Source organism: Xenopus laevis, chromosome 1S (genome assembly GCF_017654675.1).
Source record: "Xenopus laevis strain J_2021 chromosome 1S, Xenopus_laevis_v10.1, whole genome shotgun sequence".
Lineage (NCBI taxonomy): Eukaryota > Metazoa > Chordata > Amphibia > Anura > Pipidae > Xenopus > Xenopus laevis.
In genome coordinates, this window is record NC_054372.1 from 22,177,117 (window position 1) to 22,249,205 (window position 72,089).

Sequence of the window (72,089 nt, forward strand, 5' to 3'; positions counted from 1 at the left end):
TCTCAAAAGAGCAAACAGGTTTTTTTATATTCAATTTTGAAATCTGACATGGGGCTAGACATATTGTCAATTTCCCAGCTGCCCCAAGTCATGTGGCTTGTGCTCTGATAAACTTCAATCACTCTTTACTGCTGTACTGCAAGTTGGAGTGATATCACCCCCCCTCCCTCCCCCCCAGCAGCCAAACAAAAGAACAATGGGAAGGTAACCAGATAGCAGCTCCCTAACACAAGATAACAGCTGCCTGGTAGATCTAAGAACAACACTCAATAGTAAAAACCCATGTCCCACTGAGACACATTCAGTTACATTGAGAAGGAAAAACAGCAGCCTGCCATAAAGCATTTCTCTCCTAAAGTGCATGCACAAGTCACATAACCAGGGGCAGCTGGGAAATTGACAAAACGTCTAGCCCCATGTCAGATTTCAAAATTGAATATAAAAAAATCTGTTTGCTCTTTTGAGAAATGGATTTCAGTGCAGAATTCTGCTGGAGTAGCACTATTAACTGATTCACTTTGAAAATTTTTTTTTTCCCATGACAGTATCCCTTTAAAGGAGAAGGAATGCTACCAAAGCAGTTTATTGTCAATAGATTAGCCACAATAGTGCAAGCCATAACAATTTATTTATTCTGCAGAATGCTTTACCATACCCGAGTAAACAGCTCTAGCTCTCTCTGTTTGTTTAGGATAGCAGCTGCCATATTAGCTTGGTGTGACATCACTTCCTTCCTTAATCTCTCCCTGCTCACTCATAGCTCTGAGCTCAGATTACGGCAGGGAGGAGGAAAAGGGTGGGGGAGAGAGGAACAAACTGAGCATGCTCAAGCCCTTGCCCTGAAGGTTTAAGATGAAAGAAGGAAGTCTGATACAGAAGCCCATGTGTACACAATAGAAGGTGTTTCTTTTAACAGAGGACTCAGAGCAGCATTACTTTGAGTGTTTGTTGGTGTATTCATATAGACCTTTCTGATAAAGCTTACTTAATTTTAGCCTTTCCTTCTCATTCAAGTGCTGGTCTAAAATTTGTCTTAGAGCTAATACATCAGCCACTAATTCATGTTCACAGCCACTTGGCACCGCCAATTTTTTAGCCACTTGCCAGAGCCGTGCAACAGGCTAGTGAAGCACAGAAATACCCCGAAGACTGTCCCATAACAGGACTAACGCGGGTCAATTAATTAATAAACCAAGTTATTTTAATTTTCAGGCAATGCCACTTAGCACGGCAAACAACCCATTGTGCATATATATTGTATCTTGCTTTTACTCTCAGTATCATGTTGGGGCTGATGCAGTGGTACAAAGACTGATATTGGTGTAAGTATATCGGGACAGAGAAGTTCCAGTGGTCCTCCCCTCTTCATCTGCTACTCCTGGGACCATTCTCCTGCCCTGTACACCTCTATTGGTGCAGCAAGTGAATGTTGCCAGGAAGCCCAGGCGGAAGCGCTTGTTCATGAAGCAGTAGATGATGGGATTGACGCAGGCTGAGGTGTAGGAGAGCAAATGAATAAAGGAAATTGGCACACCCGATAGACTGATATCTGCTGAATCGGTGTCAAAGGCTCTCCAGGCATTGGCGCTGAAGACAGGGGTCCAACAGATGAAGAACAGGATGACAATGATGATCAGCATGCGGATGACTCTCTTCTTGGCCATGAGATTGGCGGCTGAGCTGTTGCTCCTCACTCTTTCAATCTTGGTATTGTGGGGGGTGGAGAACTGCTGCATTTCAAGCTTCTTCCTTTTCTTGGTCCTTTGAAGGTAGCACCCATCTCCATTTTCATACTGACTGCTGCTTATGCTGCTTGATCGCTCTGTATAGTAATAGACATGAAATAAAATTTAACAGAAGGTACTGACATGCCCCAACATTGACTCAACCCAAAGGTAAAGGGCTTAAAGCAACATTGTGCATGTGGGATCAAATCACTTTATATTTGTCCAGCTGGCTAGCTACATATCCACGTGGTTGCTCTCCAAGCCATACCCATCAGAAGTCATGTTGCTCTGATTGGATGAACATTAAGATCTCCACCAAAATCTCCAACTCTTGGACAGTCTACAAGAGCTGGCTCCCAATGGCTACTTTAGGATTTTGCATAGGCATTCCTGATGCATGTAGATGGATACAGGGCCTGGTGGTGATTGGAGGTATCAAGGGGAGCCAGACAAAATGTCATGCTGGGGCCTGTGGGACTCTAGTTATGCCACTGATGCTTCCTCTGTTCAAATAAACAACATGTACTGAATGCAGAAGCTTCCCATGTTGAAAAAATTAACATAATTAGCAAATGAGCTATGTTATTAAAGGGGTTGTTCACCTTCCAGTCACTTTTTCAATGTCAGTTGTATACTTTTTTCAATTGCTTTCCAACTTTTATTTTTTACTGGTTTTCCCAAAAGTTTAAAGGGATCCTGTCATCAGAAACATGTTTTTTTCAAAACACATCAGTTAATAGTGCTACTCCAGCAGAATTCTGCACTGAAATCCATTTCTCAAAAGAGCAAACTGATTTTTTTATATTCAATTTTGAAATCTGACATGGGGCTAGACATTTTGTCAATTTCCCAGCTGCCCCTGGTCATGTGACTTGTGCCTGCACTTTAGGAGAGAAATGCTTTCTGGCAGGCTGCTGTTTTTCCTTCTCAATGTAATTGAATGTGTCTCAGTGGGACATGGGATTTTACTATTGAGTGTTGTTCTTAGATCTACCAGGCAGCTGTTATCGTGTGTTAGGGAGCTGTTATCTGGTTACCTTCCCATTGTTCTTTTGTTTGGCTGCTGGTGGGGGAAAAGGGAGGGGGTGATATCACTCTAACTTGCAGTACAGCAGTAAAGAGTGATTGAAGTTTATCAGAGCACAAGTCACATGACTTGGGGCAGCTAGGAAATTGACAATATGTCTAGCCCCATGTCAAATTTCAAAATTGAATATAAAAAACATTTTGCTCTTTTGAGAAATGGATTTCAGTGCAGAATTCTGTTGGAGCAGCACTATTAACTGATTCATTTTAAAAAAAAAATATTTTCCCATGACAGTATCCCTTTAACGTACTTTTCTCTAATGTCTCAGTCTGGCAGCTCAGTGATCCAGGAGCAGATTCTGAACTGTTACAATTTGCTCCATTTAGTTGATACATTTCTCAGCAGTTTCTGTTGAATATTAGCAACTATTGTATCAATTCTAACAGCTGCCTCTAATTAAACTCATGGATTCTGCTCAGCAGGGACAAACATAACAAATGTATCAACTAAATGTATCAATTTAGAAAAGTCAGCGACCCCCTCCCTCCTGGAGCTGCTTTGGAAGGTGAAAAAATTAAACTTGACGCTTCAATATTATAAAAACTGCCACAAATTGAAAAAAGAAAGTCATTGGAAAATGTTGTTATTTCTGATGAATAATCAGAAACCAACTGAACTGAAAAAAAAAGTGTTTGAATGTGAACAAACCCTTTAAGTATGTTCAAGGAAGTACACCCGTGCTGTATATACGTTTATAGTATAGATGGGTCAGGATACAGAAATGCGTATCTCCATGATTTCATTCAGCCCTTGCAACATCTAGTTATGTTTGCTTTTCAATATTTCATGTTTATATACAGTAGTTTCATTACTTATTACATATTTCTGAATCCATATTTTCCATGTAAATCAAGCACCGTCTCCAAAGTGTCCAAGAAGCTCAGAAAGGACATCCAGCAATAAAGCTTTGCTAAGTGGGAAAACAGACAAATCTGGTTGTCCATCCTTAATCTGATGTGTTCCTCAATCAGAAGAGATGCATATTGCACAGTGAATGATAACTGGCTTATTGTATGGGGCTGTGCCTTCCTTTATTACATATGAGGGTGCAACAGCTTTTTTCGTTCCTGTGTGGACCTTCAGAAAAAGGAGAACTAGATTTCTTTTGGTATTTTTTCACATTTCACTTTAACTTTAAACAATTTAGAGTTAGTATGATTCAGTTATAGGATTCGTTGATATCCAGAGAGCTCTGAATTGTAGGCCATCTCCTACAGACTACATTTTAAGCAAATAATTATTTTTATTCTTGATATTTCTTTTTCTCTGCAAAAAAGCCTATTGGGTTTATTAAGGGGATTAGTTATTAAAGTTCGAATGCAAAAAAAAACGTGAAAAATGTACTATAAAATCACACTTTTCGTGCATCAGATGTGAAAAATTCAAATTTTTCTCGCGATAATCCAAAAAAGTTTCGGTTTTCATGCAACAATCTGAAAAGTTGCGGTTTTTGGCAATCTCAATTTTACGTGTTTTTTTATTGATAAATAAGGTTAAATCGTGGATTCTAGTTTGGGCAGACTTTTTCTATTTAAAAAATCTGAAAAATTCGGATTTTGATAAATAACCCCCTCACTGTTGCAAATGTTATGTTACAGCAGAGTTATTAATATCCAAATTACAGAAAGACCGCAGGACTCAAACATTCCAGATAATAGATCAAATGCTTGTATTCATGAAATGGAGCAGCAACACAATATATAACACAATATATATATATTTAGATGTCAGATCAACATACTCAGGTCAGGGAAATTTTACAATATCACATTAGTGGACAGTTATTAAAACGGGATGTTAAACTTTAGAAAGAAAGAGGGTGCAGAGGAAAAGAGAGCAAGAGAGGTGGACAAATTGAGCAGCAACACAGTATATATATATTTGTATGTCAAACCACATCTGATGGGTCTGCATAGGCCCCATTAACATTCAATGAGGTCACACTTAAAGAGCATGTAAAGGCAACAAAATAAACATTTTTTACTTTCTTTAATGAAAAAGAAACCTATCTCCCATATACTTTTATTAAAAAATGTGTACCGTTTTTATAAGAAACCTGACTGTATGCAGTGAAATTCTCCCTTCATTTACTGCTGTGGATAGGAATTGTCAGATGGTCCCTAACTGCTGAGCAGGGAAACAATCATACTTATGAACAGCAGGGGGAGCCCCCGCCTTACTTACCAGCCATGCAGAACTCAAGCAGCTTTGTTTATGATGATCCCTAAGCAGCCCAGACCACACTGAGCATGTGCACTGTCTTAGTCTTGTAAAGATGTTTAACAAAGTTACAAGATGGTGACCCCCTGTAGCCAACTTTGAAAGCTTAAATCATTTGTTTGATTAGGCTTGTGGTGCAGTAAGTTCATGTTTATATTTAGTATACAAAATACAGCATTTCTAGCCTTATTCTATTTTAGACTTTACATGCCCTTTAAAGGGACATCACAGAAGTGTTACTGCATCACTTTAGTTTCATGAGAGATCACAATGGGATTCACGCCAGGGAAACAAAGCATTCAGGATTTTTGGGTGCAGCCAATAAACAACTGTAGTGATGCAGGGGGTATAAAACACAGACATAATCAACTGTACAGCAGCAGCACATCTTCAGAAACACTTCATTTTACCTTTTCTTTGACTGACTTCAAACTTGATCCCCTTGTAAAGCTCCATAGAGATGAAGCCATATGCTATTGTCATTATAATCCCTGGAACCAGGAACAGGATTAGCAGCAAGAAAACATACCTAAAACACACAGACATAGCAACACGATTATTGTACAGATGCATTCCTTGGAAAGGAATATATAATATATAATATATTTATAAAATATATTTTATATTTATAAATAAACACATACATGAATGGACCTTTACTAAACAACAATAATCAGTGTACAGTTGTATTCAGCTCTAGCTGTGCTGCGACCAAAAATGATGTGCAAAGCTGGACACACACACAGCTGAACTCTATCTGTCTCTCTGATATTTTCCTGCAAGCGTTACCTGAACATTTGGGGGTGCAGACTTCTGCTACTGTTTAAATATTCTTGGAAATAGCAGAAACAACAATCTCGCATATTTCCAGCCTTGTGGGAGTTAGGAGGGTGCTAAGCAAATATTGGAGCACAAATATGGCGGCTTGAAAGCAAAATGTCTGAAACTCACTTTGAGGAGTTTATTTACTATACTTCCGGTTGGGCTTTTTGGGGCAAAACTCAAATTTTTTGAGTTTTTTCTTTCAAAAAGGCAGAATCCGAAAACCAGCCATCTCAGACCTGCCGAGGTTGTGTATAAGTCAATGGCAGAGGTCCCTATCCTATTTTGAAAAAAATCTAATATTTTTTGCTCAATTTTATCGAGTTTTAACCTGAATCGATTAAAGTGAGCTTTATTAATAATAAATAAGGTCAAATCGTAGATTCTAGTTTGGTCTGACTTTTTTTATCTAAATTATTTGATAAATACTGAGTGTTAGGTACAAAAATGGAGACTGGGTAATTCTCATGGGAAGGGATTGCTTCATATTTATACAAGGAAATCATCTCATCCCCATGATTACTACAGAACCTAGGGGCAAATTTACTTATTGTCGAATATCGAGGGTTAATTGCAGTTGCTGGTAAAATAGACAATAAAGTGATGAATGAAAACCATCAGCAGAATTGTCACATGATTCACACTTAAAAGCAAGGGATGTTCTTCTAATAAAAATCACTCAAATTATTGCCAAGTAACAAAATTCTTCAAACAAAAATATCCTTAGTAATGGGGAACGTTTATGGCCAGTTAAAAGTCAAAGAAAAACAGGATAAAGTCCTCATAACCAAGGGGCAAAACCAGAACTCAAACCATCAAAAATATCCTGTCACTGAAAACGTTTGTATAAAAATAGAATTTATTTTTAATTCGAGGTTTCATCTGAAAATACACAGGTACAGACCCCAATGCATTTTATACCTACCGGTATTTATTCATAGGCCAATAAATAAGTACCAGGAGGTATGAAACACATAGGGGCATATTTACTAGTGAATTCAAGTTGTCGAATTCAAAAACTTCGAATTTCGAAGTAATTTTTGGGTACTTCAACCATCGAATAGGCCAAATTCGACTTTGATTCAAATTGAAAATACTTTGAATATTCGACCATTTGAAAATCGAAGTACTCAGCTATCCACGTGCAACTGTCAGCAATCATCTGACACTTTGCAATCTATATCAGTGGTAGATCCTTCCTTGAAGGTCATTATTGGCATTTTTTTCAATATTTTAATTAGTATTTTATTAAAACTATGCATTATAATTATGTCTGCACTACACAATGGCTTGCATATCAGAAATGAGTGGAAAAATGTAATTACAGAAGAGGAAGATATGTGTTTTTTATGTACATGAAAACATTAATAAAACATATATGATATTTAAAGGGGTTGTTCGACTTCCAAACACTTTTTTCAGTTGTTGTTTTCAGATTATTCACGCAATTATTCAATTGCGTCCCATGTTTTATTTTTTACTGTTTTCCCAAAATTGAAGTTTAAAATTTAATGTTCGTGTCTCTAATGTCTCAGTCTGGCAGCTCAGCGATCCAGGAGCATCTGAACTGTTACAATTTGCTCCATTTAGATACAATGAGTTGATACAATTAGTTGATACATTTCTCCGCAGTATCTGTGGAATATTAGCAACTATTGTATCAATTCTAACAGCTGCCTGTAACGGAAAAAAAATTCGGACGATATCATGAAAAATTCATGAAATTCGAACATTTTCACGCAAAATTGAGCAATTCTAACCTTTTCACGAAAAAATTGTGAAAATCGGAAATTGCCACAGGCGAATTTTCACCGGCAAATTTTTGCGAGAGATTCGCAAATTTATTTTTCGTGAAAACGGAAAGTTCACGGAAAATTCGTGAAATTCGCTCGTTTTCATGAAAAATTTGTGAAATTCGGACGTTTTCATGAAAAATTTGTGAGATCCGAACGTTTTCACGCAAAATCGAGCAATTCGAACCTTTTCATGAAAAAATCGAGCATTTCGAAAGTTTTCACGAAAAAATTATGAAAACCGAAAATTGCCACAGGCGAATTTTCACCGGCGAATTTTTGCGAGAGATCCGCAAATTTATTCGTGGGATTCGCCGCAAATTCGTGTCTAGTGAATTTATTCGCCCATCACTATCAGCAATCCCCCCTCCTAGAGCTGCTTTAGAAGGTGTAAAACAAAACTTTACAGTTTAAAACATTGACAAATAATAAATAGAAAGTAATTGGAAAAATTCTTTATTTCCGGTGAACAATCTGAAACCAACTGAAGTGAAAAAAGTGTTTGAAGGTGAACAACCCCCAAAAGCAAGATTCATATTTCTAGGGTCGGCAGCAATAAAAAAGACCAATTTAAATGCCAGGCTGGAATGAGGCAGAATGGATTGACCCATTACAAATTTTACCATTGTCTCCAAAAAATGTGATTCAGCTGAACTTTGATAAAGAGTTAACATATTGCGTTGGCTAAATGAGAGAGTCAGTTATATAATATATTCTGGTTTGGATGGAATTAATTAAGGGGCCACTCAGGGCCATAATAGGTTTGTAGACTCACAAAGTGTTTGGCTGCTGTGTCTGGAATGAGAAAACATGTATGAAACAAATGGCCTGCGTCTCTCCTGCAGCGGGACAGAGAGAGAACTTGAAGAATCACATTAACAACTATTTAAACTAACTGGAGGGGAGAAGTGAAACGATCAGGAAAAGGCATCAGTCCGAAGCATCGGCAATTTAAATGAGGCAAAACAAATGCAGCGTAACCAGAACCAGCCCAAATGGGAGAGGAGACTGTAGACATTTCTAAACTGTAATTAATCACAATAAGAAAGTTGCACAACTATATATATATTTGGCCTATTTAGAAAAACAGGTATAGGATCAGTTATCCGGAAACCCATTATCCTGAATGCTCCGAATTACGGGAAGGTTGTCTCCCATAGACTCCATTTCAATCAGATAATTTATTTTTTAAAAACACTTTCTTTCTAGTAACAAAGTAATGTCAAAATAAGGATTCATTAGACCTTAGCTGGGAACTAGTATAACAAAAAATACTCGATCCAAACTAAGATATAATCCTTATTGGTGGGGAAACAATCCTATTGGGTTTATGTAACGTTTAAATGACTACGGGATGATCCAAAATATAATAAATATTTCACATCAAATGAGGTCTGCAGCCAAGGACTTTACATAGACTGTGCCCTGTGATCTGATTTGTGGTCCTGTTGTCGCCACCCAAGTGCAAATGGTCAGAAGGGTGTAGTCTTGTCTATGTTCAGCTTTGGGTGATGTGTATTGTTCTATAGAGAGTTAGTTTTGGGAGAGGAGTATAGTGCTATAGACAGTTAGCTATAAACAAATGCTTAGGAGACACTTACCCATCTCCCATAAGTCAGAATCATTGATTACAGAAGGTTTTTTTTTTATTTTTACCAAGGAACAAGAAATTGTACTGAAGGTCCAGGAGGTAAATGAATGTGATACCGCACATACCTTCCATTATCTCAATCACCTGACAACATAATGGATCATGTTTATTGCTTTTTATAAAATGCTGTTGAAACAAATAAATATCCCCTACTCTGACACATACAGACACATAAATAGAAACGGAATGGCTTGGAGAAGGTACAGCTGTATATTGATCGATTGTCGTGGTCGAGTAATTTGCAGAAAAGATCGCACCAAGCAATGAATGTGACACAGGTTTTCACAATATTCTGTAATAGCTGAACAAAGAGAAGAATAAATGCTGCTGCAGTTTTACTTTGACTTCTTGTAGGACATAATATAAACCTGCTACATTGGCAGTAGTGTAAAACTAAAGTCCCCGTTCTCTTCCTTTACAGGCCCTGACCTTGTAATAGCCAACAAATAATGATTTTATTTGGAGATTATGTTGCTGTCCAATTTTTCTAAGTAAGGTATGGAGGTGGAGGAACGCTTAAGGATCATGCAGCTCTCTCTCCCTTGAAGGATGCTGGGAGTAGCTGAAAGTAAGAATATCTACTGTATATATATATATATATATATATATATATATATATATATATAATATATATATATATATATATATATATATATATATATCCCATCTGCTTCTGGCTTTGTGTACTAGCACTGTGTTTGGTCTTAAGTTACCCTTTGCAGCCAATTAAACCATCTTTAATGTCCACAGTCAAATTGTGATCCTTTTGGCAGCAAATATTGGATCTTTTAAAATTTATCCTAACTCTAAACACCCCAAAAGATTACGGCTTATACCCCAGGCAAACCCAAAACTGTAGAAGGTCTAACTAAGGTAAGAGTGACAGTTAATTAAGGATGCACCAAATCCAGGCCCTGGTGCAGCACCCTAAACCCTCAGCAAATGGGAGATATCAGTCCTTCAAACCAACGAATCGCACACCCAGCAGAACTCCAGGCAGCGGTAAAATTTCAGATAGCTTTTATTACACCAACATATTCAGTCCTAACGCGTTTCGTGTGTTCTCACACGTAATCATAGGCATCCTATGAGTGGAGTCGTGTTGAGTGTGTGCCATTCGTTGGTTTGAGGGATAGTGATAAACTTAAAAAAAATCACAAGTAAACTGAAATACACATGCTGCATACCAAATCTGCATGGGTTTTTTTGGGCTTATTTATTAATACACTTTCCCAAAAACTTTGTTTGTGTGAAAAAATCGCGAAAAATCAGATTTTCATGATTTTTTCCGGATTTTTCACCCGAAAACTCTGAAGGTCTAACTAACGTAAGAGTGACAGTTAATTAAGGATGCACCAAATCCAGGATCCAGTGTGGGGTTCAGCCAAATACCAGCACTTTTTGAGGAATCCTCAAGGGTTTAACCCTTCTGAATTTTTTAAAAAAACAATTCTTCAAGATTTATTAAACCCAGAGGATGGAAAAAGTCTGAATCTGAAAATCCGGCATCTCAGACCTACTGAGGCCCCTATACTATTTGGAAGTTTCTGCTTTGGAATTAGCCCAAAAATCCGACCATTTCTGACTTTCCGGGCAAAAATCCAAAAAATCTGGCCTTTCCGTGTTTGTCCCTGATCCGATTAAATCGTGATTTCTTAATAATAAATAATCCAATCGTGGATTCTAGTTTGGTCGGACTTTTTTGATTAAAATAATCAGATAAAATCGGACTTTGATAAATAAGGCCCCCCCAAAGTCATGTGACCTTATAGCTCTTGACACCTGAACATGACAATTGTATGTGTGATGGTGAGGCAAGTTTTGGGTTTTAAAAAATTTGGGTTTTTAGGTTTAGTTTAGTAGTCATCCTAATCTCTTGGGGAGGATGCATCATACCCAAAAACTATGAATTTGTTGCCTACATATGCTCTTCATTTCTTGTCCTAGACAAAATACACACATTTCTTTCCAATTGAAGATTGCAGGGATAGTGATAAATAAAAAATGAAATGGAGCGTCCCAACCTCCCTGCCAATTGATTAGATAGAAATTTCAGTAGAAAAATGTAATCAATTAAACAAACTTTCACAGCGAAAAAGTTGTAATTTCTACAAGCTCACCAAGTAGGTGACTTGGTTCGGGTGCTCATGCCCTGAACCCTCCGCTTTACACTATTTCTCCAAATAATAAGAATGTGGGTCACTCACCGCTCCTGTTTGGTGGCCCTGGTGCAGCGCCCTAAACCCTCAGCAAAGGGGAGATATCAGTCCTTCAAACCAATGAATGGCACACACTCAACAGGACTCCAGGCAGCAGTAAAATTTCAGATAGCTTTTATTACACCAACATATTCAGTCCTAACGCATTTCGTGTGTTCTCAGCTTTTATTACACAAACATATTCGGTCCTAATGCGTTTCGTGTACATTTGAGAACATATGTTTCGTGTGTTCTCACACATAATCATAGGCATCCTATGATTACATTTGAGAACACACGAAACGCATTAGGACTGAATATGTTTGTGTAATAAAAGCTTTTCCATCCTTGGGATTTAATAATTTCCAAAAAATGTGTGATTTTTTAAAAGTCTGATTTGATATAAAAAAAATCATGAATCATTCGTGATTTTTGCATTCAGAGTTTAGTAAATAACCCCCCAGTATTAAATTCATATCGATACAATAAGACGCTGATCTTACCACGACTGCTGAGTGAGGTCACTGGGCCACAGAAGACGACACATGTTTGTCGTCTTATTCTGAATCTTGTTCAAAGGAACCAACGTGCTGTAAATTGGGTACGGAGACATGATGGCAAACGAAATACACCAAGTGGCAGCAATCACCTTCAGCGCGTGGGATTTAGTCTGCCAGACTCGTGACTGCAGGGGCTTACATATAGCGCTGTATCTTTCCAGAGATATGGCAACCAGGTTAAATGTTGACACACTCACGGAGATGCCTGTGCAGGGACACAAAGAAAAATAAATGTTTCCGTTATGAGTACTGGAAGGCTATGAAGTCACAAATGACACTATTAAATCCCATTGTGTGTCTCTCTTTCTCTCTCTATATTTATATATAAATAGGAAATAATGTAGGAAATAAGGGTATATGAAGTCACATAGAGTTTCATGACTTTTATAAAGGTCACACAACTCCAAAATGACTAATAGCTTTACAATTCACAATATTATTTCTTATATACAGTATACTGTATATATTTATTGCTTAAAAAGTAGAAACACGAGCTAATAACGTTATAGTATATTCAGGGCACCCAATGTCTGTGTATATCAATGCATGTGATGTCAATGTAATGTTCAAATCCCACCGCAAAATCAATGTAAAGAAAAACGAATGATCATATAATACAAAGGTGTGCCTATAGCTGAGTCTGAGTACTAGACAGCTCAGACAAACACAAGTAGTTATATAGTGAATAAAGTTGTAAAATATGAGGATATTATAAGTAGGGATGCACCGAATCCAAGATTCGGTTCAGGATTTGGCAAGGATTCGGCCTTTTTCAGCAGGATTCTGATTCGCCCAAACCGAATCCGTAAAAAATGTTTTCCCCTTCCTACCCCTTCATATTCGGATTCGGTATTTTGCCAAATCTTTCACAAAGGATTCTGGGGTTTGGCCGAATCCAAAATGGTGGGTTTGGTGCATCCCTAATTATAAGTCACCGAGTTGACCATATAAAAGCACGAGGCCGGGTGCTTTAATTAAGGTCATGGAACTATGAGGTTACGTCCCCATATTTTACAACAAGGGGTACTTTACTTATTATAATACACAAGTTTTAGTGAGTCATGTGACAAAAATGACATCACTACTCACCGTTTATAACTGATGACATCACTAGTCACCGTTTATAAGGATATAATTGCCAAGATATTCATGGCTTTTGTGTATTATACTGAAATATTCAAAGGGAGATCTCCAATATTATGATATGTGTCAACAATGAAAAATATATCAGTCATAGGAAAGGTGGAAGCCCACCATGAAGTGTAAGCCCTCTAGGTGTGAGGGTGGAGCATAGACCCTTAAAAGAACTGAGGCTGAAGGAGTCCAGACAACTGTGTGGCACTGGGACCTCAATGTCCTTGTAGTGGTGGACCCTGCGCACGGGATGAATATTCCAGAAATGGATTAATGTCAGAAATTCAAAATCTGACCTGCCAAGTCTTCTAGTTTCTCTTCAGCCAATGATTAGCTTTCTGACATGGATGTTACCCGTGAATAGTGAGAACACAATGTATTGGGCTAAAAGAAGACAAGTAATTCCCATGTCTAATTATTATGAGTATTGACTAGAGGAGAACAAAAAATATCAGGCCTACTAAGCCTCAACCAGACATGTTACTTGATCAACATACACCTCAAGGTTTAAATTAACAGCAGTGACCCTAAATATCTGTCCGCTTTATCTATAGGAATGTCTCAGTCCTTTTATTGGCATTTAATGAAGTACACAGCCGTCCATGGTAGAGAAGTCTATAATGGAATAACCCTTGTTAAGCTGGCCATAGATCTAAAGATCTTTAAAAGATCCGATCGTCTTCGTGAGACCACGATTATCTCAAAACGATCGTACGAACTGTCCATCAACTAAAAATTCAGGTGCAGGTAGCTGCCTGCTTGGCCCTGCAGACATAGATAGATTGCACTGGGACCCATAAAGATTGATTAACCTGGGCGATCAATTTTCTGACAGATGCCGGCCGAAAAATCGTAAGATGTACGATCGTTCGAACCCAACTAACCGCAAGATCATTTCGAAGGATTGGTCGGACTTCGCTAAAATCGGTCGTTCAGCAAGAGAAATCTTTGCGTCTATGGGGACCTTTGGATGGAAAAAACAATCTTTTGTATGACGAGTAGCCATTTATACAAGTACAATGAGCCCTGAGCAATTGTTTGTATTGACAGGTAACATTTTGTTGATCTAATTATATGACAACTTTCCACAAACACTCAAAGACAAATGAAATGACTAACATTTTAATTTGCTTCATCTTGTTGCTCATCTTCGTGCTATTTTACAGATCAATATTATAATTCTGATAAACTGCTGCCCCAAAATGTTTTCTTCCCTCAAGGTCTTACTACAGATTGATAAAGAGTCGATATAGTTCATTTCTTTCTTGAGTTTACGCCTCCTGTTGTGGTTGATAAAGTATTTTCTGGTTTTGAAGACGTTGGCTGAAACCACCAACTCTTCTTCTAGTCTCTTGTCTACAACATTGTTCATCTGATCCTTGCTCTTGCATTAATGGTTATGCCAGTGTTCTGATGAATATGCTGCCAGTTACTTGCACCCCAAATATATTCCTCAACACTGTTCTAAGTGTCCTCCTCCCAGCATACACTGCTTTGTGCCCTCTGTGGTGTGAGGCAATTTTGTCCATTGTTTCTCTATTAACAATATCAGCTGTGTGGTTTGGAGAACCTAAGGGCAGAGACACACGGTCAGATTCAGGGAGATTAGTCACCTGGCGACAAATCTCCTCTTCTTTGGGGTGACTAATCTCCCCGAACTGCCTTCCTCTGCCTTCCCGCTGGTTGGATGGAACTCGGAGCACTTTGTTTTCCGAAGTTGCAGAAGTTTCCTCGTGAGGCAACTTCGGGCGGCTTCTGAAAACAAAACGCTCCGAGTGCCACCCCGCCGGCGATTTACATTGTAGCCAGCGGGTAGGCAGGGGTGGCAGTTCTGGGAGATTAGTCACTCCGAAAAAGAGGCGACTAATCTCCCCGAATCTGACTGTGTGTCTCTGCCCTAAAGCCAATTTCTCCTGGCTAACTCTCCTGGATAAAACTGTGAGTATGCCCAGGTATTAACATTGGCTGAGGAACACTAGAAGCAATTTTCAAAGGCAATGTCAAGTCTGTTAATGAATAAATGAAAAGAAGAAACCCAAAGAAAGAAGCCTCCTACATTCCTGGTGCACAAGAAATATCCCATTGATCGCCTATCCCTCTCTCTGCCATTTAGGCATTTTTCTATGATGGTTTGACCCAGACCAAGGGGCAGATTCACTAACCGGTGAAAAGTTGCCAGCGACCGCTTCGTACCCATCTCCACACTTCGCCAGGTGAAAATTAGTTCAGACAACGGTAATTCACTAAAATGCTGAGTTTTGCTGGGGGCGAAGATGCGATAGCGTTCATTTCTGCCTAGTGCAAATTGTCTTGCGCTCAGGTTAATTTGCATACGGTGGGAAATTTAAAGTTGAATGGACATCTTTATGTTATATGTTGCAGCAAATACATTACATTACACATGTCCAGGGAACCTTAAAGGAATACTGTCATGGGAAAAAAAAATTTTTTCAAAATGAATCAGTTAATAGTGCTGCTCCAGCAGAATTCTGCACTGAAATCCCTTTCTCAAAAGAGCAAACAGATTTTTTTATATTCAATTTTGAAATCTGACATGGGGCTAGACATTTTGCCAATTTCCCAGCTGCCCCTGGTCATGTGACTTGTGCCTGCACTTTAGTAGAGAAATGCTTTCTGGCAGGCTGCTGTTTTTCCTTCTCAATGTAACTGAATGTGTCTCAGTGGGACCTGGGTTTTTACTATTGAGTGTTGTTCTTAGATCTACCAGGCAGCTGTTATCTTGTGTTAGGGAGCTGCTATCTGGTTACCTTCCCATTGTTCTAATGTTTGGCTGCTGGGGGGGAAAAGGGAGGGGGTGATATCACTCCAACTTGCAGTACAGCAGTAAAGAGTGATTGAAGTTTATCAGAGCACAAGTCACATGACTTGGGGCAGCTGGGAAATTGACAAAATGTCTAGCCCCATGTCAGATTTCAAAATTGAATATAAAAAATCTGTTTGCTTTTTTGAGAAATGGATTTCAGTGCAGAATTCTGCTGGAGCAGCACTATTAACTGATTCATTTTGGGAAAAAAAAAATTTCCCATGACAGTATCCCTTTAATAAAGAAAATAGAATTGTTATAATGCCCTACACATGAGCCCACTGTATAGTTTTTGTGCCATATGTTAGAAAATGTATGGGGGAACCCGGTTACCCAAAAGCATTTTTTAAGGACTTTTGCAGCCTATCACTCTGAAAAAAGGAAAAGAAGATGCCAGCGTTTTTTGAACTTTGATACGAATGAGCGCAAGCACCTATCTCATTTGCCACTTTGCCCTTTAGTAAATCTGCCCCTTGTTCTTCTAAGCTTACAATCTCTTCTCTACAATTCAAAATATTTTTGGACAGCTTTGGGGACATTTCAGCAAACTACAAAGCAATAAGTGATATCCTGACCGTTTTCAAAGATTGTTCTTGTTTAGGTCAGTGGGAGGATCTCCCTAGTGCACACTTGTGAGCCTGCTAAATTTGTCTTGCTATTTGTTTAGGCGTTCTGAAAGTACTGCAGAATAACAGATGTTTCTCCATGCAACAGGGTGGCAGAAATATACATCTAGGGGGAAAACCCGACATTTTTGTTCTTCTTTTTGTTATAGAAGCAAGTAAGTCAATATCTAAAATTCATTACGGTATGTTTATCCTGTAAACCCCTTTACGCTAAAGCAAAATCTCATTATTCATTCAATCCGAGACCTTGATCAGTTTTGTTTGCATAAACTGAATTTGAGCATCTTGGAGGGCCCAGCTCTTTTAAGTTCCGGGCCCATCAGCTGCCGATGGCTTTGCTTCCTCCATTGTTACTCTTGGCTAGTTCCTGACATTGAACGGCTTTCCTTACATTTGGGAAAACCCATTTATGTGTTGACTGGTACTAGGGATATATTTGTAGGGGTTTACAATCAGCTGCAGAAGCTAAACACACAATGAGACCACTGTGGACAACAGTAGTTATTATTTCTGCCAATTCATAACACATTGACATCTATCTGCAGCTACCAACGAAGTCAACAAAAGGCATTTGGTGCAAATTGCATCTAATTGATTAGTCCACAGTCTTCACTCTAAATAGCTCCCAAACAAATTCCATCTTTTATCAGCACTTCTGTGCTTCATTTAAAACCAGGTCTATAGCACTTAGAAGGGCAGCTCACATACCCGGAACCCTGTTCCCAATCTAACTTGGAGAAGACGTTATCCAATGACAAGTGTAGGATGAAAAACCTACAGAAACACCAATCGATAACACCCTCGGGAAGGTGCAATAATAAGTAATTAAGGACATGGAAAGCATCTTAATATTTTGATTACATTAATGCAAATGAGGGTATTGCAGCCCTTTATAGGAGAAGTAAACCCTATAAATGAATATGGCTAAAAATGGCATATTTTATACAATGAACTTATTGCACGAGGCTAAAGTTTCAGCTTGTCAATAACCGCAATGATCCAGGACTTCAAACTTGTCACAGGGGGTCACCATCTTGGAAAGTGTCTGTGACACTCACATGCTCAGTGGGCTCTGAGCAGCTGTTGAGAAGCTAAGCTTAGGGCTCGTCACTAATTATCCAGCAGAAAATGAGGTTGGTCTGTAATATAAGCTGATGCTACAGGGCTGATTATTAAATTCTGATGCTAATTGGACTGGTTTATGTGCTGCCATGTAGTAATTATTTGTATTAATTACTAATCAGCCTTATATTGTGACATTTCTATTCTATGTGTACTGTATATTGTGAGTGGGTCCCTAAGCTCAGTAAGTGACAGCAGCACAGAGCATGTGCAGTGAATCAGCAGAAAAGAAGATGTGGAGCTACTGGGGCATCTTTGGAGACACAGATCTTTACTGCTAAAGGGCTGTGGTTGCCTTGGGCTGTTACAGAAGCACAAAACATAATGTACAACATTTCTAGCCTATTTCTTAACTTAAGCTTTAGTTCTCCTTTAAAGAGAAGAACTGGAGGATTAGAAAGACAATCACAGTAAGAATGATAGAGAAAAAGTAAAAAAAGGATTGAAATGCCACTTCGTGTGTCACAAGGTCAGAGAATAAATAATAGTTAATAAAATGCAAAGATCTACTTTGATGTCAATGCCATGGAAAGAAATGTGAAGTGGGGATTAGTCACAAATAAAGGGTTTGGTTTTTTGCAGCCATGGAAACATAGAATCGAACACCTTATTAAGTGTTAATTAAAATGAATGGAGGCCAGACTGAGTCTGTTTGCAGTAAATATACATGGCAAATACAGCACGGCTTTAAGTAAACATGGCTACTGATCTATACTGCAGGGCCAAACCAAAGCATTTCATAAAGGTTAATGCTAAACATGAAGGCTGTATAATATGCAAATCTGTCAATAATTCTGTTCTTTGGTTTCAAGTAGGATATATATTAGTGCAGCTCCCCTTCTGCTTGGGGACATCAGTAGTGGGACCCCTCCATGACGTTGCCAGTGGATTAGGGATAAAATGCTGGGGTGGTTCCTGAGGGTCAGGACATTTAAAAACAGGTTAGAGATTGTTTCAGGTTGTGTTTTTTCGATCCTGTGTTGTGTATCACTAATAGGCACTGAGGCAAGAGGCAGTTGAAAGCCAGTAATGGGACAGGCAGTGATGTGAGGATAGTAGCGATTCCATTTAGTCAGTTTACATATAGGTGAGATAGGTTCAGCCAAAAAATGGCCATGAGTTTTGTTTTATTTTTATTTTGAATATATTTTATTTGATTTTACATAAACAAGAAAAATTAATATGACAGCATAAATTAGCAGATTTAGAGAATGTGCTGCAAAAAGAAAGTACAGTGGCATAACATTTTTAAAGATTAATAACAATAATAGTAAAATATAGAAAAAGAAAAATATTTAACTAAACCAGTAGATGTAAAGACAAATGAAAAGAAAAGAAAGAAAGAAAAATCCCATTGTTTCAGGAGAATAAAATTATACAGTTACCTAATTAGATTTGGAGAAACCTTAAAACTTGGTCTTTGGTATTAGAAGTACACGTCTCAAAATAAGGAGACCATATATGTTTAAAGGATTCTTTAGAGCTTTTACCATTTGATTTTGCTTTTAAAGCTTCTTGCCAGCTAAGTTGGTTCACGTAAGAGATGGCATCTGAAAAAGAGGGGCACTCTTTATGTAACCAGAAATTTAATAAAGCTTTTTTGGCAGAAGCCAAAAATAAACTTGTCAGAGTCTTTTTTTCATGGGATATAAATTTTGGTTTGGAAGATAAGGAAAGACCATCACTCTCCAAATTTAATAGAGCAAAACACGGAGATAGTTGTAGCTTTATTTTCAATCTATTGTTCATAAAATGAGTGATCTCCCTCCAGAATAATCTAACTTTAGGGAAGGACCACAAATTGTGGAAAAGAGAAACATTAGTCTCATTAAATTTTGGACAAACCGGCACAGGTTTGGAAAAAGTATCTTTAGAAAAAATGTTCCCGTAACCTAAGTGTACTAGTTTGAAGTGTTGTAACCTCCAATGTTCTGCTAAAATTAATTTATTATAATTACTGAGAGACTTCACCAAATCAGATGGGGATACTCGGCATTGTAAATACTCAGACCATTTTAAAGAAACTTCTAGTAATGAATGTGGGCCTGACCCATAGTTATTCCAAAATTTTTGAGATATAGAATCGATTGAGATCAATGAACGAAGTTCAATAAATTCAGACAAATCCTCAGCAAGTTTGTGATCCAACAATACTAGATTATTCTTATTCTGTATCAAAGAGAGGCCACGTTGACAGGCACGATAATAATATCTGTCAGATTCAAGGAGACTATATTTTTCTTTGAGATCTGACCACAATAGTGGTGATCCTTTAAGTGGGTTGAATAAATCTTTTATTAAGACTAGTTGTTTTTCCTTCATGGAAAATAAAAAGGTATCCTGTTTAAGAAAATCCGAAGGTTTAAGCAAGAGCTTAGCCGGCATAAAAGGAGTTTGGGTATAGCTGTAGCAATGACGAGAAAATAAACGTTTCCACTCAAAAATAGAGTCTCGAAATAGAGGATTCTTTTTAAAATCACAGGGGACATTACACCATTTGCTATGTAGTACAGATAAAATGTCTGAACGGGATTCTTGAAAAATTTCAATATCAGAATTAGTAAATTTATTACCCTGGGAGATCCATTCAATAAGATATCTGGTGAGGTGAAGTTTTAGACCACCAAATTTAACTGGAGCTCTCCGCTTATCAAGGGCAATATTTGCTTTTTTACCATTCCATACAAAATTAATTAAAGCAGAATCGAGCTTTTTAATATCAGAATGTTTAATAAGCAAAGGAAAGTTAATTAATGGATATACCAGCTTAGGGAATATCAAAGACTTAAAGAAAAGCACTCGTCCCTTAAGATTAAGAGGAGAATTAGCCCATTTTGTACACATGGAAAAAACTTTCTGACATGCTGGAGTAATATTCAGTGCATATAAATTATTAAGATCCAAAGGAATTATTAAACCTAAATACTTTATCTGAGTTTTTGGGGATTTAAGATGAAATTTCTTAAGTATTGAGTTTGAAAGAGAGGCCATGAGTTTTGGGTCCAGGTCAGATGAAAGTGTGAGCATTGCCCACTGCAGTTCACAGAACCTGTAATCAGGGCTCCCCATCCCGTACCTCAATTGTTGGTGGAATTGTGTTCCCCAGAGCCCGTCCCCTGATATCTTCTAGAATGATGGGCTCCGGTCTACAAGTTCACTCTCAACCTTGGGATGGGTTTGGAATTCAGTAAGATACAGAGCCACATTCTTTTACAATGACACTATCAAAAAAAAATATTCTCCCACTTTAAAGGGGGAGTTCACCCTTAATATGTTATAGAATGCTTAATTCTAAGTAACTTTTCAATTGGCCTTCATTTTTATTTTATAATTATTGAATTATTTCTAGGATTCGGTTCGGGATTCGGCCTTTTTCAGCAGGATTTGGATTCGGCCGAATCCTTCTGTCCGGCTGAACCGAATTTGCATATGCAAATTAGGGGCAGGAAATCTTGTGATTTTTGTCATAAAACAAGGAAGTAAAACATGTTTTCTCCTTCTCACCCCTAATTTGCATACACAAATTAGGATTTGGATTCGGTTCGGTATTCGGCCGAATCTTCCGAGAAGGATTCAGGGGTTTGGCCGAATCCAAAATATTGGATTCGGTGCATCCCTCATTATTTCCCTTCTTCTTCTGACTCTTCCCAGCTTTCAAATGGGGGTCACTAAAAACCAAATGCTCTGTAAGGCTACACATTTCTTTTTATTGCTGCTGTTTATTACTCATCTATATATTCAGGCCTCTCCTATTCATATTCCAGTCTCATTCATATCAATGCATGGTTGCTGGGGTAATTGCGACCCTAGCAACCAGGTTGCTGAAGTTGCAAAGCCGAGAGCTGCTAAATAAATCAAAAACCTTAAAGGTGAACAACCCCTTTAAGAGCATTAATAATAAACAGAGCATGTGACAAAAGAATAATTAGAAATAAATCATATAAGAAAACATTTTAAAGGAAACTTGTCACAGGGGGTCAATATCTTGGAAAGTGTCTGTGACACTCACATGCTCAGTGGGCTCTGAGCAGCTGTTGAGAAGCTAAGCTTAGGGGTCGTCACTAATTATCCAGCAGAAAATGAGGTTTCCCTGTAATATAAGCTGATGCTACAGGGCTGATTATTAAATTCTGATGCTAATTGCACTGGTTTATGTAGTAATTATCTGTATTAGTTACTAATCAGCCTTATATTGGTACATTTCTATTCTATGTGTACTGTATATTGTGAGTGGGTCCCTAAGCTCAGTAAGTGACAGCAGCACAGAGCATGTGCAGTGAATCAGCAGAAAAGAAGATGGGGAGCTACTGGGGCATCTTTGGAGGCACAGATCTTTACTGCTAAAGGACTGTGGTTGCCTTGGGCTGGTACAGAAGCCGAAAGCATAATGTACAACATTTCTACCTACTTCTTTAGTTAAACTTTAGTTCTCCTTTAAAGGAGAAATTTTCCTCTACTTCTAATTCTACTCAAACAAGCACACAGAATAAAATATTACTTGACACATTTCTGATTCAGAAACTTGTATTGCGAGTTTACCAGTAAAAAGGCTTTACATAAAGCTTCGTACAAAGTACGACTTTTTCATGGAACAAGTAAATCTTGTGAGTAACATAAATGAAGCACAAGAACATTTAATTTCCTCACCTAAAACTGCACTGCGTGTACCACAGTAAAGAGGCACGATTTCCCCTCAATAGAATTATGAGATGAATAAGTTAAATCATTTCAGCCTCCTCATCAGTAATGTCACGACCCTCTCAGAGTTAATGGATATGTTCTGTACACTTCCCCAGCTCTCCAGTTAGTGCAGGTCAGACTCAGAGCATTTGCACTGAAAGCGACGGCTGGAACAAATACGTTTTTTATTTCTACTGAAACAGATCGGTGTCATTCATGGGACCTGTCATGGTCACTCGTAGCTTTCATTGTTTGGTTACACAGGTAATGTGATTGGATAACTAAGGAAAGGGCTTAGACCAATAGGATTCCCAAGGCCTCCAATCATTCTGAAGCTGTTAGGTCTGATTGTTGGGCTGTGGATGGGGGCCATCAAACTAAAGGAATATTGGGTAAATTTTATTGGCATTTCTAAATCCTAAGGTAAGGTCAGTGTTGGACTGGCCCACTGTGATACCAGGAAAACTCCCGGTGGGCCCAGGTATCAGTGGGCCTCTTGCTTCTAAACATTTGGCCTATTTCATGGTCATTCCCTATTTCTTTATGGAAAAAATGTGTAATAATGGAAGAATATAGTAAGCAGATGTACAGTAAAAGATTAGGAGAATAAAGAGGTTAAGTGAGGAGAGAATGAATAATAGTGGGAATAGAAAGTGGGCCCATGGTCTAAGGTTTTCTGGTGGCCCCTGACATCCCAGTCTGACACTGAGTAAGGTGATAGCAATGCTCTCATATATCTGTACCTTATTAAAGGGATACTGTCATGGGGAAAAATGTTTTTTTTTAAAACGCACCGGTTACGATTGCTGCTTCAGCAGAATGCTCCACTGAAATCTGTTTCTCAAAAGAGCAAACCGTTTTTTTCATATTTAATTTTGAAATCTGTCCTGGGGCTTGATATATTGTCAGTTTCCCAGCTGCCCCCAATCATGTGACTTGTGCTCTGATAAACTTCAATCACTCTTTACTGCTGTACTGCAAGTTGGAGTCATATCTCCCCCTCCCTTTCCCCTCAGCAGCCCAACAACAGAACAATGGGAAGATAACCAGATAACAGCTCCCTGACACAAGATAACAGCTGCCTACTAAGAACAGCACTTAATAGCAAAATCCAGGTCCCACTGCGACACATTCAGTTACATTGAGTAGGAGAAACAACAGTCTGCCAGAAAGCAGTTCTATCCTAAAGTGTTCGCTCTTTCTGAAATCACATGACCAGGCAAAATTATCTGAGATGCACCTACACACCTAAATTACTTCAATATATTAATATATTAATAATATTACTACAATATTAATATAACTACAAAAAAAATACACTTGCTGGTTCAGGAATTAAATTTTATATTGTAGAGTGAACTATTTGCAGTGTAAACAGTGTCATTTGGAAATTAAAAATACATCATAAAAATTATGACAGAATCCCTTTAAGGGACCCCAGGCCCTGAGCAAATATAGTGAGAGTCTCGGGTGCACAACCTTTGCTCTAGGAAGAACTGATCTGAATGGGGGCAGCCTGGGCCAAAATACCCAGTCCAATGTACAACTGAAGAGTTGTGATTCATTGACAGATAGAAGATGTATATTAGACAATCCTGATGTAATGCCAGGGGCTGATCATTTATTCTTTATGAGACAGGTTAAAATAAAACACCAGTCAGGAAAATGTTAATAACTGTGAAAAAAATTCTACTACTATTGGGAATCCTTTAAGAGTTTAGGTAAATCTACTTTGTATATAATGCACAACCTACTTGTACAAACTATATGCCAATCATAGAGATGGAGGGGCGCCAATGTTTTCCATTCCCTTCTAAGTTGTAATAGACTTTGTATTTGAATGTGTTTAGTAGAGTAAATCTAGAGCCACTGGACTTGCTGAGTAATCATTGAAGACATTTTACTACTCGAGCAGTTTCTTCAGTTGAATCATGACCTGGATGAATGAAAACCTTAGTGGTGATTAGTTGGCATGGGCAGAGCTGGTGCAGTTTAGCAAGCTCATTAATGAGGACCAAGGATGTTCTATTTTGGAATAATCCAATATAATAACTCCCAGACACCTACAGGTATAGGGGCAGATATACTAAAGGGCAACGATTCGCCAGCGTTACCACTTTCAGGCCAATTTACTAACGGGTGCAGGTGTAACTACACTGACGAAAGAGACAGACGCTAGTGGTCATTCGCACAGTATTGCCAGGCGAATTGTTGCTCTGGCGAATGGATGTTACTCCGCAAATTCACTAAGATGCAGATTTTACTGAACGTTACCTCTTTTGCCAGACTTGCCTTCCCCACCTCAGACCAGGTGAAGTGCACTGGAGTGTATAGATCTTCCTCAATCTTCTGTTACTTACATCATATTTTTAGTGAAAAAAGTTTCTAAGTCCCAAAAAACTGTGGCGTCTTTTCCTTTTTTCAGAGTGATAGCCTGCAAAAAAATTTTTTGGGTAACCTGGTTCCCCCATAAATTTTCTAACATATGGAACATAAACTATACAGTGGGCTCATGTGTAGGGCATTATAACAACTCTATTTTCTTTATTAAGGTTCCCTGGACTTGTGTAATATAATGTATTTGCTGCAACATATTTTCACTGCTTAGTAAATTAACCCTATAGTGTTGGCTGACCGGGGTGCAGAGTTCAGTACTTACCCATGAAGTAGGTGGCTGCCTTGCAGATGGCGCTGCCGAAGATAAAGTCTCGCAGCAGGTTGGGAATAAGAGTGAAGGGCATGCAGAAGAGGCACAGCATGAGGTCACTTCCAGCCAGAGACAGTAGGAAAATGTTAGTAACTGTTCTCATCCGCTTGTTCCTTATGAGCACGGCAATGACCAGGCTGTTCCCCAGGACACTGAGAAGGAAGATCAGGGAGTAGAGCAGAATCCTCACAGTCTGGTGCATATCTACAGGGAGCAGAATAACTAATATCACATGGGCAGCAACTTGGGGACTTTCTTCCCTCCCCCAAGACCCCCTTGTTAAAACGAGACCACTACTTGACTCTCATTCCCACACTATACCTGTTTGTACCTGTATCAATGTGCTCACAAGCTGAATAATGACAAAAATATATTGATATACTTCTATAGGTGGGTTTTATAGTCTCCCAATACATCTCTCTCATCTGTTGTCAGTGTGAGAGCTCTGAGCTGTACATTCCTGGCACAATCCACAATTCAGTCTGATTTAGATTCAGAGCAATTGTTCTATAACTATAATTCAGGTCAGAGGGGGGTCTCTGTTCCCAGAGTATATTATAGTTAAATGGCCTAAAATCAACAGACGCTTGTGAATGATACATATTTCATGTACAAGATGAGCGGCGAGAGTATTTGCAATGTATAGAGTTTCATCTTCATTATCGAGCCTGGGATACAGTGGCACCAGCTATTTATTTATCATCCCAGTGATGAAAAGACTCTTGTAGTTCTATTTTCTTTAGAGACCCACAGGGAGTCCCTTTAAAGTGCAGATAAATTGATTTAAGCTACACATGGGCTGTGTCAAAATAGATATCAGTAAATTTAATCCTTATAAAGGTAGAGAATAGCACCCCAAGTCTACACAACAGGGACTAGTATCTGTGCTTTAGAGATATGATTCTATCATGTCTGGGGTAAAGGCAATGTTCTAAATACATTTTCTACACTCACCTTCCATCAATGCAATGCTCATTAACCCTTTCCTTCAGTGATGTTACTGGCATGTCTGGGGTTAATGCAATCCTCAATATGAATTCATTCAGTAACCTTACTGACATGTCTGGGATTAATACAATCCTCGTTATTAGTTTTCTTCAGTAATCTTATCGGCATGTCTGGGGTTAATGTAAACATCATTAACTATATCCTACAGTGAAAATGCCAGCATGTCTGGGGTTAATGCAATCCCATTATTCATTTTCTTTCGTGAATTTTCCCGGCACGTTTGGGGTTATTGAAATGCTTATTATCCATATACTGCAGTGATCTAACTGGCGTGTTTGGGGTTAATGCAATGTTCTGAATACATTTTGTATATTGACCTTACTGGCATGGCTAACATCAATTCAATGTTCACTATTTATTTCCTTACTGGCATATCTGGGGTTAATGCAATTCTCATTATTAATTTTTCTTCCAGGAATTTACTAGCATATTATTATTTGCTACAGTGATCTTATTGGCATGTCTGGGGTTAATGCAATGCTCATTATCGATTTTCTATGGAGATATTACTGGCATGTTTGGAGTTAATGAAATGCTGTTATCCATATATTACAGTGATCTTATTGGCATGTCTGGGGTAAATACAATGTACTCAATACATTTCATATATTGCCTTTACTGGCTTGTCTATTCACTGCTCACTATTCATTTCCTACTGTGATATTACTGGTATATCTGGGGTTAATGCAGTTCTCATTATCTATATCCTACAATGATTGTACCAGCATGTCTTTGTTTAATAAATGCCTCATTCTTAATTTTGTTCAGTGATTTTACTGGCATGTCTGGGGTTAATGCAATGCTCAATACCGATTTTCTATGGAGATATTACTGGCATGTTTGGAGTTAATGAAATGCCGTTATCCATATATTACAGTGATCTTATTGGCATATCTTGGATTAATATATGTTAACACATCTTATGTAAAATACTACTTAACAATATACATATATATATATATAGTAATCAATACTTAAAGGGGTCGTTCACCTGCAAAACACTTTTTTTTCAATTGTAGTTCAGTTGTTTTCAGATTGTTCCCCAGAAATAATGAAGTTTTTCAATTACTTTACATGATTTATTTTTTTACTGTTTTTCCAAAATCTAAGTTTAAAGTTGAAGGTTCCTGTCTCTGGTGATTGAATCTGGCAGCTCAGTAATTCAGGTGCAGATTCTGAACAATTTTACAACATTTAGTTGATACATTTCTCAGCAGCATCTCTGGAATATTAGCAACTATTGTATCAAGTCTAACAGCTGCCTGTAATGAAACCCAGAGATTCTGCTCAGCAGGGACAAATATAAGAAATGAATCAACTAAATGTATCAATTTAGAACAGTTTACAGGGTCGGCGACCCCCCCAGCTGCTTCAGAAGGTGAAAAATGACACTACACTTCAATATTACAAAAAAAGTGACACATAGAAAATAGAAAGTAATTGAAAAAAGTCATTATTTCTGGTGTTCTATCTGAAAACAACTAGTTGTTTGAAGGTGAACAACCCCTTTAAAAATATATCTTTTAAAGGGCATGTAAAGGCAAAAAATAAAATCCCATTTTTACTTTCTTTAATGAAAAAGAAACCTCCAGTATACTTTAATTAAAAAATGTGTACTGTTTTTATAAGAAACCTGACTGTATGAAGTGAAATTCTCCCTTCATTTACTGCTGTGGATAGGAATTGTCAGATGGTCCCTAACTGCTGAGCAGGGAAACAATCATACTTATGAACAGCAGGGGGAGCCCCCGCCTTACTTCCCAGCCATGCAGAACTCAAGCAGCTTTGTTTATGATGTTCCCTAAGCAGCCCAGACCACACTGAGCATGTGCACAGTCTTAGTCTTGCAAAGATGTATAACAAAGTTACAAGATGGTGACCCCCTGTAGCCAACTTTGAAAGCATAAATTATTTGTTTGATTAGGCTTGTGGTGCAGTAAGTTCATGTTTATATTTAGTATACAAAATACAGCATTTCTAGCCTTATTCTATTTTACACTTTACATGCCCTTTAAGGCTTATCCAATGTATACACAAATAGGAATATCACCCTGCAGCTGTACTGCAACTCACAACATCCCATTGACAGCTGAAGGTTGTTAGGGGCTCCTGAGAATTGTAATTTAACAACAGCCCGTGGACATCCCTTAATTATGTCAATTTGATTACATTTCCCAATCAGGGGACTTAGCCTTCCTAGAATATCTGGGGCTCCAGGCCTGATAACTCCCAGTCAGGTGATGCTGGGAGTTGTAGTTGAATAGAATCTGCCTGGTATGTCAGTATATGGTATGTAATGTATGTAGGCACCTTAAAATAACAGGTATAGGATCTATTATCTGTAATGCTCTGGACCTGGGCTTTTCTGGATAGGGAGTCTTTCCATAGCTTGGATCTCATAGGTTAAGTCTCCTACAAAACATTTAAACAATAAATAAACCAAATACTATTGTGTTGCCGCCAATATGGATCCATGCAGCCCAGTTACCATGCAGTACAAGTAGAAGGTCCTGTTTTATTATTACAGAAAAAAAAGGAAATAAAAAAAAGTATATTATTTGCTTAAAATGGACTTTATGGGAGATGGCCTCCCTGTCATTCGGACAAGAGATCCCATACCTTTATATTAGCAATGAGTCAGGACAACTTTATCCCATGTATCTGCTGAAAGAATAAATAATCCATAGATGACATCCCGGCTAGTTGCCGAAATTCAGGACCACCCCCCCAATCATAACTCTCATCATTTAGCTTTGGGATTAGTGGATGCTGAGAGTTGTAGTTGTCAGCAGATACACACAATATATAGAGACAAATGAATACCTTTTGCAGGAAGGGTCATATTGGAGAAATATCCATTGACACAGGTGATGCTCCCGTTGTCTGCAATGTGACACAGCCAATAATCCGAGTCGTTTTCAAACTGATAATCATACACAATATCCATTTTCCGAAGCACACGTGTATATTTTCTCTTCAGTCTTCTAGCTCCCCGGTCTTGTCCCAGTAGGAATCCTTCTAGAAGTCAGTGAGCCTGTTATTCCAGGAGACACTCATACACCAATTGGAACCCACTCTCCAAATCTAGAGAGCAGAGCAGTCTCTTGGCTGTATGTGCAACATGCAAAACCATATTATCTTCTCCTGAGTCATATCCCACCCTCCCCTGCTATTGGGTCAGACTGATAACCCTTAACCTGCCATGTGTTACTTATATTCCCCAGCAGCACAAACTCTAGAGCAAGGAGCTAGCGATGTGTGTGTGTCTCTCTCCAGCTGTTACTGCACAATGACAGTCACAGGTTGTCGCTGGGTGGGCACATCGTTTGTTACTAATGAACGTGTCAACCGTTGTGAAATCAGCCAGTGGTTTTCTAATGAACACACTCAAGGATTACATTATGAATGCTGCATAAAGTGCTGATTGTGTGTGATTTCAACACAAGCCTGGATCTATACATCACCACATTACACATGAATACTGACAGGTACTAGAGGTAAAGAGGGACCTGCCCTTTATATCTTACAATCTAAGCAGCAATTATTGATTGATTACATGTGTGTGTATCTATCTATCTCTCTATCTATCTCTCTATCTATCTATCTATCTATCTATCTATCTATCTATCTATCATCTATCTATCTATCTATCTATCTATCTACAGTATCTATCTATATATATATATACCTGAACGAGCAGGAACGCACGACCATAAATGCTGCAAGGGCCGGGTGCCAGTCTGTAAACACATACAAAATCCCTCCAATGACGGCACTCCAGAATCAGTCACGCTTGAGTCAGTAGATATTTAAATTGGGAGTCTGTGTTTGGCACTCTCACCCTGACGAAGATACCTGTGTGGTATCGAAACGTTGGTCCACCTTAATAAACCTGTATGATCGATATCTACTGACTCAAGCGTGACTGATTCTGGAGTGCCGTCATTGGAGGGATTTTGTATGTATATATATATATATATATATATATATATATATATATATATATATATATATATATATATATATATATATATATATATATATATATATATATATATATATATATGTATGTAGAAAAATAAACCGCACCAACAGGACTTAGTACAAAATAAAAAAGGATTTTATTCTTCGAAGAATAAAATACTTTTTTATTCATTTATTTATTTTTTATTTTGTACTAAGTCCTGTTGGTGCGGTTTATTTTTCTACTTATACTCATTGTTAGTTTTTACCAGCACACAGGCATTGGAGTTTGTTTGACCGTGTGCACCGTCTCTAATTTGCATTTCTATATATATATATATATATATATAAGAAAACCTTGTGTTTTCCGCACTCCACTGTGTTAGACAAACAATCCAGGTGCTACTCAATTAGGCGTAATTGATATTTATCCATAGGAAATGAGTGCACACTCATTACACTACACTCACTACACAGTGTGTAGTTGTATTTGACATTAAATGTTTTAACTCCCATACATGCCAGTGGAAAAGCTGTAACAAATCATACATGAGCAGTGCATTAGCCCCAGACATGCCAGTAAGATCGCTGTGAAAACAGATTAAGAGCATTGCATTTACCCCTGACATGACACCAGTAAGATAACTTTAGGAAATTGAATTAGAGCATTGTATTTACTCCTGACATGCCAGTTAGATCACTGTTGCGAAATGATTTAGAGCATTGCATTTACCCCTGACATGCCACCAGTAAGATAACTTTAGGAAATGGAATTAGAGCATTGCATTTACCACTCACATGTCAGTTACATCACTGTAGGAAAATGATTTAGAGCATTACATTTACCTTTGACATGCCTGTAAGTTCACTGTAGAAAAAAAGATTTAGAGCATTGCATTTACACTTGACAAGCCAGAAAAATCACTGTAGGAAATGAAATTAGAGCTTTGCATTTTACTCCAGTACAATCACTGCAGAAAAAGGATTTAGAGCATTGAGTTTACTTCAGACATGCCAGACATGCCAGTAACATCACTGTAGGAAACAGATTTAAAGCATTGAATTCATTCACACTGGTAAATTGTGGGCACACCTGCTATAGGAAATACATTAAGCGGCAGATTTATCAAGGGTAGAAGTGAATTCGAGGGAATTTTCGAAGTAAAAAAATTAGAAATTCAAAGTAATTTTTTGGATACTTCGACCATCGAATAGGATACTACGACTTCAAATTTACTTTGAATTAGATTCGAAGTAAAATAGTTCAAATATTCGATGATCTAAAGTACTGTTTCTTTAAAAAAAACTTCGACTTCAATAGTTCGCAAACCTGCCAAAGTGCTACGTTAGCCTATGGGGACCTTCTAATGCATTTTTTAAAGTCTTTGAAAGTCAAAGTAAAATCCTTCGATCGATCGCTAAAATCGATATTCAAAGTCGAAGTATTTTAATTCGATGGTCGAATTTCGAAGTATTTTTAACTTTGAAATTCAACCCTTGATAAATCTGCTCCTTACAGCATTGCATCAACCTCTTGCATGCCGGTAAAATATCTGTAGTAAATGAATAATGTGCTTTGCATTAACCCCTGTCATGTCGGTAAGATCATTGTAGGACATTGATGTAGAACATTGCATTAATTCCTGAAGTTCCAGTTAGATGACTCAAGGAAATGTATTCTGAACTTTGCAATCACCCCTTAAATGCCAGTACGATCTCTGCGGGAAATGTATTTAGAGCATTGCATTAAATCTACACATGCCGTTATGATAATTATAGAAATTAAATTATAAGCTCTGTATAACCCCACTACCTAATATCTGGAGGGGGGCTACTTACTCTTTCCCAGATGATTTAACCTACCTATTTTTCCACAAACTACATGGAGATTTACATTTGGGGAGCTCCTTAAAGGAGAAGGAAAGTCTAAAATAGAATAAGGCTAGAAATGCTGTATTTTGTATACTAAATATAAACATGAACTTACTGCATCACAAGCCTAATCAAACAAATCATTTATGCTTTCAAAGTTGGCTACAGGGAGGGGGCTGTCATCTTGTAACTTTGTTAAACATCTTTGCAAGACTAAGACTGTGCACATGCTCAGTGTAGTCTGGGCTGCTTAGGGATCATCATAAACAAAGCTGCTTGAGTTCTGCATGGCTGGGAAGTAAGGCGGGGGCTCCCCCTGCTGTTCATAAGTATGATTGTTTCCCTGCTCAGCAGTTAGGGACCGTCTGACAATTCCTATCCACAGCAGTAAATGAAGGGAGAATTTCACTGCATACAGTCAGGTTTCTTATAAAAACGGTACACATTTTTTAATTAAAGTATATTGGAGATATGTTTCTTTTTCATTAAAGAAAGTAAAAATTACATTTTATTTTTTTGCCTTTCCTTGTCCTTTAAGGCTCTCTAAATAACTATATAACACTGATACGGCAAACCCTTCTTTAACAAACTGGCGATTCCCATTTCCCACTATGAGGCTAAATTGCCTCCAGTTTTGCTGATGATGATAAAGGAATATATCTCTACATCATGATGTATCCGAAGCTGTACTCAGTCTCCTTTATGATGAAATATGTATAACTCACATGATTTTAGGTCAATTAGCCATGATTTGCCAAGGTAATCCAAAGCAATAGAGACCCTCTATCAGCTAAATTATGGCCGGAATGGACAAGCATGAGAATTGGTGATGTACAACCAGGATAAACACATGAATTACATCAGCACAAATACAGGTAGGGAGAATAAATGAACCCAACACACAAAAATGTCAGTCCAAGGGGAAATATATCAGAGGTCACAGAAAGCGAATTCCGCCAATTCTCACCTTAGTCTCAAAACTGATGCCGTACGGGTGAAGTCTCAAAAGGATCAACAAAACTAATAAAGAATGAAATTAAAACAACTGAACAACAACCACGTAAAAATCCTCCTTTATTAGTTGCTATAGTTCCTTATGATGACTTCTTAATCAGCTCCAGGCATCCTGCTTCCCCTTAATGGACAAATGCCGTATCCTATTAAGTCTGAAATTTCCAAACATCCTTAGCAATAATACAAATATATAAATTAATACGAAAGCAGCAGGATTTTGTCAGCTACTGATGACATGAATCAGAAAGACACAAAACTGGATTTGTCAATGCTTTTCTCAAAGGTGTACAGTTTAGAAGGTTTTTTGGGTGAACGTTATTATAGTACAGGTATGGGACCTGTAATCCAGAATGCTTAGGACCTGGGGTTTTCCGGATAAGGGATCTTTCTGTAATTTGGATCTTCATAACCTAAATCTACTAGAAAATCATATTAGCATTAAATAAGCCCAATAGGCTGGTTTTGCTTCCAATAAGAATTCATTTGTTAGGATCAAGTACCAGCTACTGTTTTATTATTATAGAGAAAATGGAAATAATTTTGCAAAATTTGGATTATTTGGATAATATAGAGTCTATGTGAGACGGCCTTTCCTGAAAATCAGATCTTTCTGGATAACGGGTCCCCAGTATGAATCCATACCTGTATTTAGTTATTTTAATAAGAAAAAGCACAGTACCACCCTGTAGTTCCCCTTTATAAATACATGGTGTTTCTATACAATTGCACATTTTAGAACAGACAGAATTGATTCCCCTGTCCTGCTTAGCTTTATCACAAAGACTCTGCTGGAGTCAGTGGCCTGGGTGCTATAAGGGAAGCTGGAATTTCAGCCATAAAGCAAGTCTGTGCTGTCGTTTCAGTTATACTTCCCTGCGCCATCACATTAGAAACATGTCAGGTTTATTTCAGCAACAATTCTAAACATTTCACAAAGTTGTCAAGCAGAAATGCAAACTATAGTTCTGATAACAGAATTCCTTCAACAGACATTCCTCCAGACATCTATTTATGTTTGTTGGAATAAGCAATGAATTGCCTTTGGACGAGCAGAAGAGAAGATTGAATACAAGTATTTATAACAGTTGGCCTCAGATAAAGCTGTGAAAATAAATGTGAAAAAACTCTTGGCTTGACATTAAAGACTATTGACTTTGGGTCTTTGTGTAGTGACCCATTAAATATCCTTTCAGTTCGTCTTATAGACCAACACATCCCACCCCCACCCTGCAACAAATACACCTATGAAATTTGAAAAGGATGAAATGAAAATGTCAACAATATTTTGGAAAGTCCATGTATGTAGTTATATTTTCTTTATGAATATATATATTTACTTATAAAGCACACTGGTGTACACAGGACTGCTCTGTGTTAAAACAACGTATTATTATTATTAGTATTGTTATTATTATTATTATTAATAATAATAATAATAACAGGCATCAATTAATAAAAAAATGCAAAAAAGATTACATTTAGGATTAAGTTTGAAGAGACAAGATTGTAAGCTTTGCAGAGCTTACAATCTAGTCCCATCTCGGATAAAAGCTACTGTATCACATTTACTTATAAGTAAAAAAAACCCCTGTTTATTAGGTATATAATAGAGAACTATTTGCACCAAATAAGCGGGGTGCTATTGGAGAGGAGAGGCAAAAAGCAGGGGCTTCTGTAGCACAAGGGGGTCTGTACATATATAATGGTCTGAATTGTACTATATTTTTTGGTTGATAATAACAGGTACAGAGCAACAAGTAGCATTTACTTCAGATAAGTCTTTTTTCCATCCAGTAGGTATGTGGCACAGAAATAAACAAATGTGTGAATGCTGCTATTAGTGAAGGTGTTTTTGGGAAGTTCTGAGGCTGCTTGGAGTGTTCAGTTGCATATTTGAGATATTGCTTGGGGTATACAGGGTAAAGTCTTAGGGGCCCATTCATTAACTTCGAGTGAAGGAATAGAAGAAAAAATACTTCAAATTTCGAAGTGTTTTTTTGGCTACTTCGACCATCGAATGGGCTACTTCGACCTTCGACTACAACTTCGAATCGAATGATTCGAACTAAAAATCGTTCGACTATTCGACCATTCGATAGTCGAAGTACTGTCTCTTTAAGAAAAAAATTCGACCCCCTAGTTCGCCACCTAAAACCTACCGAAGTCAATGTTAGCCTATGGGAAAGGTCCCCATAGGCTTGCCTATCTTTTTTTGGTCGAAGGATAATCCTTCGATCGATGGATTAAAATCCTTTGAATCGTTCGATTAGAAGGATTTAATCGTTCGATTGAACGATTATTCCTTCGATCATTCGATCGAACTATTGGTGCAAAATCCTTCGACTTCGATATTTGAAGTCGAAGGATTTTAATTCCCCAGTCAAATATCGAGGGTTAATTAACCCTCGATATTCGACCCTTAATACATCTGCCCCTTATTGTACATGATAATGATATCAGAAGGCAAGAGTAAGTTCTGATACTATAATATGTTACAAGGATATAGACTGATGTCTACAGTAGGCCGAGGAAACCTGGCATAGCTTCCAATATACTTATAATATACAGCAGCCTACGGTATACGGGTAGAGGATCGGTTATTCAGAAACCCGTTATCCAGAAAGCTCCGACTTATGGAAAGGTCATATCCCATAGACTTCATTATAATCAAATAATCTAATTTTTTAAAAATGATTTCCTTTTTCTCTGTACCACTAAAACATTGGCTTGTACTTGATCCTAACTAAGATATAATTAATCCTTATTGGAAGCCAAACCAGTCTATTGGGTTTATTTAATGTTTACAATTTTCTTATAGGTATGAAGATCCAAATGACGGAAAGATCCGTTATCAGGAAAACCTCAGGTCTCAAGCATTCTGGATGACAGGTCCCATACCTGTACGCTGCAACTGACTTCACTTTAATGAATGTATGTATGTATTTTAATACAATTCAAATATTCCTTTATATTAGCATGTTATTATTACTAACTGTTACCTTTATTCATTTACATCATTTAAAACAACTCAAATATTAATACTGTATATATTAACCTATAATACCTATAACCGATATATTATATTAACCTATATGAATCTGCATTTTAACACTGTATGGAGCCTGCAGTGAGAGGAACAGCTAATGACTGTACTAAAATCCTTGGAAAAATTAAATGGTTGCAATAAAACCATTCTTACAGCTTTCCTTTCACTCCCTCTAGACCCCTTACTTGCCACAGTGTTTCTTTAAATACATGATCTCACATACAGACCCCAGACACTGATATTTATGTTGCAGTACTTCTGAGCTGTACCTAGTGAATATCATTCTGTCTTCCCATAGTGGATGTCCTGAATGCTTCCTCTGCTCCCTTTAGCTGTGTATGTGCACTCATTGGGGGTCATTTATCAACACTGGGCAAATTTGCCCATTGGGCAGTAACCCATGGCAACCAATCAGATTGCTGCATTCATTGTTCTACTTGCAGCTGGCTTTTAAAAGCTAATCACTGATTGGTTGCTATAGAGCCCATGGGCAAATGTGCCCAGTGTTGATAAATGAGCCCCATTGTGACACTGGGGCATATATTTAGAAGACAGAGAACAGAGTGGTAGGGAATTCCCTGATATTTTGGGAATACAAAAAAAAAAGGATGCAAATTGTGCACAAATGTGGCAATTGAGAGGCTGATTTATTGATCTTTAAGATCCGGTTTGCAACAAAAAAATTGCAATTTAATTTTTGCTTGATCCCCATTTTTAACTGAAATTATATTTTGTTTTTGACGCACGTCTTTTTATGTTGAAAATGAACAAATCAGCCCCCATTTTGTATTTGCATTGGTAAAGCTCATTTGAGCTTGGGCACTTATTATGTACCTTCAATTATGCTTATATGTTTGGGAATAATACCACATTGTGAGTAATAAACATGATAATTTGCTATTGTTTGGTACATAGAAACCTGCATTTATAAAAAAAAAAAAAAGTCACTTCTGTATATTGCTTTGCACTAGGGATCCACCGAATCCAGGATTCAGTTAGGGATTTGCCAGGATTCGGCCTTTTTCAGCAGGATTCGGATTCAGCCAAATCCCTGTGCCTGGCTGAACCATCTCCTAATTTGCATATGTAAATTAGGGGGCAGGAAGGGAAATCACGTGACTTTTTGTCACAGAACAAGGAATTAAACATTTTTTCCCCACTTCTTCCTTTCCCCCCCCTAATTTGCATATGCAAATAAGGATTTGGTTCGGTATGCTGTGAACCTTTCACAAAGGATTTGTGGATTCCCTACTTTGCACATTAATTGGTAACTTAGACATTCATTTTTTTAGACTATTCTGGAGTGGACTCCTGTCATGCCTTTTTAACCCTTTCTGTTATCTATTTCTATAGTTCAGCCTGGCATCATTTACTTGATTAGCATCAAATAATACAGACCCATAATAACTGGATATATAAGTGATGAGCTAGTCGGGTACCTTTGACCTCATCAGAATAATCAAAATCATTGCCAAACAAGCTAACTCTTTTAGAAAGGGTGCTGATAAGGAAAAAATATTTTTATGACAAGCTGTATGAAATTGTGGCCTAGAAAAATGTCAAATCCTTCACGTAATCTTTCTGATGATGGGTGTTTTCCCTCTTTTTCTCATAAGATTGATCTAAAGAAGGGAAATGTTGAGGCTATTTACATTAAATTCAACCTTGTGACCATGTAAAGCCTGTCTAACTGCTGCTGATACGGAGGAATGTAAAAAACAAAACACAACAAAAAGACGTGTGAATTGGAATCCTATTTATAATTGAGCAAAAAGGACATTAACACAAACTCTCCTTTCCTCTGATCTTATGCAACTTGTGCCAATTCAGCCTTAGCAGTGATACAGAATTTCTATCCTACCTCTGCAAACTTTATTAGCTTGTGCTTATACTGTCCCTTCACCTCCCCAATTATTTGACATTAAAGAAGACAAAATCTTTTGAATGCGGATACATTTCAGTAATATTAGTATCAACTATCACTGCACCTCTGGCACTGGCATTGACTTTACTGAGCTGCATCAGACATCTATTCACTACACTTTGCAACAACAACAAAGAATTAAAAAGTCCACTTACACCAAAGTTGGGCTGCCGTTTTGTTGCGATTGGTCCTTGTTCTGTTCAGGAGCATTTGCTTATCCTGATCTCTGGTAATGACTCTGGACTGCTTCAATGCTGACTGCCCTGATCTGCTGCCTCGATTTCGAGTTTTTTAACCTCTTTTGTGCCTTGCTGTGGACTCTTACCTGGTATTCCTGCCTGTACCAGTATCTGTAATAAAATGTGTTTCTTGTATGAAGCACCTGTTTTGCATGTGTCCTAGATTTCACCTTAGTCTGCCATCCAGCCCTTAAATTCCAGTGTCCCCTGACGTCCGGGTCCTGAGAATAACAGGCCCATTCTTCTGTATAAATTACATTCTGGCCAACTTATATGACATTTCATTAAAAATCAAGCAGTCTAAATGCAGAACAAGATATAAGACATTATAATGGACAGTGACCTTTAAATCCTTATGATAAACTCCTTATAATAAACTCTGAGGGGCAGATTTATCAAGGGTCAACTAGTAAACTTGAATTAGAAATTTCGAATGTGAGATTTAACACACTTAGGCCATGGAAACAGTCCTGATTCGAATATTCGCCACTTAAAACCTGCCGAGTTCACGTACAAGTCAATGGCTGAGGTCCGTTGAGCTATTTGGAGATGTTTATAGTATGGATGCAACGAATCCACTATTTTGGATTCGGCCGAACCCCTGAATCTTTTGCGAAAGATTCGACCGCATATGGATTTGGATTTGGTTCGGCCAGGCAGAAGAATCCGAATCCTGCTGAAAAAGGCTGAATCCTGGCTGAATCCCGAACCAAATCCTGGATTCGGTGCATCCCTAGTTTACAGCCTTCCTGACATTTGAGTTTTTGGACACCATATCTCACATCTTTTACCATCCTCTATAAAATGCTCTGTCAGCCTTCTGTGTCCTCTCCATATTATCTGTTACATCCCAAGGGAAAACATGATGACCACAGGAGGAGACAAGGCCATGGTAAGTGAGCATTCTCATCAATTTAATAACCTTACGTGTTATTGGATAAGACACAGCATGTGTTGCAAATCTCTTTCTCAGTGGGCATTCAGCTCTGAGAGAGAGAGAGAGAGAGAGAGAGAGAGAGAGAGAGAGAGAGAGAGAGAGAGAATTTGTTAAAGGGATCAGGCCCGGACTGGCAATCTGTATGTTCGGGCAAATTCCCGAGGGGCTGCTTTATTTTTAGCTCAAGTGGGCCGCTCGCAAGATTTTTAAGAAGTAGAACATACCCAAGAGCGCGACTGCTCCTTTAAATGCGCAAAGCAGGGCAGAGTGGGCGGTGATTCTTCAGTCATGAAACCGGAAGCAGACAGGCTCCTGAGCTGCCTGTCTGCTTATTTATTGCCTTCTGCAGACAGCGGTGGGGAGAAGCAGCAGACGCAGCACAGAACTGTGCTCCTACTTTGTTATGCTTTCAGTAGATTGACTTCAACTACTGGGGGAGGTGCACCTTTCATCTTAAACTGTATACTGAATTAAGCAAGTGAGTGGTTACTGTAATCTAATTTTTTTATCGTGATCCTCATCAACTGTGAGCTGATTGTAATATTTAGCAGCTTTTATCACTAGATTATAGGTGAAACTATTCTATTCTATGTATTGGCTCTGGACAAGAAATAAATGTTTTGAATGATATAACCCTATCCAAGTTGTGACAAAATAAACGACAGGAAACATAAGTTAACCCCTCACTTCCTTCACCTTCTAAGCTTTCATGTCTTCTTTTTCTTCTACAAAAAGAAAAGTACCATCTAAAAATAAAAGGTCCCAGTAACAAATAAAAAAATAAATTGACAAAGCAACAGTAACAGCCCCAGCTGGAAAGTGACTTACTTACTTATACTACCCATTATAGGCTCATTATAACATCTATAACTAAGCAGCAACTAAAACTGATGTTGATGTATGACCTTAAAAATATACACATATTTAAAGTGATAAACATATTACTAAAAATATAATCATTCAAGTACTCTCTACCAAGAGTTAGTTTGTGTGTTGAGATCTCCCAATTAAAACAGCAAACAGCAAGTATTCCTACGAGTTACATTATTTTCAATGCCCACGCACTATGTGAGCAATGATGCCCTGTGTGACATAGGTTGGACTGATGTAAATGACAAATAACCTGGGTGCCCCTGCCCTACTGTAAATGATAAGGATATTAGAAGTCACTGAGGGGTTGTTCTGTGACCATATAAAGGCACAAGGCTGCAGGCTGAGTTATACAGGGAACTCTGAGCATCACTCGTGTATTATAAGGGATAATGTACCCCCTACTGTAAATGATAAGGATATTAGAAGTCACTGAGGGGTTGTTCTGTGACCATATAAAGGCACAAGGCTGCAGGCTGAGTTACACAGGGAACTCTGAGTATCACTCATGTATTATAAGGGATAATGTACCCCCTACTGTAAATGATAAGGATATTAGAAGTCACTGAGGGGTTGTTCTGTGACCATATAAAGGCACAAGGCTGCAGAATCTTTCACATATTTTACATTAATTACACTTAAGTGAGAAAAGCAGCTCTTTATGCACATACTTTTTTGCAGTTTTACCCCAATATATGAGTGGATGAGTTACATGTGGGCTGCTTTGATCTTTTTGCCCGGGCTGCTTTTTACTCCCAGTCCGGCCCTGAAAGGGATCCTGTCATCGGAAAACATGTTTTTTTCAAAACACATCTGTTAATAGTGCTTCTCCAGCAGAATTCTGCACTGCAATCCATTTCTCAAAGTATATTCAATTTTGAAATCTGACATGGGGCTAGACATTTTGTCAATTTCCCAGCTGCCCCTGGTCATGTGACTTGTGCCTGCACTTTAGGAGAGAAATACTTTCTGGCAGGCTGCTGTTTTTCCTTCTCAATGTAACTGAATGTGTCTCAGTGGGACATGGGTTTTTACTATTGAGTGTTGTTCTTAGATCTACCAAGCAGCTGTTATCTTGTGTTAGGGAGCTGTTATCTGGTTACCTTCCCATTGTTCTTTTGTTTGGCTGCTGGGGGGGAAAAGGGAGGGGGACGATATCACTCCAACTTGCAGTACAGCAGTAAAGAGTGATTGAAGTTTATCAGAGCACAAGTCACATGACTTGGGGCAGCTGGGAAATTAACAATATGTCTAGCCCCATGTCAGATTTCAAAATTGAATATAAAAAAAATCTGAGAAATGGATTTCAGTGCAGAATTCTGCTGGAGCAGCACTAATAACTGATTCATTTTGAAAAAAACATTTTTTTTCCCATGACAGTATCCCTTTAATGTTTAGCATTTAGGATAAAATGTGTCAAACAATTATTGACTCTACACCAAGATTGGATTGTTATAAGGTAAGATGGACTGTCCAAATGTAGGACCACCGTGGGGCTGCTTGTAGCTCTGTATAACCTCATTTTCCTTTTTGCTCATGTGTGCCTAGTACAGGATAATGTATATACTACATGTATTTATATATTTCTGAAACAACTGTGTTGAAACTGAGAAATGTCTGTGCACTATTGATCCCTTACTGCCATTACTTGTCATTTCAGTGCTTGATGATATGTGTTGATAGCTGGACATCTGTGGCACTTCAAGCCAAGTTCTTGCACTGAATGATCCCACCAGGAAGAGCTAAAAGGAGACAACAATCTTCTCTAGATGAGGCAGAATCTGCAAACAAAGTTAACAGACAGGTGACTCTTAAAGGAAACCTATACCCGAAAATGAATACTTTAGCATGAGTTTATATTAAGTGGCATATTAAACAATCTTACCATACTGCTTTCTGCAATATATTTTTATAGAGACCTACATTGTTCGGGAGCTTAGTTTTCCTTCTAACAATATTTTATATCTCTTCTTATGAGTAATGGGTGGTTGACCAAGTGTTGGAGCACAAAACGGGGGCCTAAATCCAATCGCAAAAGAATAAGAAAACACGGTTCCAGTTAATACACACATTTTCAAATAAGGTGCACAGAGCTGTTGTAGCAGTGTAGACTTTCACTTTCTTTCTTTCTCTCTTTCTTTCTTTCTTTCTTTCTTTCTCTCTTTCTTTCTTTCGAGAACATAAAGGAGTGTGGATCATTCGCATTATTTATATACAGTGTATATATTTTACATATAAATATATTTGCATTTCTTCACTGTCTTCAGAGATAATAGTAACTTAGTTAATTGGAGATAGGCAATTAAAGGAGAAAGTCATGGATTAATGCCTTTTTTAATTAAGTGAGCTGAGTTCTGGAGCACACTTTTAGAATATCAATTTTAGAATGAAAATATTGTAATTATGAAAGATGATGGTGTTTTTTTGAACATGTTGATGGCTAAATTAAGTGAAAATGCTCTGTTCTACTGATAATAAACTCCAGTACCATCTGTGTTTTATGCTATTGACTTCCATTGTATCCGACTATCACTGCGCATATGGTGTGGATTTGGGCTACAAAATACTCAAGGACATAAGGCATTGGTGGTATAAGAAGATCTTGGTGTTTTCTCTTTGGCTTAAATAAATCTATGGCTTAAGAATGCAAATATGAAAGGCCTCGTTTCTGTGTTTCCAAACACATTACAAACATTATTCTGGCTTTACCTTGATATCCAGCTCCCTGTTAGTTGGTCAGTTTTGTCCCCTTTTGGGTTGCTTGAGTCTATATTCCCCATTATAGAATGATACTATTCTATAATGGGGAATATCATTACTATTATCTCTGAAGATAGGCAAATATATTTTGTTACATGCTTGTTTATCAGCCATGCATCAAGTCTGTTTTATAAATGGTGGAACTAGTCAGATGGCTTTGGGGGCCAATCACAACCTGTGCCGCGGTTACAGGCAATTCCTTCAATAATTTGATAATAAAAGAGATCATGCAGAACTTATACCAAATTGCTCTAAAGCCGCCAGTATTATTGGGGACAGGTAGGGCAGCAGCAGAAGCATTGTGCTTTGGTCCCCTTTCTCACTTCTTCACTGCTTTAAAGGGGTTATTCTGAGACAATTTAGATGGGGTCAAACATTTGAAAGCTGGAAAGAGTCAGAAGAAGAAGGCAAATAACTCAAAAACGATATAAAAGAAAAGAGAGAGATTTCGTCAGTCTCTTACCTCCCGGCGCGTCTCGTCTAGGAACCTTGTGCGCGTACTTCCTGGTCTGCTTTGATGCTGAGCGTCACGGCGCCATCGTTGTGCCATAACGAATAGGTGTCGGATTCGAATTTGGCGCCAAAACAGCTTTAAAGGTCCAGTCCTCCATTTTGTGAGTGCCCAAGCTAGGCTTCAGTTTACTGTTCCTGCTCAAGAGTATTTTCTATCTGATTATTTGGTTTTTTGACTTCTGCCTGACTCTTGTTTATGATTCCTGCCGTCTGCCATTGACTCCTCGCCTGTTTGACTACATCTATTCTAAATCCTGCCGGTACCTTGTTTTCTGACTATTTGCTAAAAATCTGCACTTCCTTGTTGATCTTCCGCAGCAGAAAGCCCAGGCCCCAAACAGCGGAGAGCACAGGGTTATCCTATGCAATTGAGTGTACTCATCACTGCGCAAGGTTCTGATAATGAGATCATTACAGGGGACAGTTGTGGGCCCTGCACTGAACCCAAAAACATCACTGTATAATTTCTTTATGGGATGTAAGTAACTCCATTTGTAAGTAAGCCATTTGTATCTAATTCACTGTAATGCCATAATGATGTGCAACAAAAGTGAGAAAATGCTGATAAACTGCCACGTGCGACATCTGAATCCACATTAGCATTAGCATAAACGTTTTAATTATACGCACATCTCATTAAATGTGGGCTGCAGTGGCATTTAAAATGAATTTAGATACAGCAGGCAAGCAAAGTTATAAAAAGAAAAAAGTCTTGTTTATGTTGTATATTGTAAATGAAATGACATTAAAAATATTGATGGACTGGGGATTACATTTTTAATAAAGAAATCTAGGCTGTGTTATTGAAGCATGACCCAAATGAAAAGCCAGCTGTCATTATCCACTACATACGGAATGAGAATAAATAAGGAAGACTAGAAGCAACATTCAGAATGAACTGATCATGGAAGCTTAGTCAGATTCCTGATGTTTGTTGCTTTTGGCTCGCCGCTGAATCATAACCCAATTACATTACTTGGTCTCTGAATGTTTCTGTATCCTTCTAAATTCACGAAGTTTACTCTTTTATCATCATCATCCCAACAAAACCTGCTGCTGTGATCTTAGCAGATGATGTAAAGGTCTCATGGACAACTATTGAACATGATTCTATCTGGGTCAGCAAATTGAGTGATAAACTGCTGAATGGATTTCTGCTTATAGACTGGAAGTAAGTCTGCAGGATACTGACTGCCCTCATGCTAGAAAAACTATGGTAACACATAGACAGACATAAAGAGATAGATAAATAGATAGACAGATAGAAAGATAGATAGATGATAGATAGATAGATAGATAGATAGATAGATAGATAGATAGATAGATAGATAGATAGATACAGTATATAGATAGAAAGTTGATAGATAAACAGATAGAATAAAAGAAAGATGATCAATAGATAGATAAATAGATATTTAGATAGATGATATTATCTATCATATATCTAAATACCTATTTATCTATCTATTGATCATCTTTCTTTCTCTTTATAAATAGACAGATAGCTAAATAGATAGATAAATATGGTGTGATAGATAAATAGACAGATACAAAGACAGTAGATAGGTAGATAGATATGGTGTTATAGATAATATATGGATAAATAGATGAAAGAAAGAAAGAAAGAAAGAAAGAAAGAAAGAAAGAAAGATGATAGATAGGTGATAGATGAATAAATAATAAATAGATAGATAGAAAGAAAGATGACAAATAAATATATAGATCACAGATAGATGATAGATAAATAGACAGATAGATAGATAGATAGATAGATAGATAGATAGATAGATAGATAGATAGATAAATATGGTGTGATAGATAATAGATAAATAGACAGACAGAACAATGATAGACAGATAATTAGATAGATATTATCTATTCAGCAAAACAACTGACTTAAGTGTTGAGTGGCAGCAGTAATTCCTTCTGCATGTAAAGGGTTAAATCAGTTGTTGTTCCATAGGCTGGTTGCAGTGAATGAGAAGTGACTGGTACAATACAGCCTGTCTGGTTTTGGGACTGTGCCCATTCATTCAGCCCTTTGAATCCCTGTGCAGTGACCCTCACACAGAACACTCATAAGGGGGCTAATAACAAGCAGGCAAGGGATGTAGGGGTACCGGCTAGTGATATTCAGGCTGGGCTGAAACCAGTGGGTTGGTGGGTTTGAGCTGACTTCCACAGAAGATTGCTGTGTCACGGGTGGGCTCAGGTTGAGTCTACCTTCCATTCTCCCTGCTTTTACACTTTTATCTGCCTCCTCTGTCAGCCTTTATTTATAGGTGTGTGTCTACCCTGCCCCCTTTCATGATCAGAAATGGGCAGGTTGAGCGAGGGTCTATAAATAGAGCTGCTATTCCGGGTAGGGTTCAGGTGGGGAAGGCTCAGGTTAGGATTGGGTGTGGGATGATTTGTCGACCGGCACATCACTAGTGCCTGCACCAGGCTAAGGCCTACTTGTACTGCACTTATTTCTGGGGTTGCCACATTTTGGCCTAGTTGAATCCGGGCAGGGGGTGGGGCTGTAATGCAATGGGGCGGGACCATGATGCTGTGGATGGCGGGTCGTGATGGCAGGGGCTATGACATGGCGATCGGCGATTGGCCAATCGCTGCATCAATCTTAGGGAATCCTGTCCGGTTTTCCTAATTTGAAAAACCGGGCAGCCAGTTTTGACCCAGGCAGCCCTTCAAAAAAAAACAGGGCTGTCCGGGTCAAAACTGGACTAATGGCAACTCTAATTATATCTTAGTACATATTTTTATCGTTTCGACATGTTAAGACCAATATTTCTAAAAAGAGTTTGAGGCAGTTGTGTTTGGTTAATGCAGCTTAAAGGGCATGTAAAGTCTAAAATAGAATAAGGCTAGAAATGCTGCATTTTGTATACTAAATATAAACATGAACTTACTGCACCACAAGCCTAATCAAACAAATAATTTATGCTTTCAAAGTTGGCTACAGGGGGGTCACCATCTTGTAACTTTGTTATACATCTTTGCAAGACTAAGACTGTGCACATGCTCAGTGTGGTCTGGGCTGCTTAGGGATCATCATAAACAAAGCTGCTTGAGTTCTGCATGGCTGGAAGCAAGGCGGGGGCTCCCCCTGCTGTTCATAAGTATGATTGTTTCCCTGCTCAGTAGTTAGGGGCCGTCTGACAATTCCTATCCACAGCAGTAAATGAAGGGAGAATTTCACTGCATACAGTCAGGTTTCTTATAAAAACGGTACACATTTTTTAATTAAAGTATATTTGAAATAGGTTTCTTTTTCATTAAAGAAAGTAAAAATGGGATTTTATTTTTTTGCCTTTACATGCCCTTTAATTCTCATGTGTGTTCTGGTTTATATCTTTACAACAGCTATAATCACAGTACCCATAATCATGACAAGTAATACTCAAGCCGTCCCTACTATATGAGCATGCACTCTATCATATGGACTGCTCTACTAGTGCCCAGCCATGGTGCACTAAAATATCTATTATCCAGAAACCCCTGGCCCAAAGCATTCAGATAACAGATCCTATAAGTGCGCTCATTCATTTCTAGATAATATCTCATTCTGCAAATGAAAAGAGTCATCTTTGGAAACAAATTGCTAATATTGATAAAATAAAATTGAGTTTAAATTGCCCATAAAGAAAAAACATCATGCCCGTCAGTAATTTTAATAATGCATGAAATACAGGGTGACGTTTTTGCATTGGTCAGGGAGTTGCAAGATGCTACAGGGCTGTGAATTTATTAGTATTTTGAAGCGGAGAAGGAACTTCTGGACAGGAGCATTTGTTATCCATAGGAACAGGGGAAATCATTGCACTGTATGATAATTGAGTGAATTAGAATGCTGGGCCCCTGGGACTCACATGAATGTATTGTACAGATATTTCACAGGTGGGGGCAGGAGAGAATGCTCATCTCTAAGCAACGTGGCTCATATGGCAGCCCATTGATTTTGAGGAACAGTGTTCATATAGTGAGAATAATACAGGGAGGATAAAAAACAGATTATAAATAAAATCAAATCAATTCAGTAAGGTGCCACACTCACACAGGATCGCCTTTTGCAGCGTCGGGTGCACAGCTGTATTCCTCTCTGCCCGAGGAGAAATTCCAACGAAAAACAATAATTCCAGCAGCACTCCAATGTGTGAATCAAAGGTTATTTATTTATGCCATTAGCAGATTATAAATAAAAGGGACCCACAAGTTACAAATTGGCCAAGTGCTTGGGGCAGAACATAACTTGCTTCCTGTAGGAGTTGTCTATTTAATTTAATCACTATTTAATTTAATCACTTTAATTTAATCATTTAATTTTATTAAATTAAAATTTAATATACGCTTCATCATACTGAAATAAGAAACTTTATAAATACAATCAATTCAAAATTTTGCATTGTTTCTGAAATAATCAAGTTTATCATCACTATCCCTCTCCCAGCATCTGTTTCTCTTCGTTCTGTCTCCTTGCAGCAGTTGGCTGTCAGAAACGGTACATAATTTTTAATTGATTGTATTTAGAAACCTTTCAGTGTATTTAGAAAACGTTTTTCAGTGTTCTGAAGCTTATATTAGATTTTCATTTTCGCCATAGTTCCCCTTTAAAATGTTACAACACAATTGCCGCTTCCAGCCTGATGCGCGAGGGTTGATGTCTGACGTTAAATTGTACAACTACTTGTGCTCCCTTTTTAAAGGATCCGTTAAAATAAGCGAATGTAACATTGATGAGCGTTCTGTTTTAAGCAGTTTTGCAAATGAAATCCATTATTTTTAATTCCAAGATATTCAGGGATATTAAGGGAGTTTCTGACCATGAAGTAGTAAAGGGCAGGGGTGCTTTGCCAATGAGGCGAGTTGAGGCTGTCGCCTCAGACGGCAGCGCCCCACTAGGTACCAGGGGCAGCAAAAATGCTGCTCCTGGTACTTTAAGAGCGAATTTCCGAGGGAGGAGGGGGGGCAGCAGCAACTGCCTCAGGCAGCGGAGGGGCCAGGATCGCCCTGGTAAAGGGAGTTGTCAGGAGAAAGAGGGCTGGTCTGATGTTCTGTTTGGGAAAGTTGTAAGAAAACTGAGGTTTTTAACATCAGACCTCTCTCTTTCTTCTGACAACTCTCTTTTTTTTATTTCAATACATTTTTATTCTTTACTCAGCTGTTGTGTACAGAACATTATTTCCATCAGGTAACAAGTGCATAAATATTTCAGCATCAATGTTGAGTCCTCAGGTTCTAATTCTCTCTAATTCTCTCTAATTTAGGTCTCTGTGCCATGCTGACTTATATGGTAATTCGTGATGGGCAAATTTGCACCGTTTCGCTTCGTTGAAAAATTTGCGAATTTCCTGCGAAATTCGCGAAACGCCGAAATACTTGCAAAATGACGTCGGCGTCCATTTTTGACACCGGCGGCCGGTTTTTTGATGCCGGTGGCCGTTTTTGACAGCGAATTTTCAGGATTGGCGGCGAATCGCGCAAATTCGCCGCAAATACGAGCCTGGTGAATAAATTCGCTCATCACTAATGGAAATCCCTTGGGTAAAGGGTGCTCAAAAAACTTACTGTATAAATAAGATACCGATTTCTGGAGGCTAGGGGAGCGGAGGCACCATCTCTCAAAAAATATTTTGGACTTATTTGTACAGTTTACAAGTTGCCATTGTGGAATATTTGCTGCAAACTGAATATTTCATATTGTGGAATGGAGCATCTCTCTATAAGTTGTTGTAGGGAGTAAGGCCCAGAGACTGAACAAAGCTGGTTTATTGCCCAGATTTTTTGATCTGACCACCGTTTAAACTGTTGGGCTTGGAGACCTGGGATAAACAATGGGTTCCATAATAAAGGAGCCACTGGTGTATGGGGAGAGCTTAGATTCATATATTTCAGTGTGCTGAAGACACCTACTGAACCCATTGGGTCTCTTATGACAACTCTCTTAAGTCTTCAACCTTGACTACATGGTGGTCAGAATGTATATCAAAGGTCAAAGTTTTATCAAAGGTCAAATTTATGTGAATTTTTTTTATTCTTATAAATTCAAATGTATTCACAACTGGAATGGGAAGTTATTTATGAAAAAACTTGAACGCCTAATATTCGATCAAATAGTCCCGACCTGAAAATTCAAATTGAAGTCGATTCGATTTTTCTTCCAAAGAAAAAAACCTCGACTGTCAGGAAGGCAATTAACATATTTAAATGATTCAACGGACCTCTGCCATTGACTCGTAAACGAACTCGGCAGATTTCAAGTGGAGAATATTCGAATTAGAACTGTTTTACATGGTCGAGGTGTGATGAATCTCATGTTTGAATTTCCAGTTGAGTTGGAGTTTTGACACACAATAAAAAAAAATCGAACAATTGTAATTTACCATTCAAACCTTAATAAATCTGCCCCTATGTGTACTGAACACTAATGGGGGATACTGATATCAAAGACCACCGCGCTTGATGTTTGTAAGTGAGCTATTTAGGCTTTGTCTAGTCTATGTTTGGGGTTGGGTAGATGGTGAAATAAAAAGTATATGGTCTTTTAAATACAATCTCAATGTGCTGTTACCTTAGTGTTGCCACCTGCTGGTTTTGACCTGAACAGCCTGTTTTTTTGAAGGGCTGTTCAGGTCAAAACTGGCTGCCCGGTTTTCCAAATAAGAAAAATCGGGCAGGATTTCCTGAGATTGACACGCCCATCGACCAATCGCTGATCTCCCGCCCCCAACATCATAGACCTGCCCCCATAACATCACAGCCCTGTCCTCAAAACAACATGGCCCCGCCTCCCTCCAAAGTTCACATGTGGGAAAGGTAGCAACCCTAGAAAAGTACTTGTAAATAAATATGTAGGGTAGGTTTTTTTAACTTTTGGGTTTAGTTGTCCTTTAAGGTGGCGAATAGTCGAATTCGAGTTCTTAAAGTGCCAGAGTATGATAAATCTCAAAATTCAAATTTTTTTAAAACTCAAATCGAATGTGAATGACCCCCTAGTTGAATTTGACAGTTTTGACCATAAAAAAATCGAATTTAGAATTTTCAATTCGACAGTTGATAAATCTGCCCAAAGTGTCCTTTGAAATCTATTCCTAACAGAACACATTTTTATTGCATAATACTGTTTTCCCACCCGGTTCATTAGTACTGGTATATTTCCAGTTGACTAGCATGGCTACAAGAGGACAGTGTATTAATTAAGAATATTGGTGAGTCAATGTCTGCCACTTTGTATAGAATAAACATGTCACATCCTGACAGTTTCCTTTTCCTTTTTATACTTTGATCTCTGGCAGATGGTCGATTCTATACTTTCTATTTGCAATACAGTATAGTCCTATGTTTGTATTATAGGAAATGTGGTGCAACTATACACCAGAGAAATCGAGCGCCGCGCGATGGATCGTCACCCTGCCGGCTTTTAGTTTCGGTAAGTTATTTTTAATAAAGACTTTGTGATTTTAAAGTTACATGTCTTGGTGGGTTTTTTTTTTCGTTCTATACAAACAAATTTAAAAAAAAAAAAAAAAAAATTGACGTTACTGGTCCTTTAATTTGAAATCAAAATCACTTAAAATAAATGCTGTGATGATTTGGTGGATTTGCATTCTTATGTCATGCAGGTAAAAAAAATAAACTATAATACAATATGATTGTTATATGTCCTTTATTATCACTTTTTTGCTTACCAGGTTGATGCATTGAACCACAGTGATTCAAAAGGGCATTCTTGTTGTTATTTTTGATACTAAGTGGCTGGGGGCTGCAGGGTAGGAGAAGGTGGCTAAGGAACTTATTGCTGACTATCTTATTGAGTAGTTTGCACTCAACTTCTGCTGTTATACTGTCATATATGTGCCCTGCAGAGCACACTGAAACCTCAGCTAAAGCCAGTGCCTGCTTTACTAGATTGCTAGAAGTGCATTTAGCGTAGTTATATAAATGATGCCCCAATTACATAGCCCTCCGAATTGTGTCTGTAAGTTACCCTCTGATTTGGACTGTAAGCAGGGCAGCCATCAGGGGGGGGACAGGGGGGAGAGTTGTAGGGGGCCTGAGGGTAAGGGGGGCCCGGCCACGCCACACTTACTTGATTAGCCGGGCCCCCCATCTTTCTGAGAGCTGCTGACTTGGGGAAGGCATGGACGTTTAAGGGGCCCTGGCCACCAATTTTCTTATAATGTGGGGGGGGGCTGGCCACCAATTTTGGCCACCAATTTATTTTTCTCATGTGGGGTCCTAGCCACCAATATTTTTTAATGGGGAGGCCCTGGCCACAAATGTTTTTTTATGGGGGGCCCTGACCACCAATATCTTTTTTTTTTTTTATTAACATGTGGGAACCCTAGCCACCAATATTTTTTTTTGTTTTTTTACTGTGTGGTGGGGGGCGGACCTGTAGGTGGGACTTGCAGTGGGCGCAGCCCAGGGGGCCCAGGAAATTTTGTTGTATGGGGCCCTGTGATTTCTGATGGTGGTCCTGACTGTAAGCCCTATGGGGTAGGGTCCTCCATCCTTTTGTCTCCTTGACACTGAGCACTTATTCTGTATTGTTATTCTTTTATTTTATATATATATATGTGAATTGTATTTCTAATAATGCACTTATTGTTACTTTTTATTTCAATGACCCCTTGTTTGTTACTACTAATTTATTGTTTTGCTGTACAGTGCTTTGCCCTCAAGGAGCGCTATACACATAAAAATAAACATACATTACAGCCCGATTCAGACCAAAAAAATACAAGAAAACAAGGTTTTCAATAAAAAGAATATTGCTAGAGGAAAACACACGACATAGTCTATCTCCTCTGCTGTATCTCCTTTACTACTTCTTCCTTTGCCGATGCCCCTAATTTTCCCTGTTCTTATGCGCTATTTGGGTTCATTTATCCACATGTCTGGCAAATACAAATTTTGTGCTTGAAAACAGCACTGAGACCTGAGAACAATTCATTTCTGCAGGAAAGCAGAGTGTGAGGTGCAACATATACAGTGGAGATCTTTTTGCACTTTGCCCACTGTTTTCCTGCAAAAAATGAATTGTTCACAGGTCTCAGTGCTGTTTTGGCAGAGGCCACCATGTATATAGTGCTGCCTGTGTTTTTATCCAGAGTGAGGTGCAGATAGTGCAACAATTTCCCTGAACAAAATTGCACTGTGCATGACAACTAATGGCATTGCACTTTTCCCCAGGGGTATAGTAAATTCCCCCCACCATCTCCCTCAAATCCCATTGGCCGATCAGTTTCTGCATGTACCTCCCCTTCCAAACAAAACACTTTTATGTCTTCTTCTATCACATATCTGTTTCTACCTTCTACCTTTTTATATGTCAATCCCTATTCCCTGTTCTTTGCATCCTCCCTCTCCAATTTTCCCCACCTCCTTTCCCAAATGTTTCAGTCTTTTGCACCCCTTCTCTGAAGATGTCTCTTCCTAAACACCAGCCTCAGCGACACAGCTCTTATTGGACATTACAGCTGCTCTGTGTCTGGAGGAGGGGAAGCAAATTATCCAGCACAGTAACTGCAGCTCTCATTCTTGTTACACAGCCAGTAGGGTAAGGTCTCTTACTGACGAGCGGTTGAAGCTGCGCTCCCCTGCGTTCCGTTTTTCTGCATTCAGCCGCAGGGGAGCGCAGGAATAGACGCATTACGTTTTTTCCAATGGGGCTGTACTCAGGCGCGTGTAGGCGCTGAACGCAGGAAAAATGCAGCATGTTGCGTCTCAACCTGCGTTCGGCACCTACATGTGCCTGTGTGAGTACAGCCCCATTGGAAAAAACATAATGCGTCTATTCCTGTGATCTCCTGCGGCTGAACGCAGAAAAACGGAACGCAGGGGATTGCAGCTACAACCGCTCGTCAGTAAGAGCCCGTAGGGTTGCACAGAAATCAGTTCAGTCTGAAGCATGCATCTAAATTAATTGAATTAACATACCTCCCAACTGTGTTTTGAGCAGGACAGTCCTGCTTTTGACAGCTCAACCCGCAGACCTGCATTTGTCCCGACTGAAATGTCCCGACTTTCTATTTGATCTCCTGCACTGAACAGCCAGAAAAATATACAAAGTTTCTAACTTAATTGGCTTTTGGCAGAGAGCCCAGAATAGATACTTAGATACTTTTGTAACAGTTTAAGATAAGGAGGTCTCTTGGGAGAACTTAGACTCACAGTTTCAAGGGCAATTCACATTCATTAGCAGAACTGTAATAACACATAAAAACCACAGAAATGTGCTCAGACTTTTCATAACCTGCCAAATTTTGTAAAATGGGCATGGGAATTAGGGGGTGTGGCCACCAACATGGGCGTGGTCAAATACATTTCAAAATGTTGGGAGGTATGTCCATATGTGTTCAGTTTTTAAGGGGTGAGGTGGCAACCCTAGTTGCTGGGTGCCCAGGCCAACCCCAAGACTTATGTCCTGGCTGCCCGGCACTTTAACCCCCTCAAACCACTTACTAAATGCGAATCCAGGACTAAATTGCGTGGCAACAATTTCCAACTGGGTACTCTTGTATCAAGCACACAAATTGTTGCTAGGAGTCGGCTTTTGCCTCCTTGTCGCACCTGGAAGGCGTCAGTACTGAGAGGGAGGCTCGGGTGAATCTGGCCAGGCAGATGCTCTAGACTGGGGCCCAAATATCATACAGCCCAACACTGAGTTAGATAGATGAGAGCTGCACAATATTTTTCATTGCCACTAGGTGGCGTGTTTAGTCTTTTCTCTGACACAAAGCGTTGCTGTCACTTCAGTGAATAGGATGTGTTTTGGCTCAGAAAAGAAATTACCATTTGGTCCCCAGTATTTCAGCACTCAAATACGTTTACGATACAAATGAGGGACTTCAAACTTGCTGCTCCCAGATGTTGCACGGAGCAGCCATGGAGCAGGAATAGCCACTTCTGCTTCATTGTTTCAGGAGTCAGAACCAGAGAACAGAGAGGAAAAACAAATACTGCTTTCAGTTGCGACAAAAGAAATGTATATTGGAATAACATTCGTTCAGAAAGCAAAAAAGCTGCTTTTGGCTAGAGATCCCCAAGAAAACTGTATATAGCAGTCTGGGAGCCTAGTTTTTATGAAAAAATGTGATCGTATAAAATTCAATCGAATGGGAGCGACCCAAAAATTTGATTTGCATTAGTTTCGAATATGACTGAAAATCTAATCTAATTTTCCTCCGAAAAAAAAAAACTCGAATGTCAGGAAGCCAATTAACATCTTCAAATGGTTCAATTATAGATTGAACTGGGGAATCTCTTATGTTTTATCTAAACTTTTCCTGACTGTAAGGGCCCTTACTCACAGACATTTGAAGCTGCGCTCCCCTGCGTTCCGCTTTTATGCGTTCAGCCACAGGGGAGCACAGGAGTAGACACGCTGAATTCTTTTCAATGGGGCTGTACTCACACAGACGCCTGCAAGCACCGAACGCAGCCGCATACAGTGCTACGCAATATGTTGGCGCTATATAAATACATGTTAATAAATTGAAAAGAATTGAGTGCCTCTACTCCTGCGCTCCCCTGTGGCTGAGCGAATAAAACCGGAACGCAGGGGAGCGCAGCTTCAAACGCCCGCGAGTAAGGGCCCTTAGGAATATTTTCACTGCAGAAAAGAAATTGTTTTGTCTGTCATAATGCTTTCCAGTACATGGTACAGTGCTATGGAATGTGTTGGTCCTTTCTAAATAAACCATCATAGATGTAATAAAATAGTAAATACCACCACGTGGGACTTGCCTTGGCTTTGTTTTATAAGCCTAAGTAAACGAAGTAATAGTTTAAAGGGGTTATGTAATTAAAGGCACTAAGTTTGCCCAGGGGCAGTAACCTATAGCAACCAATCAGCAGGTAGAATTTCCTGGTCACATGTTTAAATGCAAACATCTTATTGGTTGCTACTGGTTACTGCTCCTGGGCAAACTTAGTGCCTTTTATTACATGTGGGGGTAAGTCAGTGCTGTTCATTAGAGATAGGCAAATAAATTTGCCTGGCACAAATTTGTGGAGAATTTCCACATTTCGCCGCCGGCGAATAAATTCACGAATCTCCCGCGAAAATTAGATGGCGAAAATTCACTGGCGCCAATTTCTGATTTTCAGGATTTTTTTTCGTGAAAATGTCTGAATTTCACGATTTTTTGTGAAACTTTCAGATTTCACGATTTTTCGGTGAATTTTTTGCCGTTTTGCGAATTTTTCGGCGCAGCGAAACAGGAGAAATTCGCCCATCACTACTGATTATAAGAGAATGATGATGTCATCCAACCAGATCAGTGAAAATCTGCAGCAGTACAAGGGGCTTTAAACTATATTATAGGGCCACATCTTTGGGCTTCCAATTTTGTAATGAATTTGCACAAATAAATGCCTGTAGTGACTTAACGTGCATCTTTTGTTCTTGAATAGTTGCTTATTCATAAAATCCTTGAAACTGCAACTAAAAAAACAACATTTTTGCCACCATACTCGACACAATTTAATAGATTCCTCTGGAGGGCTGGCACTTAAAATCTCTTAGCCATGAGTTTAAAATGTTCAATTGAAATGACATTTTCAGATTCAGCTCAATATTATTTTGCATATAGATGATCATTCTACTGCTCACTGCTAAAGCTACTTTATGGCAGGGGAATTAAAACCATCCAAAGGCCCTGATAGTGATCATTTACATTACTGAACTGCAATTGTTGGGTGATGTCCCTGGTGATATTTTTGCTAACAAATTGTTCTCAGAACTAACTTCCATACGCTACAATATGCAGAACGGAATAAAATGGTGTGATAGAAGCAATGGAATTTAAACCCAGATGCTTTAAATGGGCAGTTTCCCTTAGAAATAACTCTGAGTAGGATGTAGACAGTGATAGTCATATTGGGGGAAGCTGACACATTTGTTTGCTTTGTGTCCGTTAATAGATAAAAAGAAAAAAAATTAATATTTGTTCACCCCTGTCGATCGTTTCCAGTCTCTCGGCCGAACATGAAAAAAATCTCACAAGAAAAAAACGGATCAGCGCCTATGGCAACAGAGAAAACAGACAACAGAGCGGAAATATGGTGTAGTACGTTCAAGTTATTCAAATAGCACCATGTGTTGGAAAAGAGAAATCTCTCTCGTGTTAGTTCCCCTTTAAAGAGCCTGTTACTCCTCCAAACTTGTGCAAATAAGCTTGTTCCAAAAGCCTCTACCATCAGAGCCGGGCCAGACGCGACAGGCGCCCAAGGCAACCTGGCCGCGCCGGCATAGCATGCGAAGAATCGCGAATACTCAGGCGCGCATGCGCAGAAGCATAAATGCACCGGGAGCTATGCGATCAGACATGGGGTAGGTGACAGAGCAGGTATGTGCCTGGCGCCCCCTCAGCTTTGCTCCCTAGGCACATGCCTTTGGCCCAGCCCTGTCCACCAACTTTGGCTAAAGTGCCTACTTACAACATGGTACTTCTATGCATTGCATGTAATATCCAATAGTGTTCTTCCCTTTCACTGCACAGCTCCTTTATGCTCCAGTATAGGAATACAATATCCCATAGCGTAATACTGTTTTATTTATACAATTAAAATTCTTTAAAGGGGACCAAAATCCTATTTTATCACATTAGTCCAGCAAAATTAACTTTAATTACACTATATAAATTATTTGAATCTTGTTTCCTTCAGTCTGGGAATTCATAACTATAACAAGCAGGCAGGAGCCATTTTGTGGACACTGTTATAAAGACAAGCCTCATCATCTCAGAATCTTGTTTGTGCACCAGAATGAGGGACCTGATGTCCATCCCCATGCACTGGCTACACAATTAAATGGTAAAGAGAATGGGGGAATATGTGGAGAGCAGTGACATCTAGGAAGTGCTGAATGGAAAGTGAAAGTAATTGTCTGCCCTGCCTCTATGCCCAGGGCATAGAGGAGGGGCAGACAATATTTGATTGACAGCTGAGATTTTTAAATGAGCTTACAACAGCTGTGAATGCTTTAAAAAATAGAAATTGGATTTCATGTTTAATTTGAAAAGGACTTTTATTATACAGATTTTTGTGTCTGGGTGACAGGTCCACTTTAAATCATTACAGTCACATGAGGATAGTCACCACATGTAAGTTTCTAGCAGGTTTCCCCAATTCAGTTCCAAGAGAAAAAAAAAGATCTTTCTCTCCCTCTAAGTTTTAGGATAAGGTCACACTGGGCGTTTTGGAGAGATTTAGTCGATTGGCGACTAATTGCCTCGTCTTTGCGGCGACCAATCTCCCCAAATGCCTTCCCTCACTCTGCGCCGGCTAAAATGAAAAAACAGTTCAAATCGAAAAATTAGTTTTCCGAAGTCGCCCGAAGTTTCCTTGTGAGGCATTAGTGTGATTAGCGCCAGCAATTTTTCATTTTAGCCAGACTGAGGGAAGGCGTTTGGGGAGATTGGTCGCCGCAAAGACGAGGCAATTAGTCGACAGGCGACTAAATCTCCCCAAGACGCCCAGTGTGACCTTACCCTAAAGGAGAACTAAACTCCCCAATAATAAAAAATCCCTACCCACTACCCTACACAGTCGCCCCTCCCTGCTTCCCCCCTCCCTCATAGTCGATCCCCCTGAAAATGCCCCTAATTCTTTACTCAAGTATAGGTGCAGAATAAGCGCAGCGGAGCTACTGTATATTAAAAAGGTTCTCATGAACTCTATGCGATATAAAGGGCACAAATGTCTAGTAAACATATATTTACGTATCCAGGTACATATTTTGAGTAAATACTAATAGCAATAGCTACCAAATGTACATACACATATATATATATCTATATGTATAACAGCCCACTCTGGTTGGCCATAATCCTAATCAATCCTCTCCAGGTGTAAATACTAAACAAACCGGCGCACTGAACAAACATCAGCGTCAGAGCCAGACAAAGCAAATAAAATCCTTTGTAGAACATAGAGTCCCAAAAGAATGCTTTGGGCATTGTACATTCCATTTCTTAACCATAAGGGATTTGCATTTAGTGTTTGTGTATCATATACTTGCTGTGTATGTTTTGGAGAGATAACGAGCCTTTAATAAATGGCATACATTGTGCTTATTCATTGATGAGGGCAGTCATTTAGGCTTAAATAAACTAATGTTACATTTGATTTGAGTGTACTTCAGAGCATTGTAATGTAACCGCTGAGTTATATTTTCAGAGACCATTAAATGAGCAAAAAGAACTGCTCAGCAAATGGAATGAAATGGGAACTGATGAACCAGGTGAGGAACCAATTTAGAATGTTGCTACCAGTGTAAATGGAGATTAAAGTCCCACACTATATTCATGGGATACCGATCCTGATAATTCATGCATGTTATTTTTTTGTAAGGATTGTTCATTTTAGTTGTCTCCAGATCTTCTCTGTGAATGAATAATTGTTTTAAAAGAGAAGGAAAGCTACGGATACATTTTATTGCCAATAGATTAGCTAGAATGCTATATTTATTCTGTAGAATGTTTTACCAAACCTGAGTTAAAAGCTCTAGATGCTCTTTGTTTGCTTAGGATAGCAGCTGCAGTATTAGCTTGGTGTGACATCACTTCCTACCTGAGTCTCTCCCTGCTCACTTGGACTGAGATTACAGCAGAAAAAGGGGGGGGGAGAGGAGCAAACTGAGCATGCTCACGCCTGGGGCAAGTAGGTTTAAGCTGAAATCAGGAAGTCTGATACAGAAGCCCATGAGTTCACAATAGAAGGAAAGAAATGTGGTGTTTCTTTTGACAGAGGACTCAGAGCAGCATTACTTTGAGGATTTACTGGTGTATTTATGTAGAACTTTATGATAAAAGCTCACTTAGTTTTAACCTTTCCTTCTCCTTCTCTACTGCTAACACTAAGGCTAGGGCCACACAGGAAGATTCAGGGAGATTGGTCGCCTGGTGACTAATCGCCGCGTCTTTGAGGCGACTAATCTCCCTGAATGGCTTGCTGGTATCTCGCACCCGCTAGCGCTAAAGTCGCCTGCGCCTATTCACACGGGGCGATACGTTTTTCAAAGTCACTCGAAATTGCCTCACAAGGCAATTTTGAGCGACTTTGAAAAACGTGTCGCCGCGTGTGAATAGGCGCAGGCGACTTTAGCGCTAGCGGGTGCAAGATACCAGCAAGCCATTCAGGGAGATTAGACGCTGCAATTAGTCGCCAGGCGACTAATCTCCCTGAAATCTTTCCGTGTGGTTTAAGGACAAGGAAAGTGTAAAATAGAAGAAGGCTAGAAATGGTGTATTTTGTATACTAAATATAAATATGAACTTACTGCACCACAAGCCTAATCAAACAAATAATTTATGCTTTCAAAGTTGGCCACAGCGGGCTGTCATCTTGTAACTTTGTTAAATATCTTTGCAAGACTAAGACTGTGCACATGCTCAGTGTGGTCTGGGCTGCTTAGGGATCGTCATAAACAAAGCTGCTTGAGTTCTGCATGGCTGGGAAGTAAGGCGGGGGCTCCCCCTGCTGTTCATAAGTATGTTTAAATAGACTAACATAGCGTTCATGGTTAAAAGCATATCTATGACACTTCCCATTGGAGCTGCCCTTTAGTATATAAACACAGAGTCTTTGGGTGTGGAGCATTTAGTCTGATTCAATGCAGATCCACCTTGCAGCGTCTCCTTCCTCGTGCTTGTCTGTGGGACGCTCTCTGATGATGTCACTGGCCTTACGCATTTTGTCTGTCACTTTCTCAGGCGCTGGCTCCTATCGGAGGGGTCGTGAATCAGACCTGAAGGGATATATATTGAGACGGATAAGGGTTGTGAACTTACTCGGACCGTGGCATATTTATTTTCTCATACTATCTATCTTTCAAGACTCCTTCAAGGGTCACGTATAATTATTTTTGTAGTATTCAAGCCCCACATATTTACTATATGGGACAATTATCCCTGTTCAGATCTAAATATTATGGGGCATATTTACTAACCGGCGAAAATTCGCACTTCACACCCAGCGCAACACTTCAAAAAATTTGCTCAGACTACGCTAATTCACTAAAATGCAGAGTTTCACCGTGGGCGCCGAACAATGGCGACTTTTCACTAGCGTTACTTCTGCAATGCGAGCATGTGAAGATGCGCTAGCGTTAATTTCTTACGCTCAGGTCAATTTGCATAGAGCGAGAAATTTAAAGTTGTATGGACGTCTTTATATTAAATGTTGGTGCAAATACTTACAAATTACACTTTTTAAAACACAAGTCCAGGGAACCTTAATAAAGACAATAGAGTTGTTATAATGCCCTACACATGAGCCCACTGTATAGTTAGGGGCCGATTCACTAAGGGTCGAATATCGAGGGTTAATTAACCCTCGATATTCGACCAGGAATTAAAATCCTTCGACTTCGAATATCGAAGTCGAAGGATTTAGCGCAGATAGTTCGCTCAAACGATTGAAGGATAATTCCTTCGATCGAACGATTAAATCCTTTGAATCGAACGATTGGAAGGATTTTAATCCAACGATCGAAGGAATATCCTTCGATCAAAAAAAGTTAGCCAAGCCTATGGGGACCTTCCCCAAAGGCTAACATTGAGTTCGGTATCTTTTAGATGGCGAACTAGGGGGTCGAAGTTTTTTTTAAAGAGACAGTACTTCGACTATCGAATGGTCGAATAGTCGAACGTTTTTTAGTTCGAATCCTTCGATTCGAAGTCGTAGTCGAAGGTCGAAGTAGCCCATTCGATGGTCGAAGTAGCCCAAAAAAAACTTAGAAATTCGAGGATTTTTACCTTCGAATCCTTCACTCAAAGTTAGTGAATCGGCCCCCATATGTTCCATATGTTAGAAAATGTATGGGGGAAACCGATTTTTTTAAAGGACTTTTGCAGCCTATCACTCTGAATATGATGTAAGTAACAGACGATTGAGGAAGATCTATACACTCCAGTGCACTTCACCTGGTCTGAGCTGGCGAAGGTAAGTCTGGAGAAAGAGATAACGTTCAGTAAAATCTGTATTTTAGTGAATTTGTGGAGTGATGTCCATTCGCCAGAGTGAATTGTCGCTTGGCGATAGAGTGCGACTGACCACTAGCGCCTGTCTTTTTCGCTAGCGAATTGGCACCTGCACCCGTTGGTAAATTGCAGAAGTCCCCGCGGGTGGTAACGCTAGGGAATTGATGCGAGCGTTAGCCACTTCGCCCTTTAGTAAATCTGCCCCTACTAGTCCATTTAGCATTGTGTAATGACAGTTCTATCACTGAGCACATGAAATCTATGGTGGCCCATTACCGCATTGCTTTAAAAGTAGCACTTTTACAACCAAAGTGTTTGAAGAAACCTGGTTCTTTTTTTTATCTTATAAAGGGAATGAGAGCTGCACCAACTATCAGGGAATTGGGAATAAGTGGTATTTGATCCAAACCACCAATCAGCAAAGTTGCGGTTGATTAGCTACAGACATCATATTGAAGTAGAGCACTCTATGATTAGTTGGTAGCAATCCCCACTGCTAATATCATGTGATGAGCCTAATAACAACTTTTTAAGGATGAAATGAAAAGGATGCTTGTCATTTTTCACCTTTAGTAACACATCATAATTGAAAAGCTGCTTCTTCCAGCACAGAAGAAAACTCATTTAAAAGAAATTACATGACTTTGCTGACACCACTCCTACTGGAATTAAATTGCGTCTTAGGGCTTTTAATGATGAATATGATTGTGATGTCGACATAAATGTCATGGAGGAAAACGAGTGACCTCCATTCCACTCTATTTGATTAAATGTAAATTAGTCACAGACTTTACTGTCTGTTTCAGCAGACAGAGGGCACAAGTTCCTGCGCAATTCTAACCCAAGGGATTAAACAGATCAAGAACCTTCTATGTACAGTTCTCTATTCTTCAAAAACTCTTCACAAAGAGTTTAGCATTTATTATTGTTTAAGAAAACAAAAAGAACACCCCTTCTTTGTCAATACTCGGTACCGTGTTTTTGTTGGTTTGTCTAAATAAGGAATTGATTAAAAAAACTTCCACAAACCAGATGATTTACTATATATATATATATTACTGATACAGTTAATAATTTACAAATTGATATATCTGTCCCACCATTAATTGACTTGCATTTCTATATACCCACTCATTTTCCAATAACCTTTTACAAAAAGTGCTAGTGCAATCAATTATTAGTTATAAATTTTTACTTAAATCTAAAAATAGTGCTAATACGCTTCTATAATTGATGAATTCAGAATTTTTATCCGCTATTGTGTTGAATATTATTCCAGTTGATTTTTAAATTGATATGTTGTAATCAATTGACTAATTAATAAGCTGCCTGAGTCTCTACCTGCTCGCTCATAGCTCTGAGCTGAGATTACAGCAGGAAGGGGAGGAGGGAGCAAACTGAGCATGCTCAAGCCCAAGCCCTGGAGATTTAAGCTGAAAGAAGGAAGTCTGATACAGAAGCCCATGTGTACACAATAGAAGGAAAGAAATGTGGTGTTTCTTTTGACAGAGGACTCAGAGCAGCATTACTCTGAGGATTTACTAGTGTATTTATATAGTCCTTTCTTAGTTGTAATCTTTCCTTCTCCTTTAAACACAGAGTTGGAGTGGTTTGGATATAACATTTATTTCTATTGATATAAAATTATATGAAATATATTCAGCCCTTAGTTTCAGCTATTTGACAAACACTGGATGTTTACAAATACTAATGACACCAGTCATGAGGAGCCTTCCAACCATGATTACAATTCGTAGTAAACTTACCAGAAGCCGGTAGGTGCAACCTTTATTCACAGGGCCCCAGATCTGCTTCTCCAGCTGCCTGCGCATAGAACACTGGCTCCTAGTACAGAACAGTGTGTGCAGTGCACTTAACACAGTGGTAAAGTAAAATACACCTTGGTGGCACATTTATAAATTGGGGAATATAAAGCAAAGGGAATAGAGTATGTAACATTTTATATATATATATATATATATATATATATATATATATATATATATATATATATATAATAGTACTATTCTCCCTCTTACTAGGGTAATGGTTCTTTTGAGCAAGCAGAGAAATGGGCAAATTCACTAAGCGAAGACACCGCCACACTTGACACCACTTCGTCAGGCCTAGCGTTTATTTCTGCCTACCGAAACTTCGTTAATACACTTACGTTTAGGTCAATTTGAATAGGGCGGGTACATATAGGTCATATATACGTCTTTATTAGAGATGTTGGTGCAAATGCTGGAAGTGGCCACTTATTATTACAAATGCCCAAGGAAGCAAAATAAAGACAAAAGAGATCCTCTAATGCCCAGTGACTTTTTCTTGCACCGATTTTTTCGAGAATAATTAATGATAAATTAAGGGAATTCGGGTCTGGGAGTTTGGTCCAATTGTTTTTGTTTTAAAAAAAAAAGTGAGAAAAAGCTGTGTTTTAGTAAATTGGCATCTGAATAATGGCGTACCCAAGATGGCTATTTGTTACAAGTGGCACACCAGCTTTGCATGCTTCATCTCTGTAAATGCCCATTATAAACTTAAATTCACCTATGCTAAATATGAGTTTAATAAATAGTTAAAAATACATATTTTCCATATTTCTTGCCATTACAAAGCACTTATGGAAAATGATTTTGTTTTTCCCTTGAACTCACATACACAAAAGCCGTGAATATCTTGTAAATTATATCCTTATAAACGGTGAGTAGTGATGTCATCAGTTATAAACGGTGAGTAGTGATTTAATTTCTGTCACATGACTCACTAAAATTTGTGTATTATAATTAATAAAGTACCCCCAGTTGTAAAATATGAGGATATTATAAGTTACCTCGGAGTTCCATGACCTGTATAAAAACACTCCGCCTGCGGCCTCGTGTTTTTATATGGTCATGAAACTCCTCGGTAACTTATAATATCCTTATATTTTACAAGAGGGGGTACTTTATTCACTATATAAACAGGCTAAATTTTTAAAGGAAGATAGAGAGCTCTGTATAAACAAGCCCTCAGCAGAATCCTTGGTTGCACTCTATGAAGAGGAGCAGCTCATTTTACAGAGGGCTGGTCATTTAGTCAGAAAGTGGTTTCCCAGTGTAGTGATTTTTTTCATCATTCACATTCCATCTTAATGATATATATATACCAGTCACAATACTACTAAGGGAGAAGCATTTATTGATGATGTTGAAGTTTGGTGCACAAACTCATAAAAGTGTAACTCATCCTACATCCTAGTAACACGTTCCACAAAATGCAAAAACCATTGCCAAAATTATGTACCCGGCGCATACCATTTCCAGCGCCGGAGTGGGGGGGGGGCAACGCTAGTCTGGAGAGTGCAATTGTGATCTTTGTACTATCAGAGCCGAAACACCAAATTAAAAATCGCCATTTCAGCTCCTAAAGTTACCATGAGCCGGTTTTTTTTTTTGCAGGCAATTCTTATGGCAGCAGAGCCCCATGTCATTTAAAGTGGACCTGTCACCTACACATAAAAAGCTGCATAATGAAAGTCCTTTGCACATTAAATATGAAACCCCAAAAAAAATTTTCATTAAAACATCCATACCTGTTATAAAGGTGTTTAAATATCTAAACTGTCAATCAAATATTACCTGCCCCGCCTCTATGCCCGTGGCTACTTTCACTTTCCATTCAGCACTTCCTACATGTCACTGCTCTCCCCACATTCCCCCTTCCCTCCTCAGGCTCTATAATTGTGTACGGCACTGCACATGGACATTAGGTCCCCCATTCTGGTGCAAACACAAGATTTTGGGGTGATACACAATTTCCCATAATAACTGTGTCCACAAAATGGCTGCTGCCTGCTTGCTGTGATTATATAATTCCAAGACAGAAGGAAACAAAATTTTAATAATAAATACAGTGTAAGTAAAGTTTATTTTGCTCAACTAACATGATAGAAAAGAATTTGAAATTATTTCTTAGGGTGACAGGTCCCCTTTAATAAAATGTGCAAAGGTCTAATCACCTATAGCAACCAATCAGCAGGTAGCATTTTCCGGTCATCTGTTTAAGTGCAAACATCATATCATATTGATTGTTATGGGTAACCTGGGATTAGTTTAGCATAATTGGTGACAGGTAGCGATGATCTGTCCCGTTTCGCTTCAACAAAAAATTTGCGAAATACATTGAAGTTAGTAATAAAAAATAATTTTGACGTGCGTCAATTTTGATGCCAGAGCCAATTTTTGGCGCCAAACTCTTTTGTCTAAATGCATTATGGGCGTCCGAATAATTTTGACTTGCGCCCATTTTTACGCGTGCGACTCTATCGTCCAAATGTATTAAGTCGATTGGCGTCAAAATAATTGTGACATGCATCAATTTTGACGCCCATCAAATTTTTCCACCAGCCATTTTCACAGCAGTTTCACGAAAAAAGTTTGCAGTCGGAGAAGAAAGGAAATTTACCCATTACTAGCCAGGGGATGTCAGCTAGGCAACTAAATGCCAGAGAACCATATGTATGGAGAGGTTTCTCATTGTAGAAAGATTTTTATATTCATTTTAGCCCCAGGAACAACATCCCCCGAGGGACCTGCTATCACCGATACAAGTTATTGCTGGCAAATAAATTACAGTCTTACAAATAGTAAAATAAATGCACTGCAGATGAGCAATTTTTCATTTTTAGCAGAGTTTTATATATGGATATAAATGGTTATTGGCTGTTTCAAGGTTAGAATTTTACCATGTGCCGACATTCACTCCCAGGATCCTTGTCTTTCCTTACAAATACAATCTCTGCATAGGAAGAGGGAGTTTTTATACAATTCAGAGCTGCATTGGTCCCCCCCCTTGCCCTGTACTGTAACATTCTGAAGATAATAAAAGTATATAAATGTATTTATCCGTACATGGTTTAGATAAAATACATCTTCCCTTTTGTTTAATTTTTTAATATTTAAAACAAATTTTTATCAAAGAATCAGCCTAGCGCCCAATGTTTATATATTATTATTACATAAATGTTTCCAATGTTTGTCTGCATGTTTGGCTGAAATGACAGTTTAAGTGATTACTGTAATATCTCATGATTAAACTGTACTTAATGGGTCTTCTTGTCCATTTGTTCTGCCAAGGACCTTCTAGTGCCCAGAAATATGAGCGGCAATAGGTGCAATAATTGCAGGGAGGGGATAAATGGCCTGGGGCTCAGAACACACATGTAAAATTGGAGGGGCAGATTTGTTTAATTTCAGGATCAGGATTTTGTGGTAATTTGGGAAAATGTGCAGGGGGAAAATTGCAATTGAGACTTTGCTTTGAGAAGTAATGGCAAAAAGACATAATGGCGCCATAAAGTTGCAGTTTTTCTCTACAACTTTTTATATCAAGTCATAGTGTGAGACACACTAGCTGGTAACTTTTCATCCATGTACCCAGATACCCAAATTGTTGTGCTAGGGAACATTGTGGATAATGAAAGGTGATTTACATCCATAACACTTGAAAGATTTGGCAAGGGGTTAAATGCAACTAAGCTTGTATCTGCTTGTATTACATTTATGGAGGAAATACAGTCGTGTCCAGTCTGAGTGGCTCCAGCACTCTGAGCAATGTCTCGGAACCATTCAGAATTAGACTTGCAGCACAGATTTGTGCAGTTTTGTCTGTAGACATTTTTCTCTGCTGTTCTGCAAATTACAGTCCCTGCCATATCTGTTTTTGTTTTCAAATTTTTTGTACTTTATAAATATCGAGCTTTCTCGCTCATCTTTGTCCAAGGAAGCAAAATAAAGACAAAACAAATCCTCTATTGTCCTAAACATGAGCCCACCCTAAAACAAATGTGACATGAGCTTCAAATGGTAAAATAAAGTGTAAATAACATATACTGTATTTTACAGTTACAACTTTACCCAAATTACAATGTGAAAAAGTTTTTTTTATTACTTTTTTTTGAATACAGGATATGATGTCACTGACACAGTAATGTTGAGGATGTAGCTTCATCTTAACAATTCGGCAGGTAGAACCAGGCGATGAAGACTTTGGCGAAAAGGGCAACATATTGGAAAGTTAACGGTTTGATCAATTTGCAGATTAACGATCATTTGCCTGAGCGAAAATCCGCCTGGCGAAACAGCGTGAAAGTTCTCTAGCACTGAGGCTTTTCACGAGCGAATTGTTTTCTTCGCCTTTTAGTAAAAAACACAATTTGCCTTCTGGTAAATGTGACTCATATGCAGAATGAAAGCAGTACCTGTGCATAGTGCCAAGCTTGTCCATGTGCTGAGTGTGCCAGGAGACAATCGGTTTCTTATTTGAATCACATTGCCAGTTACTATAGTAGCAGGAACCATGCTTAATGCTGTGGGACATTTACCTTGCTTACTGTAATTAGGACATTTTATTCTGCCTTCCAAGTCACATCACTGAGGAGTCTGCAGTAATTTGTTCTTTCCCAGGGGTCAGGGGTGTAACTACGGAGGAAGCAGGCCCTGTGGCTGCAGAGGGGGGCAGGGATATAGGGAGCCCCATGAGGCCCTAATTAATGAGCAATTTCAACATATATTTAGAAAAAAAGGACAACCTCTGGATTTGTTGGGGGCCCTAAAATTGATATCTGTGGGGCCCAGTAACATCTAGTTAACCACTGCCAGGGGAGATTCTGTGGGGTGTACTGGGTTTTCCTCTTTCCATACAAATTCCGATTTCTGGGCTCATAGCGCCTGCTTGAATCCTTTATAGCAAAGTCTATATTTAGGAAATGCTGTGAATCACCAGAAATAGCTATGGATTAACAGGCTGTGGAGTTATACGGAGCTAGAATGTTTTGTAATCAACCTTTTTATCACTTAAAAGGTTCTCTTGCAGTGTCGGACTGGCCCACCGGGACTTTTCCTGGTATCCCAGCCCAGGTGTCAATGGTCCCTCATGTTGCTAAACATTTGGCCTATTTCATGGCCATTCCCTATTTCTATGAGAACAAAGATGCTAAATAGATGGAATAATAGATTATAGTATGTAAAGAAAAGAGACTAGGAGAATAGAGGTTGAGTGAGGAGCGGAAGAATAATAGTACTGAGAGTGGGCCCCTGGTCTAAGGTTTTTGGGTGGGCCCCTGGCATCCCAGTCCGACACTGTTCTCTTGTTTTTCCTGAGATACATCTGCTCTTGCACATTTTTCTTACAATAGCGCCTTACCACCAAAATCCTACAGACCCGGTAAATCTTAACATTTTATTTTAACTGCTTAGTAATCACACAGATCTAATTAAGACATTTAGTAATCTGATCACAGGCACAAGAAATGTTTCTCAAGCAGAAAATGTAATTTTTACTCATTTTAGGTTTATAAAATGTTATAATATTTCCCAAGCTAAGGTCTGTGTTTTTATTTGCAGGGAAGCTTGGTCTGGAAGAATTCGTTGTTTTGTACCCACCAAATGGTATGTTGTATTTTGGCCTCCTCTAGTGGCAGTAAGCAGCATGACGAGTTAGAAAAATAAAGAAAAGTTAGTATTACAGTATATAGAGTGGCCTTTCACCTTTTACTTTACATTCTAAATAATCAGTGAAATACACAGGGTGGAAATCTCTGGTCTGCTACCTGTACTATAATTTCACTCTCTCCTTTGTGTCAGTTTCAATTAGGGATGCACCGAATCCAGGATTCGGTTCCGGATTCGGTTCAGGATTCGGCCTTTTTCAGCAGGATTCGGATTTGCCCGAATCCTTCTGTCTGGCCGAAGCGAATCCTAATTTGCATATGCAAATTAGGGATGGGAGGGAAATCATATGCATATGCAAATTAGGATTCGGATTCAGTTCAAAATAGTGGATTCGGTGCATCCCTAGTTTCAATGAATTGTCATGTGATCCCATACAGTCAGTCTATGAAAACTGAAAACCTGGTTTATCAATGATCTCTACTGGCACATGTGATCAGCCAACCCAGCCCCTCCATAGCCCCTCCCACCGACTACTTATGTTATAGTTTAAAGAACAAGGAAACCTACAAAAGCTATTTTGCTCCCAACAACCCATATTTGTAAAATTACATAAGGATTTAGGGGCAGATTTATCAAAGGCCGAATGTTACTTTTTTTACGTCGAATGAACTCGAATGACCTCGAAATTCGAATAGTATCTTATTTAAGAAAAAACTCAAACGGCTAAAACTCAAACGAATATTCCTAATTACTCGAATAGAATTTCTACTCCAAAAAAAACTCTAATGTCAGGAAGGCTATTAACATCTTCAAATGGGTCACTGGACTTTTACATGAACTCAGCAGGTTTTAGGTGGTGAATATTCGATTTCCAGTTGTTCCCAGGGTCCAGGTATGATAAATCTCAAATTCTAATTCGAGTTTGGATTATTCCCAACTCAAATTTGTGAGTTTTGATCAAAAATCCAACTCGAAAATTCGAATTTACAATGCGAACCTTAATAAATCTGCCTCTAAATTATTACAGGAACGTCTGACTTCACCTTGCAGCTTTGTGAATACACCTCTTGCCCCACCACTGACCCCAGTATTTTTTTTTTCAAATTATACTCATTATATTTGCCCCTGGGTTTTTTATTGGGGGTCTACTATATTATTTTCCTGTTGCCCTCCTGACCCACAGGAATGCCTTCAATCACTTATTTAGAAATGCTTTAACTTCACCTTTTGTCTATGTATGGCCAAAGCATAAATGATTCTCCTGTTTGATAATCAGGCCACGTGTGACCCCTTGTATAGCGGCACAGTAAATAAAAAGGACAGAGAACAAGATCAGGTTAAAGGTTATAAACACAGATAAAGAAGTAATACTTAATATGCATCACAAAAAGAAATAAGCACAAAACAATTCATTACTTACACAATGAGTGTCTAAAGCTTGTTTCAGAAATAAGGGCATTATACTAAAACTGCCTGCTATCACTAGTAACTGTATTTTCTTCATGGTAGATTTACTATAATGAAAACAGATGCACCATTTAACACTACTAGTTTATGGTTAGAGTAACACATATAAGTATTGCTAGTGGCAAATGACATCTTAATTTAAAGAGCTAGAGCCCACTGAACTGAACAACTCTTTAATAGGAAATACTGAATGTGAAGGATGTCATGCCAAAATGATCTGACTGAGCCTGAATAGATATTAATGTCTTCCTGAAATATTCATTTTCATTATGTGCCTTAGGTGTCCACTAGTGATGGGCGAATTTGGGTGATATGGTGCCGGCGTCTCGTTTTTTGACGCTGGTATCCCTTTTTGACGCTGGCGTCCGTTTTTCTTTTTTGACGCCGGTGAATTTAATCTGCGGCAGCAAATCGCGGGAATTCGCCGCAAATTCGTGCCTGGTGAATAAATTCGCCCATCACTAGTGTCCACTTGTCCATACAACCAAAGAATCCCTTGCTTTTCCATTTCTTGCCAGTGTGAAGCCTTCCCATTGTATTTAGATTCCACAGGTATTAGGGATGCCCCAAATCCACTAATTTGGATTCAACCAAACCCCCAAATCCTTCTTGAAAGATTCGGGCGAATAATGAACCGAATTTGAATCCTAATTTGCATATGCAAATGAGGGGTGGGAAGTGGAAAACATTTTTTACTTCCTTGTTCTCTGACAAAAAGTCATGTGATTCAAATTGGGATTCAGATTTGGTTCGCCGGGCAAAAGGATTCGGCGGAATCCGGATCCTGCTGAAAAAGGCCGAATCCTGGCCGAATCCCGAACCGAATCCTGGATTCGGTGCATCCCTAACAGGTATACAGAAGCTCACTTTAATGGTGCAATATATCTTACCACGTGTTAGAGGGGAATATCATTCACTAAAATGGGACTGAAGAAGTGCGGCATGATAAATTATGGTTAGGTAATGGCACCATTAAAGTTTGCTTTCTCTTTGCAGGATGAGTATGTACAATCCTACATGCAGAACAGTATTCCTGTACTAGAGATTATAGTAATACGTTAAAGTACTCACCCCCTAACCAATAGGAACAAATTCCAGAGATCTTTTGCCAATGACTGTGCCCTAATGTGTTCCAGGATTCACCAACCTGAATGTGCAGCGCATAGAAAAATTATTTTCTGGGCTTTGTTTTCAAATATATTTCATTTAATCTCCTTTTGATTTGCAATAGTGCCTTTATGTTTCCTGTAACTCAAACTGCCTAAATTATATCAGGTGTTACGGAAATGTAGGCACGCTATTTTTTTTAGGCCTCACTGAATATCTTCTCATTTGTCTTTACGTTTTCTCTTATTAGGACATCACATCAACCTGAAAGATGAAACGGGTAGTTCCCATTTAGAGCATTTAGGCAGTCACAGGAATATGTATATGAACATTGATGATTTTGGGGCTCAAAATATTTCTGCCAAACAGTCCTGGAAATAGGCCAAGACTGCTCTTCCATTATTCTGTGTAAGCTCATGGGGAAACTAGTGGGATCTGTGCCTGTATTTTTTGAAGAAAACCCACTAATATCTGCAGTGGAAAAAGTCAGTGGAAATGTTCTGTATGACATACAGTATATAAAAGTTATTTCTATTAAAATCAAATTATTGCATTTTTTTAAGCTCATATGGTTTATATACGACTGCAAGTGCAGTGAGCAAAGTGTAAAGTGTCAAGCACAATCACAGCGTTTTTTTCTCCATAAAGCAGAGGTTTTTTTTTTTTTTACCAGAATTCCAGTTGTGGACTATGCATCAGTTGCAATCGAGCTGAAAATTTTCAGTCTGTTTGGTGTCATATTTGGGAGGTTACTTACTAAACTCGGAAAGTCAAAAAGTCATGTTTTTTTTAGTA

General features: G+C 38.7%; 1 protein-coding gene across 1 annotated transcript; it reads right to left on the bottom strand.

Moving 5' to 3' along the window:
* Positions 1-1,255: 1,255 nt before the first annotated feature.
* On the bottom strand, positions 1,256-29,406 carry LOC108706559 (cholecystokinin receptor type A). The gene is made up of 5 exons (XM_018243082.2): positions 28,983-29,406; positions 25,104-25,355; positions 12,002-12,263; positions 5,445-5,563; positions 1,256-1,822 (listed from the first exon to the last, which is right to left on the bottom strand). Exons 1-5 carry the CDS (start codon positions 29,104-29,106, stop codon positions 1,281-1,283), a joined length of 1,299 nt encoding a protein of 432 aa, XP_018098571.1. The 5' UTR covers positions 29,107-29,406; the 3' UTR covers positions 1,256-1,280.
* Between the last annotated feature and the right edge of the window lie 42,683 nt (positions 29,407-72,089).

Coding starts and splice junctions, on each gene's coding strand:
- LOC108706559 (XM_018243082.2), bottom strand. CDS start 29,106: ATGGATATTGTGTATGATTATCAGTTTGAAAACGACTCGGATTATTGG. Junction 25,356..28,982: donor TATGACCCTTCCTGCAAAAG/GTATTCATTTGT, acceptor TGCTCCCTGTAG/ATATGCACCAGACTGTGAGG. Junction 12,264..25,103: donor GGCAGCCACCTACTTCATGG/GTAAGTACTGAA, acceptor GTCCCTGCACAG/GCATCTCCGTGAGTGTGTCA.